This window comes from Hylobates moloch, unplaced genomic scaffold (genome assembly GCF_009828535.3).
Source record: "Hylobates moloch isolate HMO894 unplaced genomic scaffold, HMol_V3 SCAFFOLD_12, whole genome shotgun sequence".
NCBI lineage: Eukaryota > Metazoa > Chordata > Mammalia > Primates > Hylobatidae > Hylobates > Hylobates moloch.
The window spans coordinates 25,239,765-25,311,853 of NW_026652287.1; the positions used below are offsets into that span (position 1 = coordinate 25,239,765).

A 72,089-nucleotide genomic window follows, 5' to 3' on the forward strand; every position below is an offset into this window, starting at 1 on the left:
CCTATCCGCCTTAGTATTAAACTCATAAAAACCTAGAAATAAATCCAGCAACTAGCAAAGTCTATATGAAAAGAGAATAAACTTCATTTGAAAGATAGAATGGGTGCTGTGGTTCATACCTGTAATTCCAACACTTTGGGAAACTGAGGCAGGAGAATTGCTTGAGGAATTCAAGACCAGTCTGGTTAACATAGTAAGACCTTGTCTCAACAAAAACTTTTAACATTAGCTGGGTGTGGTGGTGTGCACCTGTAGTCCTAGCTACTCCAGAGGCTGAGGTGAAGGATTGCATGAGCCAGGAATTTAAGGCTGCAGTGAGCTATGATTGCACCACTGTACTTCAGCCTGGGCTCCAGAGTTGAGCTCCTGTCTCTTTGGGAGGCCAAGGCTGGCAGATTGCCTGAGGTCAGGAGTTTGAGACCACTCTGGCCAACATGGTGAAACCCTGTCTCTACTAAAAATACAAAAAAAATTAGCTGTGCGTGGTGGCATGCGCCTGTAATCCTAGCTACTCGGGAGGCTCAGGCAGGGGAATTGCTTGAACCAAGGAGGTGGAGGTTGCCATGAGCCAAGATCACCCCACTGCACTCCATCCTGGGTGACAGAGCGAGACTCCATCTCAAAAAAAAAAAAAACAAAAGATGTAAAAGAACAATAAGCGGAAAGGTGACCCATGAACCTAAATGGAAAGATTCCATAGTATACAATTATTAAATTATTCTTTTATTACTGTAAATTCAATAACATGCCATTCAATATCTTAAAGGGATTTTTATGGAGCTTGACAAGTTCAAGTTCATTTGAAAAAGAAAGCATAAGAGAATAGCCGGGAATTTTTTGGGGAATGATGAACTATGAGGGGAACTTGTCCTATTGGGAACCAAAATACTAAGGCTATAGTAATTAAAATAATTGTTAGAAATACCGAATGCATGTGGGGCTTAAAACCTAGATGACGGGTTGATAGGTGCAGCAAACCACCATGGCACATGTTTACCTATGTAACAAACCTGTACATTCAGCATATGTATCCCAGAACTTAAAATAAAAAATAATAATTGTTATTGGCATAGGAAATAACGCACTAGTACAGAATGGAAAGTCCAGAATAAGGTATATAGATGTAAATATATTGTATATAATATAAAGTTGGCATTTCAACCAGTAGAGAAAGAATGGACTATTCAATTAACAGTATTGGAACAATTTGCTGTCCGTTAGGTAAAACGTTTTATTTTTACCTCAGACTACACACAAGTAAATTCCAGATGAATTTAAAGAGATAAATGCAAAAAATTCACCAAGTATTTTTTAAATGCTGGGGTGGGGAAGGCTTTCCTAAAGACCTAAATTTATGACCAAAATTAAGACCCCAGTGATATACTGGAGAAAAACATGACTAACAAGCAGAATAGAAAAAAACACCTACAGATTAAGTTTTAAAAGCACAAAACAGCAAAAGATATAAACAGGCAAGCCATCAAAGAAAAAAGAAATACAATAGACAATAGAACATGAAAACATACTCCACCTCATGAGTAATAAGAAAGTGCAATTGTATTGTTTTTGGCCAAAGCCGCAAAGATTTAGAAGTCTTAACCTGGGTTTAAGGGAAAGGAAACGCTTTAAAAAAAAAACAAACTTTTAATTACTTTTCTTTTTCACTAAATTTATTCCTATGCCATAAGTTTTTGTTTCTTCACTTTTTTCTGGGATATCTTTTGCTTCTGGGAAGCTTCCTTTTCTGGTTTCGGATTTGTTCCTTTTCAGTGAGAATCATCTCGAAGAGCTCATGTGTGGGTTAATCTGACCGTGAGCTCTAGTTAAGTCTGGTGGTGCATCTTAGGTGCTTTGTTCACTTGGATATACTCAGTGACCAGAGAATCTACATCTAAGCCGTTAAGCTCAGCATTCCTCTCTGTGTTTTTAAGCATGTGCAGCAAAAGTTCAGCACTGTTTTTGGGGCCACCAACCCTATGTCCAGCGCCACTACTTGGCAGGGGCACACCTACCAAGTCCACCACTGTAACCTCTGAATGATACACACTGCTTCTGAAAGGGACATCTTTCAGATACTTGGTGGCTTTTCATATATGCATGTACCCTTGATGGCCTGGGCAGTTTCACGAGTGTTCTTAGTGAACATGAAGATTTGAACCTCTTGATTTGCATGATTTTGTGGGGTTTCCTGGGTCAAGTGACTAGAGAACCATTTTCACAGATCACCCCAGGTCGCTTAGGGGAAAGAGAGGAAATTTTTTAGTTGGAAGTATTAATTTGCAAAAACTCTTTTCAAAGGTCATTTGGCAATGTCCAAACAAATTTAGGAATTATATACCCTTTGATTCGGTAATTTCACTTTCAGAAATCTTATGGAAATGCTCATACATATGAAAAAAAATTATGTACAGGATCCTAGTCCTTTCTTATGGATGTGTGGTGAGGATAGAAAAATACACCAGTATTTTTAAGTGAAGATGGAAAAAATCTAAGTGTTCTCCAGAAAGGAAATGTTGGAGAAATTATGGCACACCCATACTGAGCAATACAATGCTGTCATTAAAAAGGATGAGGTAAAACCATATGTACTAACACAGGAGTATCTCCAAGACATATTGTTAAAAAGCCTGTTGCCTGATCATTTATTATCTATCCCTAGCTATATATTAACATGAATTATACAAGGGGCATGCTGTAGATGTCAATCCCCTTTATCATGCTTTCCTTACTGTAGAGTCTGGAAAGCCAATAACTGTTTTCCAGATCCCTTCAGAGCTGAGATTCCAAGCAAAGCTAAAATTCCTCTAATTAGATGCACTCATGTGAGACAAGATTCAGAACAATTACACAGGGAGAGAAGCAGGGCCTGAGGTATCTACTGTGCAGGCTTGGATATTACCAGTGAGGTATGGTTTTAGAGCTGGTGGTGATGGTGGATGGAGGCTTTCTGATGTGGTAGGTGGCTTCTTGACCATTGAAGCAGCAGATGCACCTTGTGAGTTAATGTCTGTGGTATGGGATTAGGAGTCATTCCTAGAACTCAGCTTAGACTCCATTTTGTCAGCCTTTTCAGTGAGTGATTCCATGAGTGATCTATATTGCTCAATAAATGCTTTTTGCTTAAACTAGCTAGAGGAGTTGTCTGAAAATAGTGCAGACAACAGATCCTTAAAGAAATGACATCTTGAACTACTTATCTGACCTGGCTGGTTTCAAGGCAGTGAGGATCCAGTTACTGTTAGAGGAGGGGAGACAGAATTGTACCTGGCAAGCATGGCTGGGACATAGGTTAGATTATCACCCATGATCACCTGCAATTAAATGTATCCATATCAATAAACAGTTTAAACTGTGTTTCTCCTTCCCTGGTCTAGAATCCTCAGAATCTTGCTGACACATATTCCTTAAGATTTTGCCAATACATTAAGAAATTCTTGCAATTCTGTTAATATGTAAACTTCCTTTTCCAAGGTTTGACTTTGGAATTATAGAGAATTTGAGTGTTTCACCTTGTCATAGGTCAGAAGCAATAAGAGGTGGTAGGAGTGGTAAATGAAGAGAATGGGGACTGTTTTAGAAGATAACTACCTGAGGTGTGGTCATTACAAGATATTCAAGAAAATCAGAACCATTCTCATTAGATAGGGGAGGAGCTACTTCTGTTGGCAGATCTTTGGGTTTTGGGTACTTGGTCATTGTAATGTTCTCAGATATCACCATTCTACTTTTTGGGTTTGCATGCTTTCTTCCAAAATAATCTAATTGTTATTTAAGAAACCTGCTGAAGCAGTGAATTCAACTTATCTTTTGTATATCAGTAACCTGCAGGATCAGACTCTTTTCTGGTTTTTCACTGTATAACTCTATGGCTACAGAGAGAAGAAATTATTTCAGGGCAGTCATGGAGCCAAACTCCCTGCTTCTTTGACCTAGCTAAACATGTCTGTTGTATATGAATAAGAAGTATGTTTCAATATTCAAATTTTCTATTTCTTCTAGTATCGGTTTTCCTAAGTTATATTTTTCTAGGAATTTGTCTATTTAATATACATTTTTAAATTTAATCACAAAAAATTGTTCATATCTTCTTACCGTTTAGTATCTATAGGGTTTGTAGTGATGTCCTCCTTTTCAAGTCTGATGTTAATAATTTGTGTTATGTTCACTATTGCTATAGGTTTATCAACTTTCTTAGTATTGTAAATAATCTATTTTTTCTTTGATGATTTTCTATATTGTATTTGTTGTCTATGACATTAATTTCTACTCTGTTATTTCCTTCTGTCCACATTTTTGGGTTTAAATTGCTGGTCTAACTTTTCTTTTCGGGGGGGTGGGGACAGGGTCTCACTTTTGTCACCCAGGCTGGAGTGCATGGCATGATCTTGGCTCACTGCAACCTCTGCCTCCTGGGTTAGAGCAATTCTCCTGCCTCAGTCTCCCGAGTAGCTGGGATTACAGGCACATGCTACCACACCCAGCTCATTTTTGTATTTTTGGTAGAGATGGGGTTTCACTATGTTGGCCAGGCTGGTCTCGAACTCCTGACTTCAGGTGATTGACTCCCCTCGGCCTCCCAAAGTGCTGGGATGACAAGCATGAGCCATTGTGCCCGGCCTCCTTGCTTCTTTTGAATTAATCAAGTATTATTCCCTTTCTCCCCTTTTGGCTTTTTTCAGTACTCTTTTAGTAGTTCACCTAGAGATTACAACATGCATCCTTGATTTATTAGAGTGTAATAGTGATAGTTTTATCCCTTCCAAAACAATGCTGAGATCTTAGAATACCTTAACTCTATTTGTCTCCTTCTAGCCTTTTGTCAGGCATTTTAATCTTCCAGACATTTTAAGCCCTATACAACATTATTATTACTGTTTTCTGTGGTAATATTCACTTAAATTTACCCATGTTGATCATTATTCCTTCCTTCATTTCTGTATTCCCATCTGGGATCGTTTTCATTCTGTGTAAGTTTAGCCTAACTTTATTATTATTATTATTGTTGTTTGAGACAGGGTCTTACTCTGTTGCCCAGGCTGGAGTGCAATGGTGTGATCTTGGCTCACTGCAACCTCCACTTCCCATGCTCAAGCAGTCCTCCCACCTCAGCTTCTGAAGTAGCTGGGACTACAGGTGAGCGCCACCACAACCAGGTAATTTTTGTATTTTTTATAGAGATTTTTTATAGAAATGAGGTTTTGCCCAGGCTGGTCTTGAACTCCCAGGCTCAAACAATCTGCTTACTTTGGCCTCCCAAAATTCTGGAATTAAAGGTGTGAGCCATCATGCTCAGCCAGTGTCTTCATCTTTTTAAAGAAAGTATTTTACTTACCATAAAATTCACCCATTTTAAGTGTACAATCCATTGGTTTTTAGGATATTCAAAATAGTGCAACCATCACCACAATCCTATTTTAAATCACTTCCACCACCCAAAAAGATCCTTTTTGCTCATTTGCAGTCACACCCTATTCTCACTCCCAATCCCAGGAAATGATTAAGGTACTGTATGTATGGATTTGCCTTTTCCTCTGAAAACCTCATATAAATGGAATTATATAATATATGGCCTCATGTCCAACTTCTCTCATTTAGCATGTCTTAAAGGTTCATCTATGTTGCAGTATGTGTTAGTTCATTCCCTTTTATCACAGAACAGAAATCCATTTTATGGCTATCCTACATTTTGTTTATTCATTCACCCACTGATGAACATTTGGATTGTTTCCACTTTGGGGCTGTTAAGAATGACACTGCTGCTGAACATCTGCATATGTCTCTGTAAGGACATGTTTTGTTTCTCTTGGATATATACCAAGGAGTAGTTTCAGGTTCATAAACTTGTGTTTAACTTTTGCCATAATCTTTTCGGATATTACTTTCCCTCATCCTAGTCTGATTCCAGTTACACGTATGTTAGACTTTTGTACCACGCCTGATGCATCTTATACCTTTTTATATATACTTTTTACTCGTTGTATTTTAGTGTGGATATTTCCCATTGACCTACCCTCACATTCACTGATCCTTCTTCAACTCTAATGTTGCTAGTCTCATATATAAAATTCTCTTAAGTTCTAGAGTTCTCATTTAATTCTTTATAGATTCCAATTCCTTGATGATATATTCAATCTTATTTTTTCTTACACTTACCAATCCTGCCTATTTCAAAGTTCATGTCCAACATAAGTCCAATGTGTGAATTTATTACAGGTCTATTTTTCTCATGGTGCTATTTCTTAGTATGCTTAGAAATGTTTGCTGGAATGCAAGAGATTGTGTATGAAAAACTAGAAGCTGTGGATGAAATTATCCTCTTCCAGGGAGGATTCACCCTGTCCTCTGTCAAATTAGAGCAGGGACACCTCAAACCCGTCAAAAACTGAGCTTACTCAAGGCTGGGCTTCAGATTCCTAAAGTTAGCTCTACTGGTTTATCTCAACTTTTGGGGTATAGCCTTTGAGGGGTCACAATGAGAGAGCTTGGAGTGTTTTTAGAGACCTTCCTTTTTGAAATCAAGTTCAATTTTTGTTTTTGCTCTGCTGCTTTTCTCAGTTTTCTCACCTTGTACAACAAAAAATTGGTAAATGCCTAAGAAAATCAGCATAGTCACATGGGGTTAATTCTCTGCACATCCCTTCTCCCAGGATCTTTGCCCTCAAGTCCTGGCTGCCTTAGAAGCACTTCAGTGCCTTCAAATAGATGTTGCATGCCTCCTGTTCAGCTTTTGTTTAAGCTATACTGTCACATCTAGAAATGGAAGTATGAAACAAATTGTTTCTGAAACAAAATCTGGCTATTTGTTCTGACAGGATGTTTTAAAAGTACTTTGAAAAGACCTCCCTTGGCCGGGCACGGTGGCTCACGCCTGTAATCCCAGCACTCTGGGAGGTGATGCAGGCAATCACCTGAGGTCAGGAGTTTGAGAACGGCCTGGCCAACATGGTGAAGCCCCATCTCCACTAAAAATACAAAAATTAGCTGGGCATGGTGGCACATGCCTGTAATCCCAGCTACTCAGGAGGCTGAGGCAGGAGAGTCGTTCGAACCTGGGAGGCGGAGGTTGCAGTAAGCCGAGACCATGCCATTGCACTCCAGCCTGGGCAACTCAACACGCAGTCTAAAAACACACACAAAAAACAAACAAAAACCTCCTCCACCTAAAAGAATATGTAAGAGTATAGCATACATTTCACATACCACCTTTACTGGAAAGAGCTTCATAAGATGTAGTTTGGGTTGTCCTGAAAAATTGAGGCCTTTAAGTTCTACCTGTATAATGCTCATAGAATATAGTATCATAGAAGTTGATATTTCTAAACAATTGGTTTTGCAGAATCTGAATTCCCAGATATAATTAGCTGGCACCTGCCTACATCTGGGCAATTATTTTTTGAGACGGAGTTTCGCTTCTGTTGACCAGGCTGGAGTGCAATGGCGTGGTCTTGGCCCACTGCAATCTCCACCTCCCAGGTTCAACTGATCCTCCTGCCTCAGTCTCCCAAGTAGCTGGGATTGATTAACAGGCACCCACCACCACGCCCAGCTAATTTTTGTATTTATAGTAGAGACGGGGTTTTACCATGTTGGCCAGGCTGGTCTTGGACTCCTGACCCCGGATGACCCGCCCACCTTGGCCTCCCAAAGTGCTGGGATTACAGGCGTGAGTCAACACGCCCAGCCATCTGGGTAAAATTGTTTAAAAGTTAGTATCGGGTTTTCACTTTGACAAATATGTTTGGCTCCATGGCATTTCCATGTGCTATGTAATGAAAACACCAGTCACCAACAAACTACCAGTGGTGAAAATGTTACATGTCGTTCCCCCACTTTCTATGCTAGACAGGCATTCTAAGCCACACATCTTTGGGCTCAGATCTACCCACACTTAGGTGCAAAATGTACCCACAGTGGGAAGTGATATGGAACCCTTTCCTCAGTCAGTATGACACAGTCAAGCCTCCTTTTACATTTATAATCTGGGCTTAGATTTTAATCCCCATGTTACCCAGTTCCCACAGCTTGACTACCCCTATTGCCTGTCTACTCAGATGTCTTACCCACTGCCTGCACTGGCTTTTTAGCAGTAACTGCAGGTCCCGGCCAGCACTCTTCTGGTCCCAGGTGCTCAGATCTGCTCTAACCAACTACTTCAGAGGCACATTCTTTTGGCTCAGAAAACACCCCATGCTTAGCATTCATTGCACTAGCACTTTCAGGTTGGAAACTGAGGTGTCAACCTCATTTACCATTTGAAAATTTTGGTATTTATTAAATACAAATTCTTATTTTAGGCAGACCTATATGACTACATAAAGCAGTGGAAGTTATTTTGTATACATAACTGGGTCTTTTCCTGAGAACGGAAAGTCCTGGGAAGATGCCTATTTTAGAGTTATTCTTTGTAGAAGAAAACATCAAATTTGAGAGAGAATTAACCGAGTTTAAATCTATTAGAGGTCTCCCTCTGTTACTAATTTTTAGTGATCTGGGCCTTATTTTAATACCTAAAAGCCAAATCAAAACAAAGAAACAGAATACTCTATCCTTTAATCTCTTTAATTCACACATCTGTCCTCTGCATAAAAAGGTGTTTTGGTGAACCCACGTTGCTACACCAATGACATTCCACAGTATTAACACTAGAATGATTGAAGTCACATTCATGAAATATACAGGAAATATCAATGGTTCATGAACTGATTATTCTTCTGGCAAGTTAGGGTTGGGTCTTATACTATCAAACTAATTTTTAATGCCTACTAAAACTCATACTTAATAGGAAGACAATCTATAATTAAAACTGTCCCTTGTTAGGTGGAGAGCAAAGACTTATTGACACAAGTCCCATGCCTTGTATAGCACTAGGCACAGAATGGCATTCAGTGTTTTGAGAATGAATGAATGGTCTGCCTCTTGTCTTTGATAACAGTGAATATCCTGCTAGGAAAACAGGGGCATGTAACTTTTACTTATCAAACTCTACGAGTTGCATTGAGAATACTCAATCATGAGCAGTAATTTGAGAACAGTTAGGAACGAAAGTGGAGTCTCTGGGGCACTTGCCTCTGTTCGTGGCCTCCCGTGCAATGTTAGCCAAATAACAACCTTTCCGGGCCTAGGTTTACCCATCTTTTAATATTACAGGATTTTTTGCTTTAAAAATTCTATAAATTACTACCTATTTACAAACCTAGATTAACTGTGACAGATGGTATGTTTAAGGAATTACTTTTTAAAAATCCTTTTTATTACTCTTTTTTAAGAAATGCAACAAGAGTCTTACAAACCATCCATCTGAAGAGCAAGCACAAAGACTGGCTGTTTGTGGTGCCACCGCAGTTGCAGAAAGGAATGTCAGGCAGTCAGAAATGAATTGTGTTTCAGTCACTCTGCATGGTTGCTGCCACACATGGAACATTTTTAGACCAACTTTTTAAAATTCCCAGTTAAGGTAAGCAGGAAATTAGATGATCTTCATTAAGACTCCATGGGTGTATCTGAGCTCCTGCTGCCAAAAGGGCCACTAATAGATGAATTTCTTGCACTCCCGAGAACAAGCCTCTCTCGTCTTCCAAATGCTTCATTTACTAAAATACAAATTAACAGGTAAGAAACAAACAGATCAGGAGATTAAGTCAGAATATAAAAAGACACTAAAATGCAGAATTGAGCAATGAGATTCTCTATTCTGGGGCAGAAATTTTATGAAAATATACTTAGTACTTTATAAATGGTAAAGTGAGTAACCAACTCAGAAGTCTAAGTTAAGGTTCTGAATGAAGTGAATTATTTTTTTAAACGGTCCAATTTATTTTTGTATATTTACTTTTTGTATATTTACTTTCTTTGCCATGTCTTGGATTTATCTGATCCGCCTTGGTAACAGATGTCCCATTCCTTATAAGTGACTCTCTCCTGGCCTTATTCTACTTCTGATTGCTTCCTATTTTTTCTTTCACTTTTCTCTGATCATAACCAGCACAGAACTTTTCGGACTTAGGACTCACACACATCAGAATAGCCCGGAGAAAAATCTCAGGATCCTTGTTTTGCATGGGAGGGAGGATGCAGGAATCATATAGTGGGGATATATATATATTATCTCTGTGTTCATAGAATGCACCAGACTACCTCAAAGTAATAAATAAGCAGCCAGGATCCCCTGAAGGGAGAGGAGTGGCCCCTTCCAGAAAGTTGGATTTTGTAGAATTTTATAGTTGCGCAAAGGGTGGATTTATTCACGCTGGTGACTGTGGGGGAGAGGGCTATTTGTTGAGACCATGCTGTATTTCTTTCCAGCTTTCCCCAAAGATCTTTCAATTTTAAGATATGTATTTGTTAAATTGTTGGGAGCAAGCCCCCCAAAATCTGGCCATAAACAAAATCTCTTCAGCACTGTAACATGTTCATAATGGCCCTAATGCCCAAGCTGGAAGGTTGTGGGTTTACGGCAATGAGGGCAAGGAACACCTGGCCCGCCCAAGGTGGAAAACCGCTTAAAGGCATTCTTAAGCCACAAACAATAGCATGAGCAATCTGTGTCTTAATTAAGCCACAAACAATAGCATGAGCAATCTGTGTCTTAAGGGCATGTTCCTGCTGCAGTTAACTAGCCCAACCCATTCCTTTAATTCGGCCTATCCCTCGTTTCCCATAAGGGATACTTTTCGTTAATTTAATACCTATAGAAACAATGCTAATGGCTAGTTTGGTGTTAATAAATATGTAGGTAAATCTCTGTTCAGGGCTGTCTGCTCTTAAGGCTGTGAGACCCCTGATTTCCCACTTCACATCTCTGTATTTCTGTGTGTGTGTCTTTAATTCCTCTAGCACCGCTGGGTTAGGGTCTCCCCAACTGAGCTGGTGTTGGCATTAAATGATCTACACTTAATAAGTGTGAAGACAAACTTATTTGTGAACATGAACAAACATTACCAATTACATCTGATCTTGTCTCTTTCCTAAAAAAAAGACTACACTACTTTTGCTATCTTCCTGATGTAGTCAGGTCACACATTCTGCACTTGATCTTAGCCAAAATGCTGAGAAACAATTCAGGTCACACATTCTGTGTCAGTCCTTACAGAACTCATTCAGAAAGAGGAGAGGCCAGCATGATGGCTCACACCTGTAATCCCAGCTATACAGAAGGCTGAGGACCAAGGATTGCTTGAGGCCAGGAGTTTGAGACCAGCCTGGGCAACATAGTGAGACCCTGTCTTTTTTTTTTTTCTTTTAAAGGGGCAGGGGGAGGTGTGCAGAAAACTAAAAATCCTTACCTGAAGAGACTGTGCTTATATCCCAGACCCGAAGCCCTTCTTTTTGACCTCCAAAGGCATAAATAAATGGCAAATCAGGGCAACATGAAGAACAGAAGAGAACTCCCTAGAGAGAGAACAGGAAGATGGTGATTTCAATCTCTTCAGAGAGCCCTAATATCTAGATCCTCACTCTTGTCTCTGAGAACCTATGATTTAAATGGTTATTCAAAACCAATTTAGGATTATCACTTTCAAGCCTACTGCAAAGGTAGCTCAGAGTCAAGTCAGAAGGGCTATTACTACAATATGAAGCCAGACAAGTGCAGCATGCTGGTTATTCCACAATGATATCTGCATCTTCTGACCACTCAGGCCGCTCATCTTCGTCATCACTCTGTCTCTTAGGGATTTCCTAATAAACCTAACATGCCATGTATTTCCAGAAACTTTAGCTGTCCTTTTAAACAATAACAATGATGCCAGTTTAAATCATTTTTAAACTTTTCTTTTTTACATTTTTATTAATAGGTAATATATATTTGTTACAGAAAATATGAACAAGAAAAATATATGAAAATCTCTCCGGGAGGTAACCACGGTTTATGTTCTGGGATATAATCTACTAGAGTTAAATGTAAGCATTTAGGCAATTATGCATTTAAAAATAAGCATGAGATGGTACTACAAAAATTGCTTCTGTAACCTGTTTTTCCATTATATTTACATATATTTATTTATTCATACACAATTTTGAACAGCTGTGCAGTGTTATTATGTCTGCAGTCTAACATATAACTCAGTGGTTGGCATACAGTAGGTGCTCAGTAAATATTTCTTGAGTGAATCTGGTTATTTCTAAATTTTTCCTACTATATAGTAATTCATTTCAGTGTAGTCAGAACTAGTTATACAAAGAGATAAAGATACATAAACTGACCCTAATAGCTACGGTGTCCTGAGGTTCAAGATTTCTTGGGATGGTCTTGATTTCAGGGTTAAAAAAAAAAAAAAAAAAAGCAGCCATTTCACTTGTGTCCTAGAAAACCCTCTCTCCAGCCTTACCAAACAACTGTTAATCATGTGAGTTGGAAAAGAACCAGTCACTGAATTCCCCACAAAGTGTTCTAAGTCATAAAATCCCACCAAATTTGACTAAACTCAAAATTCACTTCCCCAATACATCCGTATTCGTTAATGCAATAGTTCCAACAGAAAAACACGCAACACAAGTTCCAGAAAAAGACAAGGTCAGAAACAGAATAAATAAAAAACAGATACCCAGGGAGATTCTTACCATTTTCATGTCCCTAGAATGAACTAGACTTGGCCTATCTCCTAAGATGTCCCAGATCTTCACGTATTTGTCAGCTGAAGCAGTCACGAGACAGCCCTTGATTTGACTGCTAAGATCAAGACCTAAAGGAAGATTAGACACTTTCACTTTGAAATACAGATTTACTTCATCATAAGTTAATAAAAATGAAAGAAGCATTACTCTTGCTCACCAGAGATTTCATCATTGTGTGCATTAAGTGTAAAAATTGGCTTATCTGAGCGTGCATCCAAATTATATACAAAGCCGTCATCTGTACTGGCCTAGAAAGAGTAAAAGATGGGCAAGGTAATGCTACGTCACAAAATCTAACAATGGGTAAAAAGTCTAAGTCATAGTGAAAATCAGCTATATGACTTACTGGGGGAACTTACAAAAAATTAACATGGACAGAAATCATTTACTTTTGGACGACCTGAGTTTGCACTCACATGGGCTAATTCAGTTCACATGTCTACTGGATATGAGTATGAAGCTGTGGTGAGTGGTCTGGAATGGGGCTAGAGAGGCAGAAGAGGACATAGTTACATCCACGTGAACAGAGGCCTGGTGAGCATGGCTAATCAAGTTGCAGGCTGAGGAAGCATCCACAGAAGTGGGTCAGAGAGGGATGAAGGGATAGGGAAGAGTGTCAAGGAACCCAGGCATGACCAACAGTCAAATCGACCAGTGTGGCAGAGAAATTCAGATAAGAAACTTAGGACTGAAAGGCAGATTAGAGGGGGTTGTTACACTGTCAAGAAAGGAAGAAGAAATGAAGGAATTAAGAGTCAGATACAGAGCCAAAAACGGGAGACAGAAACCTGAGCCTGTATACAGGCCAAGGGCAACAGCCAGTACAAGAAAAAGGAATAAAGAAAGGATGGCTGAGGCAGTCTGAAGGCTAGGCCGGGGAAGAGAAGGCTTGGCTCTTCTTTTGAGGTGAGAGGGAAGCAGGTGAACCATTTCATCTACTTTAACCTCCCACTTCCCTAAATATTTGGGATTTTAATATCTATGACCATTTGTTAGCAAATAATCTCTGAAAGTTTGCGTGCCTGAAGAGTGAGAGCCGAAGTACAATACAACATTCAAGTACAACTGGAACTTCATTCCTGATCATTGTAAAATGAGTCTGGCTTCAGGCTGCCTGGCTAGAACAGCATGCACCTCTACTAATAGTGCAGAATTGAGATTAAGTATCTCAGAATCATTACTTCAGGAACCTTATTAAAACTGTCCACATCTTTTGAGAAAGCTGTTTTTAAAAAACTCTTTCCCCCCTAACTCATTTTATGAGGCCTGCATCATCCCGATACCAAAGCCTGGCAGAGACACAACAAAAAAAGAGAATTTTAGACCAATATTCCTGATAAACATCGACGCAAAAATCCTCAATAAAATACTGGCAAACCGAATCCAGCAACACAACAAAAAGCTTATCCACCATGGTAAGTGGGCTTCATCCCTGGGATGCAAGGCTGGCTCAACATACACAAATCAATAAACATAATCCAGCATACAAACAGAACCAAAGACAAAAACCACATGATTATCTCAATAGATGCAGAAAAGGCCTTTGACAAAATTCAACAGCCTTCATGCTAAAAACTCTCAATAAATTCGGTATTGATGGGACATATCTCAAAATCATAAGAGCTATTTATGACAAACTCACAGCCAATATCATACTGAATGGACAAAAACTGGAAGCATTCCCTGTGAAAACTGGCACAAGACAGGGATGCCCTCTCTCACCACTCCTATTCAGCATAGTGTTGGAAGTTCTGGCCAGGGCAATCAGGCAGGAGAAAGAAACAAAGGGTATTCAATTAGGAAAAAAGGAAGTCAAATTGTCCCTGTTTGCAGATGACATAATTGTATATCTAGAAAACCCCACTGTCCCAGCCCAAAATCTCCTTAAGCTGATTAGCAACTTCAGCAAAGTCTCAGGATACAAAGTCAATGTGCAAAAATCACAAGCATTCTTATACACCAATAACAGACAAACAGCCAAATCATGAGTGAACTCCCATTCACAATTGCTTCAAAGAGAATAAAATACCTAGGAATCCAACTTACAAGGAATGTGAAGGACCTCTTCAAGGAGAACTACAAACCACTGCTCAACGAAATAAAAGAGGACACAAACAAATGGAAGAACATTCCATGCTCATGGATTGGAAGAATCAGTATCGTGAAAATAGCCATATTGCCCAAGGTGATTTATAGATTCAATGCCATCCCCATCAAGCTACCAATGACTTTCTTCACAGAATTAGAAAAAAGTACTTTAAAGTTCATATGGAACCAAAAAAGAGCCCACATTGCCAAGACAATCCTAAGCCAAAAGAACAAAGCTGGAGGCATCATGCTACTTGACTTCAAACTATACTACAAGGCTACAGTAACCAAAACAGCATGGTACTGGTATCAAAACAGAGATATAGACCAATGGAACAGAACAGAGCTCTCAGAAATAATACCACACATCTACAACCATCTGATCTTTGATAAACCTGACAAAAACAAGAAATGGGGAAAGGATTCCTTATTTAATAAATGGTGCTGGGAAAACTGGCTAGCCATATGTAGAAAGCTGAAACTGGATCCCTTCCTTACACCTTATACAAAAATTAATTCAAGATGGATTAAAGACTTATATGTTAGACCTAAAACCATAAAAACCCCAGAAGAAAACCTAGGCAATACCATTCAGGACATAGGCATGGGCAAGGACTTCATGTCTAAAACACAAAAAGCAATGGCAACAAAAGCCAAAATTGACAAATGGGATCTAATTAAACTAAAGAGCTTCTGCACAGCAAAAGAAACTACCATCAGAGTGAACAGGCAACCTACAGAATGGGAGAAAATTTTTGCAATCTACTCATCTGACAAAGGGCCAATATCCAGAATCTACAAAGAACTCAAGTTTACAAGAAAAAAACAACCCCACCAAAAAATGGGCAAAGGATATGAACAGACACTTCTCAAAAGAAGACATTTATGCAGCCAACAGACACATGAAAAAATGCTCATCATCACTGGCCATCAGAGAAATGCAAATCAAAACCACAATGAGATACCATCTCACACCAGTGAGAATGGTGATCATTAAAAAGTCAGGAAACAACAGGTGCTTGAGAGATGTGGAGAAATAGGAACACTTTTACACTGTTGGTGGGAGTGTAAACTAGTTCAACCACTGTGGAAGACAGTGTGGCGATTCCTCAAGGATCTAGAACTAGAAATCCCATTTGACCCAGCCATCCCATTACTGGGTATATACCCAAAGGATTATAAATCATGCTGCTATAAAGACACATGCACAGGTATGTTTATTGTGGCACTATTCACAATAGCAAAGACTTGGAACCAACCCAAATGTCCATCAATGATAGACTGCATTAAGAAAACGTGGCACATATACACCACGGAATACTATGCAGCCATAAAAAAGAATGAGTTCATGTCCTTTGTAGGGACATGGATGAAGCTGGAAACCATCATTCTCAGCAAACTATCGCAAGGACAGAAAACCAAACATTACATGTTCTCACTCATAGGTGGGAATTGAACAATGACAACATTTGGACACAGGAAGGGGAATATCACACACTGGGGCCTGTCGTGGGCTGGGGGGAGGAGGGAGGGATAGCATTAGGAGATATACCTAATGTAAATGACGAGTTAATGGGTGCAGCACAGCAACATGGCACATGTATACATATGTAACAAACCTGCACGTTGTACATATGTACCCTAGAACTTAAAGTTCAATTAAAAGAAAACAACTCTTTCCCACCTTTGCAAAGCACTACATATTTACTTCAGGAAAACTGGGCAACAGATTTAACTAATCTTCCCTCTGGATGAAAGCTGGGCTCTTCTTTTTACATGTACTGAAATGTCAGTGGAATCTTTGGATGCTATGTGGAAAATCATTGTCCTCCTTAGATAATAAAGGTATTTAGAGAGAGGTCTTATACTCTTTTTCCTATTTGGGAGATAGATAGTGATATAAATTAAACAGGTTAGCATTCTCATCACTAGAGATCCACTTAAGCATGAGGATTTAAATAAGAGAGTATCTTCTTGGACTGATTTAGCCATTAAAAACAAAAAATACTAACTATGCTTAGTATTTCAAACACCACTACAATAAAATGATCAAAATCATTAAATAAAACGTGGCACACTTTGGAATGGCCAGCAACCAGCAAAATCATTTACACGTTCACTGCTTTTTAAATAAGAGCCGTTCTCTTATTAAAAAAAAACAAAACAAAAACCTTATGCTTTCAACCCTAAACCCAAATACCTCATACCGTTAAAAGAGAAAAAGCTTTTCAGATAATTCTACTATGGAATTTAAAAAGCCATTAGTAACCTAGAAAAGCAAAACAACATGCGTACTCTTACCAAAAAATGACAAGGTGAAAAGTGATTCCAAGTCACTCTCTCTATCTGCCCACTGAATCGCCACATTCGATGGCTTTCATCTGGACTTCGGCAGTCATACAAAGCCACTGACCTAGACACATTCAGGCAAAGTTAGGGTTTTAAGAGTTCAATTCTCCTATATGTTTTATTTATAATGAAATAGTAATAAAATAGCACTGTGAAATCAAGATTCATTTAAAGCCTGTTTTAAGGTTCTAAATAAAGTAGAAAAAAAATGAGCTGAGTTTCAGTAATTGGTGGATTCTGATCTTAACACTTGAAGGCACTGGTGCCTCTAATGTTACAGTGGTTTTGACCTTCTCCAGGTCAAATCTTCCACTCGCAAGAAGAATCCTCTCTATGTCCAAAAGCCCAGGACGATTTCTAATTTCCCCTTCTCTGGTCGAGCTCAGAGCCAGGTTACTCATATCTTAGGCATACTTACTCTCCATAAGCAGGTTAGTGTGTTGGGGGAAGCAAGGGATGCACTTTTGTAATTCTGCGTGAATCACAAGAAATGTAAACATATCACGCTTCAAGAGGATAAGAAATGAAAATAAAGACTGCAAAGTTGGTTTTGGCTTCTACTATCTGTTTCTCCCACCTGTAGACCCAATCTGTAAAAAAGAGCACTGATAGGAGGTAGAAACCCCGTGGTTGACCACAGTGGCCCCAATTCTTCATGTCTCCCTATATCCATGCCCTCTGTCATGTGACATGGAAATTCTTCCCATAAAGGCAAAGTACAGCCTCTAAAAGCCAAAGAAGTTGCTAGTTCCTACAGTTATATTATTATGACAGAACCATGTTCCCTTGTAGACTGAAAAGATCAGAGTTAAAAGGAAAAATAAGTAGTGCAAATAATTTAAACATAAAGGTGGCCTCAAGGATACATGCTGCCTGGGTATCAAGTGATACTTTTAAAATGACTTCTAGAGGATAAAAACAGAGCAGCAATCATTCTTGCTGTGCTTTCTTACTTATCATACGAGCCAGAAATCAGAGTCTGTGCTTCAAACGGATGAAACTGCAGCGTTTGGACCTAAAGGGAGGAAACATAAATGCAGAGATCTGTTTGTTTGCTTTTCATAAAATTACCTAACATGTGGTAAGAATCTATTTGATAGTATTTCTATAAATGCTTCCCTCTGAAATACAGTAAACAAAAGAAACATAAATGTACTGCATAATCAAAGGGCAAACCATGCTCCCAAATAAAGGCTGGCACTTAAAGAAAATGTAGTTTCCCCAAACTGTTTGGCAGAATACTTAGTCCCTCAAATGTTAGAAGATACTCAGAAGAAAAAGGGAAGTAGTCAAACCCATCTGGTGAATTCCCCATGCTCCAGAAGTCCCAAAATAATGTGCATTAGATCCCTGGGGAATAACGCAGTAATGGGTGTTATCATTGTGACTGACAGACCTCATCCTTTTTTAGGAGCCTCTATAAATACATTACAGAGCACTAATGTTCTGAGTAACCGTACCTTTCTATACCCATTTTTTCATCTCTAAGATGGGCATTATACCTACCACACAGGGCTTTGTGAAAATCCTAAGAGATAACATGTGAAAGCACGCTGCAAGCCAGATAAAATTATTTTCAAAGCCATATATAAACGTTTGGGATTATTTTTAGCCAATACTTGTGTCCAATTTTTAAGAACCGCTGTGATCAACTAAATCACCATACCTTGTCTGTGTGTACAGCGAGGCTAGCTGCTGGTTTCCCCAAGGACATATCCCACAGAATTACAGTGTTGTCAGCTGATGCACTTGCTAAAACATTTCTGAGAAAGGGAAGAATCCAATCAGGTAATCTTTTAAAAGTCAAGAGCATTAAATATGAGAAAAGGATTGCATTTACAATAGCACCAGAAAGAATAAAATACTTAGGAATAAATTTAACAAAAGAAATGTAAGACTTACATAATGAAAACTACTGAAGATTATGAAAGGAAACGAGTAAATAAGTGGAAAGACACCCCATGTTCATGTATTAGAAGACTTAATAGTGTCAATATGGAAATATTACATCTACAGATGGAGCTATAAACTGATCTACAGATTCAACCAATCTCTTTCAAAATCTCTGATGACTTTTTTCTTTCTTTTCGCAGAAAGTGACAAGCTGATTCACAGCCAGGCACAGTGGCTCACGCCTGTAATCCCAGCACTTTGGGAGGCTGAGGCACGTGGATCACTTGAGGTCAGGAGTTCAAGACCAGCCTGGCCAACATGGTGAAACCCCTTCTCTATAAATACAAAAAATTAGCTGGGCATGGTGGCACACGCCAGTAATCCCAGTTACTCAGGAGGCTGAGGCAGGAGAATAGCTTGAACCCAAAAAGCGGAGGTTGCAGTGAACCGAGATCACGTCACTGGACTCCAGCCTGAGCAACAGAGTGAGACTCCATCTCAAAACAAAACAAAACAAAACAGGATGTACTATTATTAGTATTAGACTTAAAAAAAAAAGTGACAAGCTGATTCTAAAAATGCAAGGAACCTAGAATAGCCAAAATAGTACTGAAAAAAAAGAACAAAGTTGGCAAGCTCATACTTCCTGGCATCAAAACTTACTGAAAATCTACAGCAATCACAACAATGTGCTACTGGCATAAGGACATACAGATTAATGGACTAAAACTAACAGTCCAGAAATAAACATTTATAGTCACTGGTTTTTGACAAGGGTACTAGGGTAATTAAATGTTCAATGGGGAAAAAAGTCTTAACAAATGGGGCTGGGCACGGCGGCTCATGCCTATAATCCCAGCACTTTGCAAGGCAGAGGCAGGCAGATCACTTGAGGTCCAGAGTTTGAGACAAGCCTGGCCTACATGGTGAAACCCTGTCTCTATTAAAAATACAAAAATTAACCAGGCATGGTGGCATGCACCAGTAATCCCAGCTACTCAGGAGGCTGAGGTAGGAGAATCACTTGAACCCTGGAGGTGGGGGGTGCAGTGAGCTGAGATCACACCACTCACTCCAGCCTGGGTGACAGAGTAAGACCCTGTCTCAAACAAAACAAAACAAAAATGGTTCAGGGACAAATGAATCATCCTCATGAAAAAGAAAGAAGTTGGACCCCTACCTCACACCATACACACAAAAAAAACTCAAAATGGATCATGGATTTCAATGTAAGAGCTAATACTATAAAACTTTCAGAAGAAAACATACATGTAAACCTTCATGACCCTGACTTAAGCGATGGTTTCTTAGATACAACATCAAAAGCATGAACAACAAAAGAAATAAAGTAGACACCATCACATGAAAAACCCGTGCTGCAAATGGTAGCACCAAGAAAGTGAAAAAATAACCCACAGAACAGAAGAAAATATTTGCAAATCATGTATTTTGTAGGAGTTAGTATTCAGAATATATGAGAACTCCAAAAATTCAACATCAAACACAAAAAACAGGCAAAGGGAGGCCAGGCTTGGTGGCTCATGCCTGTTATCCCAGCACTTTGGCAGGCTGAGGTAGGAGGATCACCTGAGCCCCAGGAGGTCAAGATTACAGTGAGCACTGACTGTGCCACTGCACTCCAGCCTGGGTGACAGAGTGAGACCCTGTCTCAAAAAAAAGTAAGCAAAGGACTTGAAAAACGTTTCTCCCAAAGAAGATACACAAATGGCCAATAAGCACAAAACAAAGATGCTCAACATCACTAATCATTAAGAAATGCAGATTAAGCCAGATGTGGTGGCAGGCCCCAGTACTCCAAGTGACTTGGGAAGCTGAGGCAGGGGGATTGCTTGAGCCCAAGAGTTTGAGACCAGCCTTAGCAACATAGTTAGACCCCCATCTTACTTAAAAATGGGGGGGGGGGGTAATGTAAATTAAAACCGCAATGAGATACCACTTCATACCCATTAGGATGGCTATTATGAAAAACAGAAAATAACAAATGTTGGAGACACTAGAGCCCTTGTGTGCATTGTTGGTGAAAATGTAAAATGGTGCAGCCATTATGGAAAATCGTATGGTGGCTCCTCAAAAAATTAAAAACAGAATTACCATAAGATCCAGTAATAACACTTCTGGGTACATACCCAAAACAATTGAAAGCAGGGACTTGAATATTTGTACACCCACATTCATAGCAGCATTATTCACAGTATCCAAAAGGCAGAAGCAATCCGGGTGACCACACGTAAATGAACGGATAACATACATTACATACAATGGAATGTTATTTAGCCTTAAAAAGGAGAGAAACTCTGACACTTATTAGAACATGACTGAACCTGAAGACATTAATAAGCCAGTCGCAAAGAAGTAAGTCTGTATGATTCCATTCATATGAGATGCTTAGTCAAATTCACGGAGACAGAAAGTGGAGTGGTGGTTGCCAGGGCTGGGGGTGGGGGAAATGGGAAGTCAGTGTTTAAAGGGCAGAGCTGCAGTGTGGAAAGATGAAAATGTTCTGGAGATGCATTGTGGTGATGGTTGCACAACTCTGTGAATGTACTGAAAGCCACTGAACTGCAAACTTAAAAATGGTAAAAGTGGTGATAGGATTTGGCTATGTCCCCACCCAAATCTCATCTTGAATTGTAGCTCCCATAATTCCCATGTGTTGTGGGAGGGACCAGGTGGAAGGTAATTGAATCATGGGGACAGGTATTTCCTGTGCTGTTCTCGTGGATAGTGAATGAGTCTCATGAGATCTGACGGTTTTATAAAGGAGAGTTCCTCTGCACATGCCCTTTCTCCTGCCTGCCACTACGTAAGACATGACTTTGCTCCTCATTTGCTTTCCACCATGACTGTGAGGCCTCCCCAGCCATATGGAACTGTGAATCAATTAAACCTCTTTCCTTTACAAATTACCCAGCCTTGAGTATGTCTATATTAGCAGCATGAAAACAGACTAATACAAGTGTTAACTTTTATGTTATATGTATTTTGCCATAATTTAAAGAAAAAATAAAAGAGTATGTGGTGAGATATGAAAACTAAACAGAGAAAAATGTCTTCTGGGAAGAAACACAATCCTACTGCACCATGGGCACTGCCAAACACCCTGTTTTTTTCCAGTGGTGGTGGAGAGAGGGCACTTGGTCACCGAACATGTAATGAGCACCCACAGTGATGAGCTGGCAGGTGACCTGGAGGATGCAAAGAAACAGATGGCAGAGCTCCTGCCTGCAAGCAGGGCATCCTACAAGAAAGGAAGATAGACAGACACAAAGGTCCACAGCACAAATAAAGAGATGAGTGTAGGCATGAGGTAAGATCACAATGGCTACAGTCTTGTACAGTCATTCAAATGTTATTTGTTTTTACCTGATTAGCTTATTCCATGAAAGGTCAAGGACAGCATCAGTATGCCCTTCTGCTGAGGAACTCTGTAATAATTGTTTTAATTATTTTCTGTATTCAAGTCCCCCCATAATAAAACTGAATATATTAATCTGCAAGATTCTTTAAACCTTAAGATTATTTTGTTTTGTTTTGTTTTGAGATACAGTCTTGGTCTGTTGCCCTGGCTAGAGTGCAGTGGCACGATCTCAGCTCACTGCAACCTCCACCTCCTGGGTTCAAGCGATTCTCCTGCCTCAGCTTCTCAAGTAGCTGGGATTACAGGTGCATGCCACCATACCCAGCTAATTTTTATATTTTTTGTGGAGATGGGGTTTTGCCACGTTGGCCAGAGTGGTCTGGAACTCCTCACCTCGTGATCCACTCTCGGCCTCCCAAAGTGTTGGGATTACAGGTATGAGCTACTGCACCCGACCTATTGTTTTGATATTATATAAACTTTTAAAGAATAAAATAAATAAAACTTTGTCTCCCTGTTAGAGACTCATGATAAATTTCATTACAGGGGCTGGGCGCAGTGGCCCACACTGTAATCCCAGGACTTTGGGAAGTTAATGTGGGAACATCGCTTGAGGCCAGGAGTTCGAGACCAGCCCAGGCAACATAGTGAAACTCTGTCTTTACAAAAAAGTCAAAACTTAGCCAGGCATGGTGGCATAAGCCTATAGTCCCAGCTACTCAGGAAGCTGAGGCAGGAGAATCCCAGGATCTCTTGAGCCTAGGCGTTTCAGACTGCAGTGAACTATAATCATGCCACTGCACTCCAGTCTTGGGAGACAGAGCAAGACTTTACCTCTTTAAAAAAAAAAAAAAAAAAGAAAGAAAAAAATTTCATTACAGGGAACAGGGAAGAAACTATAGTGGTTTTTTTTTTTTTAGAGACAAAATCTCGCTCTGTCACCCAGGTTGGAGTGCAGTGGCACACAATCATGGCTCACTGCAGCCTCAACCTCCTGGGCTCAAGCACTCCTCCCACCATGGCCTCCCAAAGTGCTAGGACTATAGGCGTGAGCTACTATGACTGGCCTAGCAGTTCTTTTTTTTTCCTTGAGACAGAGTCTCGCTCTGTCACGCAGGCTGGAGTGCAGTGGTGCGATCTCAGCTCACTGCAACCTCTGCCTCCCAGGTTCAAGTGATTCTCCTGCCTCAGCCTCCCAAGTAGCTGGGATTACAGGCACACACCACCAAGCCTGGCTAATTTTTGTATTTTTAGTAGAGACAGGGTTTCATCATGTTGGCCAGGCTGGTCTCGAACTCCTGACCTCAGGTGATCCACCCACCTCAGCCTCCTAAAGTGCTGGATTACAGGCGTGAGCCATGTGCGTGGCCTGGCCTAGCAGTTCTTAATCTAGGTACTGTAATTATACAAGTATCAATATAGGTCCCAACCCTCATAAAACAACGATTTTAAAAGCTGCAGGAGTTAATACATGGATAATTAGAATTCAACACGGTAATAGAAATTTTTTTAAAGTTCAAGGTTGGTATATCTGTATAAATAGCTACTGTATTTGGAGGAGGCTCATAATCCGAAAGTCCTTCATCTGTGGTAGCTATTCATATTAATATACTAGCTTTGAACTAGTTTTGTGTAAGAAAGAACAACATGATAATGGAGGTTTTATGCAATCAGAAATAAGTTTTCTTTGGATGGGCTTTTCAAAACTAAAAATTGCAATAATTTCATAACTACCTATCCCATCTCACCAAGAATACCTGATTGAAAAAGTGTACGTTCTTACCCTTCACCCCTACTCCCGAGTAAACTTACCTCTGTCATTAGAGTTTAAATATTTATTAACTTCTTTACCTTCTTTCCTTTCTTTTTCTTCTTTTTTGAAAGTTTACTTCCGAGTGTGAAGACTGGCTCTAAAGAGTCCACTATATCAAGGTCCCACACTTCAATAACAGGGGTCATGTTTCCTACAGCAATGTAATTTCCTATGGGAGGAAACAATGCATGTATGATTACACAAAAAAAGACATACAGAACTTCTAATCAAATACATTACACTGTAGATTCACTGAAAAATGCTTTAGAGCAGTGCTTCTCAAACTTATATGCATATACGGCATCTGAATGTTACAAATGCAAATTGTATTTCAGGTGGTTCTGGGTGGGCATTTCTAACTAGGTCACAGGTGATAACCATGCTGTGCTGCTGCTGGTCTTTGGGCCACAATTTGAGTAAGAAAGGCTCAATCTCTTGGCCCCAGTGTTTTCATTTATATAATGAGAATAACCTTCCTCCCTTCCTCCTTCATGGGGTGCTGTGGGGATGAAGATCAGATCAGATCATGAATGTGAACAAGGTGTGCAAACAAGATGTAAGACAGTATAATCAGTGTTTACCCTTATTAAAAAGTACGGACAGGGGCAACTAATAGTGTGCAGATGTGGTTACAAAGACTAACATGAGAACCTAATTACTTGTGACAAGCCTCTTCATTTCGGTTTTACCTTATGTTTTCTAAAACAGGTTATGCCACTGAACTCTAGCTGGTAACATCTCACACATCAGGCCATTTATACTGAGTCTTTATGGGACCTTTACAGTTCTACAGTCCAAAAGGCTTCAGGCCCTGTCCTTCAGCCTGTAGTAGGGCAGCTACCTCCTTAGCCTATCTAAAGTCTGGGGATTTATGGACCCCAAACAATAAAATGATGGTGTGTTAAGAACTCTATAACTTCATAAAATAACAGTAACTTCAGAAAATATCAGCAACAATTCTGAAAACATTCAAGAGAATACATAATTTATGGAGCTAGGAGAAAATACATAAGACTGGAAATCATTGAACAACCTTAAGTTTTCTAATTACCAGTAGAATCATCTGGGCTAGGATCAAAATTCAGCCATTCCACACTCAGAGGATATGCAGACAAGAGTATATCATGGTGTACATAAAAAGAGTCTTCTTCTTGATTATAAACTGAAAAGATTGGGAAAAGAGACTTTAATGCATCAGAATAAGTCATCAAAAATCACATCCCACTCAAAAAAAACAAATTCTATTAAATGTACGTGAGCCATGTGCTTTAAAGTGAGACATCTGATATTATAAAGAGATTCCAGGCTGGGTGCGGTGGCTCATGCCTGTAATCCCAATACTTTGGGAGGCCAAGGTGGGCGGATCACTTGAGGTCAGGAGTTCGAGACCAGCCTGGCCAACACGATTAAACCCCGTCTCTACTCAAAATACAAAAATTAGCTGGGTGTGGTGGTACGTGCCTGCAGTCCCAGCTACTAGGAGGCTGAGGCAGGAGAATAGCTTGAACCTGGGAGGTGGAGGTTGCAGTGAGCTGAGATCGCACCACTGCACTCCGCCTGGGCGACATAGTGAGACTCTATCTCAAAAAAAAAAAAAAAAAAAAAAAGATTCCAATATCATGACTAGGCAAAAATTCTGCATGTCTCATATAGTCCCATCGTGTGGCATACCCCACAGGAGAAAATGAACACTGACATCTGATACTCCACCTGCATCCTTGTCAGATAAATGGTCCTGTCTTCTAGGTCATTCACAGACAACAAATGTTCATAAGCTCTCCACAAGAAGTAGTTACTATTTTATCTTTTAATGGTCTAGCTGATTATAAGTCAAAAAGAACAAACCAAAAATAGCACGGGAGAGAAATAATTCATATTTGGAAATCTAAATGCTTATCAAAAATTACTCTTAATATTTTTAAAAAAGGTTTATGAAGATGAACAATGTAAACAAAGCTCCCGAGGACATCCTTTTGGAATATGGCAACTAACAGCTCCTTAACATTCACAGCTGTAATGTTAAGCAGCAAAAACACTGTAAAATCAATGAGTAAGAAGTCTTTTAAAAATTACACAGTGAAACAGTGATAAAACAGAACCCACTAATCAGAACCCCTCCCCATATGCTTTGTATTAAGAAAGAGGTAAATATATAATAAGTTAAGGATTTTGTTTTTAATTCCTCAGATTGCTGCTTCTGGAATAGATCCTGGGATTAGCAGATTTGTGTAATGCTCTATCACATCCCTATGAAGAGAATTCACGTTCAAAATCATTAGACTGTGGTGCTACAAAAACCTCAACCATGTTCGATATACTCAGCTTACATTTTACATAAAATTGGTAATAATTTTTTTTTTTTTTTTTTTTTGAGACAGAGTCTCGCTCTGTCACCCAGGCTGGAGTGCAGTGCCATGATCTCGGCTCACTGCAAGCTCCACCTCCCAGGTTCACACCATTCTCCTGCCTCAGCCTCCCAAGTAGCTGAGACTACAGGCGCCCGCCACCATGCCTGGCTGATTTTTTTGTTGTTGTTGTATTTTTAGTAGAGACAGGTTTTACCGTGTTAGCCAGGATGGTCTTATCTCCTGACCTCATGATCCGCCCGCCTTGACCTCCCAAAGTGCTGGGATTACAGGCGTGAGCCACTGCACCCGGCAATTGGTAATAATACTTTAAAACATACTCTTAACCACGTGAGATCAATATTCAGATCAGTTTTAGAATATAAATTTGAAGTTATTCTTGCACAGACATACTGGGCAATTTGGAGATTCCTTCCAAACCCAAATAATAAAGTATATCTATAATAACCTAACTGAGAAGGAAATGGAAATACAACAGCTTTAACTTCTTTCTCAGCTCCTCTTTGATCCTGAGTTCAAAGGAATGACTCTAAGTTCTCAAGTAAGAAATGCATAAAAAAATCAATGATGACAAAAAAAACTGTAACAGGGTCTCAATTTTTTGAAATTAGAATTAGTCTTAAAAGCAAAGTAAACAAATGGTTTTCATTTGAAATATGTAAAAGGTCAAAGATATCAAGAGTTAGAAAGAATAATTTCACATTAAAGTGCCTGCTATGCATAAACAGATCACAATGAGCCATGGGATAAAATGGGTCTAATCTATAGGCTTCCCACAGACAGCCTTAAAGATTCTGAAGAGTTACAGAAATCCAAGCTAATCAATGGAAGCCATGATGAAGCAACCTAGAAGATGCCGATAAACATTAAACCTAAGGGTTTTATTTTTTCAAGCTGTGCAACTGTGTTTCCTATAACAAAAGGACTTATCAGCCTAATAATCTCTTTGAATCTTCAAAGTTTCAAGACGATCTGAAGACTGCTGGGGGAGGAGAGTATCGGGCAAAGATGGACTTGTCTGAGGATGAGCACAGTGGAAGGGACAAGAAAAACAAAAGAGAGAATCTATAGGCAGAGTGCTCCAGACATTGTGGAAGTCTACTTTTAGCATATAAAAAACAGATTTTACATTAAAAATACCAAAGTGAGGCAAGCCATTCAATTAATATTAAATCAAAAACATTTTAAAATATGATTTAAAAATTCCTATTTTCATGCCTACTTCTGATTACTGCAAAGCATTCGCTTCTGGCTTTGATACAAATATTCCTTAAGTGGGAAAGGTGATCAAGATGTTTTGGTTCCAAAAAAGAAACGTGGCCCTTTGTGTTGAATTATTATGAAGAAAACAAAATGTTTTGCAAAGGGGAAATATCTGAAATAACTCTATTTAAAAAACATGAGAAAAACCTGTCTATCCAGTATAATCCACATAAAGAAAAAGTAGCCAGAAAAAAAAAAATTAGGAGTAAAAAACCAAGGTGGCAAGTTATTAACTCAGGGAAATGGGATTATACATTTTTTTCTCCCCAAGAGATGGGGTCTTTGTCACCCAGGCTGGAGTACAGTGGAGCAAACATAGAATCACAGCTCACTGTAGCCCAGAACTCATGGACTCAAGCAAACCTCCCACCTCGGCCTCCCAAAGTGCTGGGATTACAGGTGTGCGACACCGCACCCAGCCTTGTATTTTTATATATAGTTTTACTTCCAGGTTTTTTATAGTGGGAGTAGGAGAGGAGTGAAAAACAGGCAATCACATTTAAATAAAAGATTAAAAACCTCTGTGAGGCCAGGTGTGGTGGCTCACACCTGTAATCCAGCACCCAGCACTTTGGGAGGTGAAAGCAGGATTGCTTTAGCCCAGGAGTTTGAGACAGCCTGGGCGAGACAGCCTGGGCAACACAGTGAGACCCTGTTTATATATAAAAACAAAAAAAAAAACCCTATGAAAAATTTCCAGAGGACTTATTTCCATAGAAAATTCAGATACCAAAGTGATGTACTGGACTACACATACCCAGAACAATAACCAAGAAATTGGCCACCTGTGTAAAAGTTAACTATGTAACCAACTTAAATGAGATACAATAGGATCTGGCACCTAAAAATGAAATGGTAACTATTTCACTTATTATTTTACCATCACTTAGAAAATCTTTTAGTAAGGGATTTATCACTTACCATGCACCTCTAAATTGCACTGGTCCTGTTCAGCTCGGCCACAAACTATGAGATTATCACTGGGCTTAATCAAGAAATCTTCACGTTCATATTGTTCCTAAGTGAGAGGAAAAAAACGTCATTGACTAGAAGCAGAGAGCCAGTAAGGTTTTTTGAACACTTAAGAGCATAATTAGAAAAACAATGTAAATACTTACTGTATCTTTCAGAGTGACGTAAGGATCTTGATCATTACTCCCATAGACCGTAAGACCCAAGAGAGATTCACCAAGAGTCTCGGCATCTGTAAGAAAAATTGACAAACTACAATAATAAAATAGTCATCTTGACAAAAACATATTTTCTATGACATCCATTCTTGGACTTAGATGCAACCATCTATTTTATAACTAACTCTGGATCATCTAGAGTTGGGAAAGGAAACTATGTAAGCAGCAGCAGGAATTTAAAAGCCATTTTTGTATTTGACCTTTGGAATGGATTTCAGACAGTCTTGGAATTCACAATCTTCCAATGAAAGAATTGTATCAGGGAATTAGACCCTTTTAGAAAATATGAGAACTCTCTTGAGATTCTCTAGCTAGCTCCGTGCATTCATGATTGAAGGTGCTACGGAGAGGCAGCCTTGAGGACCTGGAAATAAAATGACCCTGAAACACTGAAATCAACACAATAAATAAGGGTTGCCTGATCAAATAAAATTGAGAAATGACAGGTTTCAAAAAATTAACCAGGTTGCTCTACTGTACGTGTTCTGATATGCTAATATGCCTTATTAACATATAAAAAAGAAACGCAGTATGCTTTTTCCACTAAACTTACTCTTTTATGGCACATTTACAATGGTAACAAAGGATAACTCAGGAAAAGGAAGATACACTGAATTGTTAGAGGAAACCACTTTAAGGAGGCAGGACTGATAGGTCTTAAACATCTGATATGCAACAGAGAAAGCAATTTCTGCTACACGAGAAAGAGCTGATTCTGAATGCCCTCTCTCCAGGCTGTTATTTGTTTCTCTGTATTTCTACGGCACTCTGTCCCTAACAAGGTTGGAGCCCATAACCCAGAGTCCAATAGAAAAAACTATCCTCTGCTGGACTGTATCTATAGAAAAGATGCAGTGAAAAGAATGAAGGCTTTAGAGCCAGAGAGTGGTCGAAACTCAGCACCGTCTTTCACCAGCTGTGTGCCGCTGGTAAATGGAGGTAATGATTCCTTTTTAAGTACTATGGATAATGAAAAATGAAGTTAATAGTAATCCATAGAACAGATGGCCAAGGGAATGAGCAAAAAGGAGGAATGAACATCTAGATGGATAAATGACAATAAAATTCAATTCAGATGGAGTGAGGAAATCACGGTTACTTCTTGTCTGAAAGAAAAGAGGTACACCAGCGATAATAAGATGGAAACCAGAGGTACCAATTCTGGAAGAAAGTTCATCCACCAGGATGATGCAAAACTCCCAGCTACCTCTGCAATCCCTTTCTTCCATGTCCTCCTCCTCATTCCTAGTGCCCCAAGCCAGGCCCTCATTGCTTCTGGCCTAATTTATCTTAAGTTTCTGCTCCTCTAAGAGATTCACCCTATCTGTCAACCTGTTCTCCACTGCTGCCAGAGTTAACTTCCTAAAGTGCATGTTCAATTATCATGTGTTCCATGCTCAAAAACCTTTAATGATTTCCTCTCGCACAGAGGACACACAGATTGCTAAGCCTGGTATTCTAAGTTTACTGGGACCCAATAAGTCTTTCTTCCAGACTTCTCAGCAACTCCCCATCCACCTTCTCTGTGCTTCACTCATGCAGATCAACTTGCCGAGCATTTCCCCTCCTTTGGGTCTTTTTCCAGGCTGTATCATCACATACATCAGGTCAAGCTCAACATTGCTCTGGCACTAAAGGCTTCCTATAATTTGTCACATTCCACTGAATCTTCCTCTTACTTGGCTCAGTTCTGCCTCCGCAATGTTATCTACAGTGCTCAAACATGCCCTGCCTGAGGCATCCAGGACAAGACAGCTAATTGACTTTGGTCAGTCCCGTCTCCACCCAGAACCTACTTACTCATTTCTCATTGCCTGTCTGTTGTTTACCAATCTTCCTGTGCCCAACACAGATCATGTCTCATGTCCTATTCTTTACACACTCCAACTACACTGCTCTTCCAGATACCCCACGGTGCTCACCATCAACCCGTACCTGTCTGATTTTTTTTTAAATGTTGTATTATAGAAATTTTGAAAAATGAACACAAGTAGAGAGGGCATCACGAACCTTGAATTACCTTGCTTTAACAGTTAACACTATTTCCTCAATGTCATTTTCGACTCTCCCTCTCCCCATTGCTGGAGTTTTTCAGGCCGAGGCGGGCGGATCATGAGGTCAGGAGATCGAGACCATCCTGGCCAACATGGTGAAACCCCGTCTCTACTAAAAACACAAACATTAGCTGGGCGTGGTGGCGTGTGCCTATAATCCCAGCACTCGGGGGGCTGCGGCAGGAGAATTGCTTGAATTAGGGAGTTGGAGGCTGCAGTGAGCCAAGATCGCACCACAGCACTCCAGCCTGGGCAACAGAGCAAGACTCCATCTCACACACACACACAAAAGTATATTATTTTACTCAGCATTTCAATGATATTCTAACAGATACTGATATTTTTAAGTGTCTGATTATAACTTTTTTAAACTTTTATTATTTAGACATGATGTCTCACTGTCATCCAGGATGGAATGCAGTGTGATCATAGTTCACTGCAGCCTTGAACTCCTGGGCTTGAGCGATCCTGCTGCCTCAGCCTCCCAAGTAGCTGGGATTACAGACATGAGCCACCACGCTCAGCTCTGCTATGACTTTCTTATGTAATATTTTAACCATCAATTTAACAGGTAGTTGTGATTTTACTTTGTCGCAGATAACATTTGTATTAAGAGTTAATTTTTGCCTCCGATCGTCTACATTTTGATTTTATAACTTGGGAGTAGCTGATTCTAGCTGTCAGGAGTCCCTTCAGCTCCCAAATATGCAGACTAACTGGGATTTACAAGTTAAATAAATAACTTACTTAACCTGCTCAGTGTGCCAAATGCCTATTTCTCAAACCCCAAGATTAGGGGTTAGTGCCACCTAGGGTAGCACATTCCAAAAGAAACAAAGCGAGCTTTGTCAGCTTTTGTCAGCTCCTTTTCCATTTATCTTTATACCTACTTTCCCCAGAAGAGCAATATAGGTAGTTGTCATCTCGGCTCACTTTATTCCCCATGAGGCTTTCTATGCAAACTTCTACTTCTGAACTGTCTTCTGCTCTATTTCCTTTTTCTCTTCCCACCCATGATTTTTTCTTTTTGAGATGGAGTCCCACTGTGTCACCCAGGCTGGAGTGCAGTGGCACGATCTTGGCTCACTGCAACCTCTGCCTCCCAGGTTCAAGTGATTCTCCTGCCTCAGCCTCCTGAGTAGCTGGGATTACAGATGTGCGCCACCACGACTGGCTAATTTTTGTATTTTTAGTAGAGACGGGGTTTCACCATGTTGGCCAGGCTGGTCTCGAACTCCTGACCTCAAGTGATCCACCTGCCTCAGCCTCCCAAAGTGCTGGGATTACAGGCATGAGTCACCGCACCTGGCCTCTTTTTCTAATTATCTCCAACAACAGCATCTCAAAATGTATGCAGTAGTCCCCCTTATCCACGGGGGACACATTCCAAGACCCTCAGTGGTGGTCTAAAACCACAGATAGTACCAAACCTTATATACATTATGTTTTTCCTATATGTACCTAGGAATCAAATAATTATACTGTAATAAAAGTTATGTGAAAGTCATCTCTCCCAAAATACTGTACTTTACTCACCTATTTTCAGACTGCAGTTGACTGTGGCTAACTGAAACCGAAGAAAGCAAAACCGTGGATAAGGGGGGACTACTGTATTCTGAGAAGACTGACTGCAGTTGAGGAAAAGTTATATGGATTTAAGTTCAAGCACACCATAGCATTATAACTGCATACAAAAACTCACAAGTAGGTTACAGATTATTAAACCGGACATATGCAATAAAATACACAGTACTTTTTTTTTTAGATCCTAGATTTGTATCTTAGTTAGTGGGTTAGAGTTTATCTTCTAAACTAGTTTAGGAATCATGCTGTCTACACAAGTCTTCGACCAGATTATCTTACTGATGTCAAGAACAATAAAATCTAAGAGTAAAGCTTTGGAACACCACAAACATGATCCAATATATTGAGCTTGTAATTACAAACCATCAGAAGTGGATAAACTAACCTGGGTCACCTTCCTCATCATATTTATCTAAGTCGTACTCAGCCAGCTCATCATCATCAAGCGTCCTGTCATCCTCTGGGTCACCATCCTCCAGGGGCTCTCTTGGGCGTGCCTGGGTGCGTGCACTCTGCATGCCATCTTCTGAAGGACTGCCTGTCTCCTCTTCATCACTGCCACCACCTTCTTCTCTATGAGCACAGAAAGAAAAAGAGAATCACCCAAATGGCACCTTCTAATAACAAGACCACGTGGTCATCATCATTTAAGATATAGATTTCATCTGGTCCTAAACTTACTGCAATTTCTCCTTTGCCTCAGCAATGAGGCGTTTTACTTCTTCTTTACTCAGCTCTACCTGTAAGAGAGCAAAGATTTCATTACAATATGTGTAAGGAAATCATCAAATTATTTGAATGAAAAAGTAGTTTGCAAACAAATGTAAAATGTAACACCAAGCAGTGTCATCAAGATAAGAATCAAACATCAATCCAGACTCTATATTAAAAAATATAGATTTTATAGATTCTTACAATTAAGATCCCTCACCACCTGAAACTTCAAAAATCATGCTCATTCTACTCCACCTCTCAGTCTTAAAACCCCAAAGACTGGTTTTGGTAAAGTGGCTCTGTGGTACTCGTCTGGTTTTCTTCCAACTATCTCTGACTCTGTCTAGGGCACCTCTCCCTCTCTTCCCTGTGGGCATTCCTTAACAAATCACCCTTACATGAGTCCTCTGTTCTTTGTTTTTTTTTTTTTTTTTGAGACGGAGTCTCACTGTGTTGCCCAGGCTGGAGTGCAATGGCGCCATCTCGGCTCACTGCAACGTCCACCTCCCGGGTTCAAGCGATTCTCCTGCCTTAGCCTCCTGAGCAGCTGGGATTACAGGCACGCACCACCATGCCTGGCTAATTTTTGTATTTTGGTAGAGACCGGGTTTCACCATGTTGGCCAGGCTGGTCTGAAACTCCTGACATCAAATGATCCACCTGCCTCGGCCTCCCAAAGTGCTGGGATTACAGGCATGAGCCACCGCGCCCAGCCTTAATTTTTAAGAGATGTGGCATGGTCACAGCTCCCTGCAGCTGTGAACTCCTGGGCTCATGCGATCCTCCTACCTCAGCTTCCTGAATGACTGGGATTACAGGCACGAGCCACCGCAACTGGCTTGTCCAATTTCTCTTATTTGGTCCAAGTTTTCCTTTCTGGGATTTCATAAAATAAATTCAATCTCTTTTTCCTATAAACTCTTCGAATAGTGGTTCTCAGACTTGTCTGTACATTAGAATCACCTAGGGAATCTTAAATAATTTAGGCTACACTCCAGGCTAATTACAACACAATACTTGGGAGTGGGACATAAACATCAGTATTTTTTGAACCTCTCCAAGTGTGAGATTTTCAATGTGTAGATTCATTTGGAAATCACTGTCTTCAAGTATTTGAAAGGCTATATGTCTCTTTTTAATAACTGTTTCCTCCAACAATTTTTATATGAAATAATTTTGTCCCTATTCTATAACACCGAGTGCCTACCATCAGCCAAACCCTGGAGAAACAGTAAATAAAACAGTCTGTGCCCAGGTGGAATTTACAACTACTGGGACTACTCCAATCCGTCATTCCTGTTAACTCCATGTCCAAGCCAATCACATTCCTATCACCATCATCATTATCTGGGTCAATTACATTCAAATCAATCCCTTTTACTGTTTGGTAGCACTTAACTCCCCCTGACATACTATATGTGCACATGTCGACTCTATAAAGGCAGGGACTTTTTCTATTATTATTATTTTTTTGAGACGGAGTCTCACTCTGTTGCCCAGGCTGGAGTGCAGTGGCGCGATCTCGGCTCACTGCAAGCTCCGCCTCCCGGGTTCACGCCATTCTCCTGCCTCAGCCTCCTGAGTAGCTGGGACTACAGGCGCCCGCCACCACACCCGGCTAATTTTTTGTATTTTTAGTAGAGACGGGGTTTCACCGTGTTAGCCAGGATGGTCTCGATCTCCTGACCTCGTGATCCACCCGCCTTGGCCTCCCAAAGTGCTGGGATTACAGGCGTGAGCCACCGCGTCCGGCGGGACTTTTTCTATTTTGTTCATGCCTATCCCAGGACTCTGAACAATGCCTGGCCTACAGAAAGCACTTAGTATCCAATGAGGAAATTACTTAAGTAATCGTCACCTCTGCTACAGTCTTAAGACGTCTCCAACTCCTGTAGGTTTTTCATGTGTTACATTTACCTCTCATCCTTACTGCTACCATCAACATCTCACTTGGATTACTGAAGAAATTCCCTATTCATCTCCCAGCCTCACGACATCTTAGCCTCCACACCAGTTTTTCTACACCACATTCATCCTCACTCCTTCAGACACGGAACACAAGAGTGGAAAGTGGAGTTTTCATGCTCTCTTCCCAGTTATGCTTGAAAATGCACTTGGGTGCTAGTAAAGCTGTGGTGTTGTCAAAAAGCCTTTTGGGGTATTACCCACCAAAAGCAGCAGCCCAACCCTTTCCGGCCCGCTAAGTCCATGTGCGTGCGAATTTGGGAGTGGGGCTGGGCTTGAGGGTGGGAACAGTGAGGAGGCGCGGCCTTGGCTATCCAGGCTCAGGCGAACCGGACCTTCTGAACCGTCGCTTTAGTCGCGACAATCCGGGCAGAGCCGCCCTCACCCTAGCCAGTCGCACCAGCCAACGCCCCGAGTTCCGGGTCCACGTTCCCCCAGCTGGGCGGACCCGCCGTGCCGTAAAGACGCTGCTCCCCTTGTCTCCCAGTGACCAGGCCTCACCTTGTCTGGTGTCTCTTTGGCCACGCCGCAGCGGACCCAGGCCACGCACGTCACCTGCCGGCTGCGGTTCATGGTCCTCAAGTCAAGGGCGTGTCACGCTAGAAACCCGGCCGTAGCGGGAGGAACCACGGCCGCACTGCTGGCACACGCTCCGGGCTCTGCACGGGGCCGCTGCCAGAGCAGAGCGCATGCGCGGGCTTCTGCTTGGGCAGCGTCGGCGCTCTTTTCAGACGTCATTCTGAGGCGCCGAATAGGAAATGGGAGGAGACAGAATGGAAACGGAAGCAGCCAAGCGAGGAATCCACGTGGGCTGGTCTGGGCTGCGTGGAGTATAGAGAAAAAGCTTTTCAGGACTGCATGTGAGGATGCCTGCGGGCTTTGTATAGGCCAAGAAAATATTTGGGACTGTAGGGGTCAGTCAGAAGCAAAGTTCCACCAATCTTTATTTTGCTTGCAGTTCCGTAGACTTCAAGCTGACAAATGGCAGAGATTTGTGGTTTGCGTTTTTATAAAGCTTTCTCCAAAATGAATTTGTCGTTTCACGGAGATCCCACCATTACATTTCATCACATCGCTAAGTGTTACTTTCTCACCTTAAAACATTTAGCACCAAAAAAAAAAAAGAAGTGAGAAAAAAATCATTTAGCACCAATTATATACTAAGTATGCGGTAGTGATTTTAGTCTTGGCAAACACAAAGGGCTTACTTATGTTGAAGGCGCTGTTTTGAGTGCCGTATCACGTGATTACTTACCCCTTTGTGGGAGGTCTTATTTCTGTTTTACACCTGGGAAAACAGCGATCCTTTCCAAGGTCACACTGCTAGTAAGTGGTGCAGCTGGGATATGAACCCAGGCAGTGTGACTCCCTTGTATCTATGTCATGCTTCTCAGCTAAGATCAGTCATCTGTTAGAACTTGTGAGTGGCTGGATGTCTGTAGAATGGAAAATCTCAAACTAGCATCCCAGAAAAATCTGGGTTTTGATCCCTTTCTTGGCTATGCGGCCCTGTCCTGGTCATTTACCCTCAATGCATCTACCTCTGAGAGAGGCAAGCAAAAGAAACGGGAAGGTGGCTGCTATGGGGAAACAGTGGCAAGGATAAACTGGCAGTACACGTGGTCTTCCCCAGTCGCATTGTCAAACGGGGGATGTCCACCTGTGGGCTCTATTCGGGGACCTTTTTGCAACACATTTATCTTTCTATACAATATTTTACTTGGTTCTCACAACACTTTGTTTTAAAGATGAAGTTAGAGTCCGCAGTAGTCAAATACTTTCCTACTCAGATCACACACAGAGGAGCTGATACAACTATGAGTTCTGTCACCAACTCTACTCAGCCTAATGCCCTTGGCAATCTCCCAGCCTGAGGAGAGATCCTCCCAGGAGGAAATTGCTCATTGTTTGTGTAGGCAGATTATTTGTTAATTAAGGCTTCTCCCCCTGCTCTGTTTCTGTAAGATGATTCTTCTGTGGTTTCTTTGCTTTTAACCCATTTTAGAAAGACCATATGGCAGATAATATTTTTCAAGGATGGCTGCGACAATATAGTCCTTCACACATGTTTGTCTGCAACGTGATCTTGATATTCCTCCATCAGAGCACCCCCCCCCGCCCCCACCAACTTGAATCTGGGTAGTAGTAGGTCTGCTTTGGCCAATAAAGTATGACAGAAATGACACTTCCAAGGTTAAGTCATAAATGGGATGCAGGTTTTGCTTCCCCACCTCCACACCACTTCTCCGCCTCTACACCCCCACCTGCCCCACCACTGCCCACCAGTAGAACACTAATGTTTGGAGCCCTGAGCCACCATATAACGTTTGGCTACTGTATTAATCTGTTCTCACACTGCTAATAAAGACATACCCAAGACATGGTAATTTATAAAGAAAAAGGCTTAATGGACTCACAGTTTCCGTTGGCTGGGGAAGCCTCACAATCATTGCAGAAGGCAAAAGAGAAGAAAGGCGTGTCTTACATGGCAGCAGGCAAGAAGAGAGCACGTGCAGGGGAACTCCCCTTTATAAAACTAGCAGATCTCAGCTGGGTGCAGTGGCTCACACCTGTAATCCCAGCACTTTGGGAGGCCGAGGCAGGTGGATCACAAGGTCGGGAGATCGAGATGAACCTGGCCAACATAGTGAAACCCTGTCTGTACTAAAAATACAAAAGTTAGCCAGACATGGTGGCACACGCCTATAGTCCCAGCTACTTGGGAGGCTAAGGTAGGAGAATCGCTTGAACCCAGGAGGCGGAGGTTGCGGTGAGCCGAAATCGCGCTGCTGCATTCTAGCCCGGGCAACAGAGCAAGACTCTGTCTCAAAAAAAAATAATAAAAATTAATTAATTAATTAATAAAACCATCAGATCTCATGAGACTTATTATCATGAGAAAAGCACAGGAAAACGCCGCCCCCATGATTCAATTACCTCCCACTGGGTCCCTCCTGCAACGTGGGGATTATTACAATTCAAGGGTAAGGACATAGATCCCAAACCATATCAGCTACCCTGAGCCTACTATGCTGTGAGGAAACCAAACCACATGGAGAGACCACATGTGGTACTCCAGTAGACAGTTCTAGTTTTTGAGTTAACCCAGACCTGTGAATGAAAGTGCCTTTAGGTGAATCCAGCTCCCAGACCTTGATTCACTCCCAGCCTTTGAGCTTGCTCAGCTGAGACCCAGCCATCATGGAACAGAGACAAGACATCCCCACTGTGCCCTGCCCAAAGTTCTGACCCCCAGAATTTGTGAGCTTAGTAAAAGATTGTTTCTAACCACTAACTTAAAAAAAAAAATCCTTCTACAATTTTTATTTATAGTAAAATATACATAACACAAAATTTGCCATTTTTAAAAAGAGACAGATTTAGGGTAGGCTCAGTGGCTCGGCCTAAATCCACTTGGCCCTCCTTTTAGAGGCCAGCACTTTGGGAGGCCAAGGCAGGAGGATCACTTGAGCCCAGGAGTTTGAGACCGGCGTGGGAAACATAGCAAAATCTTGTCTCTACAAATAAAAAAAATTAGCTGGGCATGGTGATATGCACCTGTGGTCCCAGTGATGGCAACAGCTGCTGCCATCATGCCAGCTACAGCAAGGAGGCACAGCTGGGGCTGCATGCTCCATGGAGCCGGTGGGAGCCCTGCCCCTTCTGAGTTGGGGCGGGAGCTCCCCGGGTACTGCTGCAGTCACCCAAACTGCAGCTGCAGACCCAGGCCTCCTGCTTTACAGAGCAGGCAGCAGGCACCCAAACTGCAGCTGTGGATCTGAGGCTCCCTGTGCTCTTGGTGGGGGTGGCGGGAGCAGGCAGGATCTGCCCTCCCAGGTGCAGCTGCAGCCACCCGACCAGTGGCTGCAGACCTGGGCCTCCTGCTCCACAAAGCAGGCAGGAGCTGGGGACAAGTGGGATCCCTGCCCCTCCCGAGTTGGCGGGGTGGGAACTCCCAGGGTGCAGCTGTGGCTGCCCTCCCAGGTGCAGGACTGGGCCATCTATATAGCCTGTGCCCTCAGGGGCCCGGGAAGGGCCCCCCCAACTCCGTCACTCAGGGCTGTCTGCTTCTGCTGCCTGACTTCCCTCCTCTCTTGGAACCTGCTCAGATCTTGGAGCGGGCTTGGGGATGAGCCCCAGGGCCATGAATGGCATCACGAGGCAGACAGATTCCTGGGCTGGGGTTCCCCAGTAAGGCCTGACCTTCAGGCCAGGGAGGGCCTGAAAGCTGGGGGCCAGCTCCCAGTTCCGAGGCTGGGAGTGGGGACTCATGGTACCTCTTCTGGGCCACCAATGGCCACCCATGGACCAATCGGCATGTACTTCCTCCCCTCTGAGGTCCGTAAAAGCCCGGTCTCAACCAGAGCACGAGAGAGGATGGCCAGAGCAGAGCAGAGGACGCAGAGGACGTTGAGACTATGGGAGGACCAGCTGCAGAGAGCAGCTCTCCTCTCTGCTGTTAGCTGGAGATGATACTACAACTTGCCGGCAGAGAGGAGCCACCCTCTCTAGGGCCTCCTGTCTGCTGACAGCTGAACATTCGACTGGCCGACCTGCCTACAGAGAGGAGCTACCCACTGTGGGTCTTCTCTGAGCTGTTCTAACACTTAATAAAGTTCATCTGCAGCTTGTTCACCCTTCACTTGTCTGTGTTCCCCATTCGTCCCAGACTCAGGACAAGAACTCGGGCAAAGGTGCCACCTGCCACAGAGGTTTCTGGCCAGAAAATCGACACCTCGAAGATCCCATAACACCAGCTACTCAGGAAGCTGAGGTGGGAGGACTGCTTGAGACCAGGAGGTTTAGGCTGCAGTAAGCCATGATTGCATTACTGCACTCCAGCCTGGGTGACAGAGTGAGGTCCTATCTCAAAAAATAAAAAGTAAAAAAAAAAAAAAACCCTGAGTTGCAGGTTTGGTGCTCCCTTCTTGCAGAGTCCAATAACAAGAATGAGGTCTGGTATAAAAAAAGTAACCTTTAGCCAGTCGTGGTGGCTCACGCCTGTAATCCCAGCACTTTGGGAGGCCAAGGCCGGTGGATCACCTGAAGTCAGGAGTTTGAGAGCAGCCTGGTCAACATAGTAGAAGCCCTGTCTCTACTAAATACACAGAAATTAGCCAGGTGTGCTGGCACATGCCTGTAATCCCAGCTACTTGGGAGGCTGAGGCAGGAGAATTGCTTGAACCTGGGAGACAGAGGTTGCAGTGAGCCAAGATCGCACCATTGCACTCCAGCCTGGGTGAAGAAGCAAGACTCTGTCTCAAAAAAAAAAAAGTGACTTTTTATTCCAAAGCTAGCTTAAGGGAAGAAGTATAGGCTTCCTGCCTTAAGGTACCACTTCACTTCTGGGGCAGAAAGCTGGGGCTTTTAAAGGGGGATGTGGCATGAATGGCATGCATGGGAGGGGGCAGGCAAGTAGGGGCCTATGTGACTTGCTTCAGTGCCTTATCTACCAGATGGTTGAGCTGGTGCTCATGGGCAGGATTAAGTTGTAAAAATGGCGCTTGTCTCCGGATACTCTCCAGGTGAGAGAGTGTTTTGTAGGAGACACCCCATGGTTGTAAATGGACTGTTGTCTCTTGAGGCAGTCTCCTGGTGGGAGAAATTTCCACTCTGGAGCTTTTAAGCACGTGGTTAGATAAGCTTGCCCTGTAGAGAGTGTCTGGTGAAGGGAAGGTAAGAGGTTATAATCGCATTTCTAAAGAGCTAAGTAGGAAGTGGGGAACAGGCAAAAAGGAGAAAAGAGAAAAGAACAATGAAATTTAAAAAATAACTCATTCTCTTAAAAAATGGGGGTGCCTGGTTACAGTTCTGTCATCCAAGCTGGAGTGCAGTGGCATGACCATAACTCATTGCGGCCTCGAACTTAACCATTTTTAAGAGTATAGTTTAGTGGTAGTAAGTACTAAATCGCTGAGTTTTGAGGTCATCTTTTAATGCAGCAATAACAAAGCAGGTGAGAACTGTGCTGTATTTAGAATAGAGCGCATGAACTGATTTCTTAGCAGAGGCTGATGTATTAACCCCCGGCTAGGCTCACGTGGGCTCACCTGGTATACGGGAATGGGCTTAGGTTTGAGTATTTGACTCTAGGTCTTTTGCCCCCATGGGTTGCCCTCTCATGAGCCAGCTTCTGCTCCACGATGGCCCAGTCCCTGTCGGGTTTGCTGTCACGCCCAGCACGGTGCCTGGTGCAGGGTGGGCTCTTGATAAATAATAGTTGTTAAATGAGTGAATGAGTTAAATAACAGAAGGTAAGCTAGGACTCCAGTTATTTTGGGCCTGCTAAACTCAGCCTCTTTTACAGGACTTCTTTCTGACATTCTGCCACTTCAGCCCAAGCTGTGAATTCCCTTTAAAAATGAAAATCCCATGGCAGCAGGTATGATTAGTTCCTTATAATGAGAATTGAAAGAGATTGAGCTTAAGTAGCTCTGTTTCTAAGCCTGATTCTTGGGAACTGATGAACATATTTAAGTCAGAAAAGTCTCTTTGCCAGAGGCCAGAATAAATGTCGTTGGTGGCACATTGGCTATTCTTAGTTAAGGGTCCCAGAGGATCGAACCCTGGGCCGTGCCAGGCTCTTGTTACACCCTCTAGCTCAGTATTTGTACTTAGGCTCATAAACATTTTTTCTAAATGGCCTTGAGTTCTGGGAAGAAAATGAAGCCTATGGTACCCTCCTCCCCCATTGCACGAGGCTCTGTTTCTTGCTCCTCCTCTAGCTGACCCTACAATATTACTGATAAGGAGTGGAAGGAATGATAGCTACCAGTTACCAAGTGCTAGAGACTTATACCATGAATAGATTTGACAGTGACAAAATCAGGTGTACAGAAATGAAACTTGATTTTTCTAGAACTGAATCGGCATTTTCACAAGGACAAGAGCCATGAGGGTCTTATTACCATAGTGTTGCCAACACCTGGCAGAGTGCCTGGCACAGGAAATGTCAGTAAATATTCGTTGAATAAATGAATAACATTAGAGTTCTAAACTGAAGTTCAAATACATTAGGAAGGCTAGGCATAGTGGCTCAAGCCTGTAATCCTGGCACTTTGGGAGGCTGAGGTGGGTAGATCACTTGAGGTCAGGAGTTTAAGACCAGCCTGGCCAGTGAAACCCCGTCTCTACTAAAAATACAAAAATTAGCCGGGTGCGGTGGCTCACGCTTGTAATCCCAGCACTTTGGGAGGCCGAGGCGGGCGGATCACAAGGTCAGGAGATCGAGACCACGATGAAACCCCGTCTCTACTAAAAATACAAAAAATTAGCCGGGCGTAGTGGCGGGCGCCTGTAGTCCCAGCCACTCTGAGAGGCTGAGGCAGGAGAATGGCGTGAACCCGGGAGGCGGAGCTTGCAGTGAGCCGAGATTGCGCCACTGCACTCCAGCCTGGGCGACAGAGCGAGACTCCGTCTCAAAAAAAAAAAAAAAAAAAAATTAGCTGGGCATAGTGGTGCGCACTTGTAGTCCCAGCTACTTGGGAAGCTGAGGCGGGAGAATCTCTTGAAGGCAGAGGTTGCAGTGAGCAGAGATAGATTGTGCCACTGCACTCCAGCCTGGGTGACAGAGCAAGACTCTCTCTCACAAAAAAAAAAAAAAAAAAAATCAGGAAACTTGCCCAGTGTCAGAGAGTTAGTAATGGCAATATACTACCCCGACTCCTGAGATAGGATCCTTTCCATCACGTGACACAAGTTTTCTGGTAGAGTTGCTCATCAATTCATTCATTCATTCCTTGGTCTGTCAGGACTCCAATTGCCTTGGGCAAGAAAGAGAATTTATATGCTTAGTAGCTCAAGAACCTATTGACATAAACAGCTGCAGACATAGCTGGATCTAGGGGCTGAAGCCACTGTCATCAGGATTGGACCTCTCTCCTATATTTAGTCTCTGTCTTACAATCTGTTCACTTAACTTTAAGCCGTCAGGAGCTTCAGGCTTGCTGCATCTTTACTACTTGCAACCTCGGCAGAAAAAGCACTTGCATTTCTCTACTTCTCTCTCACTTGCCTCTTCGGTTCTGGAATGATCACCAGTCACTGTGGTCAGGAGAAGGTGATGTTCTGCTCAGCAAAGGCTGAGCCTTGTGCCCAGCCCTGGAGCCAGAGAGAGAATTAGCTGTACAGGGAACACAGAGTTGGCAGCAAGAATTCTCTAGAGGAAACTTGGGGTGCTGCCGTGAGGAGGCAAGAAGAACTGTCACCCATGACATGCAACAATTGTTTTTTTGCCATCTTTATGCAGGACAGTTTGGGAGACAGGGAGCTACAAAAATGAACATGACACGGCCCTTCCCTCCGAGGACTTTGTACTCTAATGTAGGATCAGAGGTTTATGGTCAAGGGAAAATTAAATAAGACGTGCAAGCAAATGTGGTTGTGACAGCCTGATTGGTGACTGCTTCATCCTGTTCACTGTCCAGTTGCTGGGTGACAGCTGAGGATTCTATCTACCCTTTACCAGAAACTGCATTCCCTCAGTCCCCTCCTCCTTGATGCCACCACCATCACCACCTGTCAGAAAAACTCCTTTCCACAGACTTGAGTAGTTTTCTGCCCTCTCTAGCTTCTGTGTAACACCTCAGCGTTAAAGTGAAACTTCAACCCTATAAGCTTTCCAACTCAAGTTCTATCTTGGTTTCCTGCTCCAGTCTGTCTCCAGATGACCAGCTGTGTGGTACTAGGGTCACATTCCCAGAGGTGAGGCTGTGGCAGTGTGAACGAGGAGACAGGGAAGAGGGGTGACAGGGAGCCAGATGATGCAGTCTTGCTGTGGGTGGTTAGGGAGGCACAGGGCTGTGGGTAGGGGCATAGGATGATGAATGACATCATCCGACTTAGATTTCAGGTCATTCCAGCTCCCGTGTGTGGAATGCGGGGGTGGGGGTGGTGGGGTGGGCAGAGTGAATGTGGGGAGAACTATGAGGAGGTCATTGCAGTAATCAAGGGGCAGATGCCGGTGACTTGGACAAGAGTGTTGCCTGGCTGCGGGATCGAGGGAAGTGGAGAAAGGTGCCATCTCCTGATGGGAAGATCTGTCAAGAATCTGTGGCCACATTTAATCTACCACAGCTGGGAAGACTAACGAGAAGAAGGAGGTGACTGATCTAAGACCACACATCATCTAAGTGTTAGGATGGGGGACCGAGCCTGGGTTTTCCGTCTTCAGTCCTGTGTGGTTCCTTCCACACCCTCTTTTGGAAGGAAAGACAGAAATGTGTGCCCAGGGAAAAGTGAAAACCTCCACCAAAGCCCTGGATATAATGAAATCAATCACATCCTTGCCATCAGAAACCCCACCTGATACGGTGTGGCTGTGTCCCCACCCAAATCTCACCTTGAATTATAGCTCCCATGATTCCCATGTGCTGTGGTAGGAACCCGGTGGGAGATAATTGAATCATGGGGATGGTTTCCCCCATACTGTTGTCATCATAGTGAATAAGTCTCATGAGATCTGATGATTTTATAAGGGGAAACCCCTTTCTCTTCATTCTCATTTTTGCCCTTGCCTGCTGCCCTGTTAGACGTGCCTTTCACCTTCCGCCATGATTGTGAGGCCTCCCCAGCCACGTGGAACTGTGAGTCCATTAAACCTATTTTTCTTTATAAATTACCCAGTCTCGGGTATGTCTTTATCAGCAGCATGATACCCCACCTATGTGGCACTCACAGAGATTTCTGAGAGGACAGGGAAATGGACCAGACTGTTCATGAGAAACAGAGGAAGGATGGGCTGGGCAAAGGTTTTGATCTCTCCATTTGTGATGCCAGAGGAGAAAGGAGGATCTCAGCATGGTTACTGGGCCCCTCCAGCCAGGCTTTGGCAGGCATCAGTCACCATGTAGGTCAGGCTGAGTGGACACCGGTCATAAGTTTGTCTTCTCCACTAGATGGTCTTATCCATCTTAGCATGCCCAGGGCCTGGGAGAGAGTACACGCCAAATAAATACTCGAGGAATAAATGGAAGATGACTTCTCAGACCTTGTTAAGGATGGGATGGTGTACTTGTTGCATGGCTGTGAGATTCATCATAGAAGCCAAGAATTTGTTGCCGGATGATAATTACAGCTCCTAAGTACCGCGTTTAGTGTTGGATTCCCATGTCTGGCACAGAGTGGGTGCTGAGTAAATATTGAATGAATGAATGGATGAGTGAAACTTCTCAATCCCTCACGTAAGAGCCAGATTCATGCTCTTCAATAGAAAAAAAAAAATTAAATTCTTGGGAACTCAAGAATGCAGAAGTGTGGCTCCACCTAGTGGACACTCCAGGATTATGCCTGGGCTTTTTTTAAGACAGGGTCTGGCTCTGTCATCCAGGCTGGAGTGCAGTCGTGTGATCTGCGCTGACTGCAACCCTTGGCTCCTGGGCTGAAGCGCCCCTCCTACCTCAGCCTCCCAAGTAGCTGGGACTACAAGTGCACACCACCATACCCGACTAATTTTTGAATATTTTGTAGAGACGCGTTTCCAACATGTTGCCCAGGCTAATCTTGAACTCTTGAGCTCAAGAAAATCTCCTGCCTCTGCCTTCCAAAGTGCTGGGATTATAGGCATGAGCCACCACACCTAGCCTATGCCTGGACCTTGAACATTTTTTCCCCACTTGTTTTGTTCTGTGTCTTCTCCAGTTGTTCCTGCTTTACCCACTTTGCCACAGACCACCAAGTATGGCAGCGTGGCCCTGCAGGTGGGCAGAAGCCTATCTGGAGCCCTGAAATGGGCAAGAAGCTGTAGGGGGCAGAGTGGACTAGATGAGTTGGCTTAGAGCTGCCGATGCTATGCACAGGACATTGGACCATGTGTGCTGAGGACTGTCACTAGTTTGCTGTGTGGCCCTGGGCAGCCCACTTTCTGTCTCTGAGCCTCACTTTTATTATCTAGGAAGGCAGAGGCTGAGATCAGACACAGCTGTGATGACTGAGCCCTTTCCTTGTGCCCTCAGGGCTAGTTCTCAGATTCCAACATAGCCTCGCTTGACAGGTGGGGACCATTAGGCTTTAGGTTAAAGTAAGGAGCCCAAGGCTTCATAGCTAATAAGGTCAAAGCCTGGAATTGAACTTGGATCTGCTTGACTCCAATGCCTGAACCACTCTCTATAGACTTTCTGAAGCCTTTCTATGATTCTGCACATCTACTTGAGTCTGCCCCTCTCCTTATGAGAGGCTACATATGAAAATGGTTAAGGGTGGTGGCCTCTGGAGCAGAACTTTCTCAGTTTGAATCCTGATTCTACTTACATACCTACTCCTGAGGTGTGTGGCCTTGGGCAAGTCACTCAGTCCCTCTCCGTTTTGGTTTCCCCATCTGTAAAATAGGAAGATGACAACAAAATGTTGCTATAAAAGTTTACACATGGCACACACCTGTAATCCCAGCACTCTGGGAGGCCAAGGCGGGTGGATCACCTGAGGTTGGGAGTATGAGACCAGCCTGGCCAACATGGTGAAACCCCATCTCTACTAAAAATATAATAATTAGCCAGGCAGGATGGCAGGCACCTGTAATTCCAGCTACTCAGGAGGCTGAAGCAGGAGAATCGCTTGAACCCAGGAGGCTGGGGTTGCCGTGAGCTGAGATTGCACCACTGCACTCCAGACTGGGTAACAGAGTGAGACTCCATCTCAAAAAATTAAAAAATAAATAAATAAATAAATAATAAAAGTTTGTACACACACACGTCACTTAGAATGCTATCCAACATATCCAGTTTTTATGTTTTAACTATACATAGTTATACGTATATGTATATAAACACGTAAGTACTTGTATGCTTTAACTATTATTTTCTGCCTCTGAACTTTTGTTGCTTCTTATGATATAGCCTCAAAAAGCTGTAAATACTGATCTTTAATATTATTTCTAAGTAAATATATTTATAGTTACAGAGACACACTGACAGGACCAAGGAAAAGAAAGCTTCCTTCAGGTTGTACCCTACTGTAAGGCAATCCTGTCTCTAGGGCACTGTGAATTAATACATAAATTGTATAAATATTGCAATTATATTGTGAATGGTACAAGTACATTGCATTCCATTGCTGGGGGGGTAATGGGATAATTTCTTATATGCAAATATTTAGATTTCTTATGTGCAAATATTTAAAATAAATAGAAATTTTTATAATCTTATTTTGGCCTCTTTTTGTACTTTTGTATTTTTTTTTTTAGTAGATTCGGGTTTCACCATGTTGGCCAGGCCGGTCTCGAACTCCTGACCTCAAGTAATCCTCCTGCCTCGGCCTCCCAGAGTGCTGGGATTACAGGTGTGAGCCACCACACCCGACCTCTTTTTGCTCTTATAATTGGAGCCTCCAAAATGGATGTGACCTGGATTTCTCTTGACCTCCCAGAAGCCCTAATCTAGGCCAAAGTACCAGGATTGGAAGAAGCTAAAAACCCGAGAAATCCCTCTGAAGGGCCGAACCGTCAATACCTGAGCTCTGGTGTCATAAGGCGCCCCGTAATGACACAGCCGAATGGGATTGGACTTGGCTCAATCTAGCTCATCCCAGAGGCTGTTCATGTTGCTTTTCCTGTTGTTGGAGAAACCATGGAGAAAGTGCTGGCCCCTATTCTTTCAATATTACTGTGAATATTCCTGTGCTTTGCAGTGAATGGAGGCTCAACCCCATCTCCCAGGACACAGCTTCCTAACCTCAGCACTACTGACATCGGGACTGGAGAATTCTGGGTTGTAAGGGACTGTCCCGCATAGTGTAGGATGTTCAGTAGCATCCCTTGCCTCTGCCCACTAGTAGCACCCCATTGCCAGCTGTGACAACCAAACACGTCCCTAGACATTGCCAAATCTTCCCCAGTAGAGAACCACTGCCACAGAATAAACAGAAGAATTCATGAGGCAGGTGGTTTGCTAAACTTTGTCCAAGTAATGTGATTAGTCTCCCTGGTCTGATACTTCAGTGAAGGCCGTGATGGTGTTGTGTACAGTGGTAGTGGTGTTCGGGGGGAGAGGTTGGCCTTGTATTATCTGGATAATTGATCAGTCCTCCTTCATGCCATGTTGTAGACAGGACCATGGTCTCCTTTGGATGAAAAGAAACACTTTTTTGTACTACTGAAAAAGTCACGTTTCATTAATAGGATGACAGGGACATAACCTAAAGGCTGAAATCTTAGGAGTTTGGGGCATTCTGTAAAAATCGATTTCTTATTATTACTTTTATATTCTCGAGGACATTTCTAAGGAAGACATTTCGAATTGTGACTTTTGCCCCCCGGATGTACCATTCGGAAGACCCCCTTTAAACTGTCTTAATCCATTTGGGCTGCTCTCACAAAAATGCCACAGACTGGGTGGCTTAAATAACAATTTATTTGTCATGGTCCTGGAGCTGGGAAGTGCAACATCAAGGCACCAGCAGATGAAGTATCTGGTGAGTCTGCTTCCTGGTTCATAGACTGCTGTCTTCTCAGTGTCCCTACATGGCAGAAGGGTTGAGGGAGCTCTCTGGGGTCTCTTTTATAGGGGCACTAATCTCATTCATGTGGACTCCCCGCTCATGACCTACGCATCTCCCAAACACCCCATCTCCTAATACCATCACATTGATGATTATGAATTTTAGGGGGGACACAGTCACTCAGTCTATAGCACAAGCCTTACAAAAACTTCCTTCTCTTGAATCCCTTTCTCTGCTCTTTCCCCTTAGTGGCCCATCTATCCTACTTTGGGCACAAGCTGGTTTTGGCAAACCTTACACCTGTGTATGTGCTTTTAGAAAAAGCCCTTAACCTTCTGTGTCATCATTCTCCAGAATGGAATGGTTTTGTCTAATGATTGGTAAAGAAGCTATTCATAAAGTTGTCAGCAGAAACAGGTGGCTGGAAAGGATGATTGCTTGCACAGTGTTCTAAAGCTTTTTCACAGCATTCCCCTGGTGAGAGACAGCAGGGGAAAAAAACATCTAATGGGTAAGGTAATTTAACAGACATTCATAGCGGGCTTGAAAAACATCTCACACCTCTAGTCAGAGGAGAAATCATTGGCAATAGACGGGTGCACAAATGACTTTCAGAAAATGCCTCAGAGAACATGGAGTTCTTAAAATGACTTATTACAGATGAATACAAAAACATCTTAAGGATCTTACCTGAGTCCTGACCATATATATAGATGATCTTTTTTTTTTTTTTTTTTTTTTTTTTTGAGAGTCTCGCTGTGTCATCCAGGCTGGAGTGCAGTGGTACGATCATGGCTCACTGCAGCCTCGACCTCTCAGGCTCAAGCAATCCCCCCACTTCTCCCACTTCAGCTTCCCAAGTAGCTGGAACTACAGGTGTGCACCACCACACCCAGCTAATTTTTCATTCTTTTGTAGAGATGGGGTCTTACTATGTTATCCAGGCTCGTCCCAAACTCCTGGGTTCAAGCGATCCTCCTGCCTTGGCCTCCCAAAGGGCTACGATTACAAGCATGAGGCACAATGCCTGGCCTAGATTGTCTTTTTTTTTTTTTCTGGTGTTGTTTCAAGTATCCTCTGAGAGAGAGGAACAGAAGAACCTGATACCGTCGCAGTGACCTGGGAGAACAGAGCAGTCCTTCTCAGACCTCAGTGTGCTCAGCACTGGGCCTCTGGTTAAAAATGCAGATTCCATGGTAGTAGGTCTGGAATCGAGGCTGAGATTCTGCATTCCCAACAAACTCCCAATGATGCAGAAGCAACTGTCCGGCTCCACTTTGGAAAGCCAGGAAGTAGAGTACTTCTCTGGGAAAAGCTACAAATGCTCACACGGTTGGAGAAGCAGTGATCCAGCAGAGAAGTTACTTGACTTGCCCAAAGTTGCAAACAACAGTGAGAGTGAGTGAGATCTGCAGTTGGTGCTCCTGGTTCCTGAGCCCGTGTTCAAGTCTAGATTACGCTGTTTCCCTCATTCCAAGTACAATGAGTAGCTGATGCACTGTAACCTCCCCATTGGACAATGAAAGGATTTTATGCCCCACTTCAGGCTGCATCCTACGCAAATCTACCTAATGAGCCATTACCCTTCTTTAAAGCAACTGTGTGACCACTTAGGAGTGGGGAGCGTGACCACTTAGGACTCCACACAATGAGCCAGAACCGTCCAACTCATGGCTGGCGTTCCTGAAGGCTTGCACCGGGAGAAGCCCCCGCTGCCGCTCAGCCTTGAGTCCACAACCCCACCTGCGCGTTGCTCAATGTCCTGGCCTCCTGCTGCCTCGACATCAGAGCTATTTACCAATTTCCTCTCTTTGCTAAAACAACAACCACCACAACAACAAACTTCTCATGAACTGGGGTTTCTCAATCTGCCCTCGTGCTTTTGCTCCCCAAGAATCCAGTGCTGTATGTACAGTGGGAAATGGAAACAATGGAACCATGTTTCAGCTGAAACTGGCACAGTTAAGAAAAAACACCAACCACGAAAAAACTAGCATGCCTACTAAGCTTGGGGAGTTTTTGGTGCTTTATTCTTAAGACGCTTTTGAAAGGTTGCAGCTAAAATAAAATTTGTTTTGATAGCATTCTCAGCAACAGAAAGCAAATGAATCTCTTGTCCTCCCCATGGAAGTAAAAAGAAGGAGCCCAGTTGCTGCTCTGCAGAAAGTGGACACGGAATTTGCCTTCTCTGTCCTTAGAATGAAAGGCGTCAAGGCAGGCTTCATTTGCAGGCTTTGCAGGACTTTGCCGATGTAAAAAGCCTTAGAAGCCGTTGAGTCTTTGAAGTCTTTCTTGGCTCTAACAGGAGGCTAAAAGCCAAGTCTCTCATATTCAGATTGTTCCCTGGGCCTGGAAAGAGACTGAAATCCGTCTTGGTGGTCACCCAACCACACCTGCTCCACCACACCCTGCGGTAACAGAGTGAGACCCAGAGGCCAGGAGACGCCTTTTAGGGGTGTGTCCTTGGTAAGTGAGGCGCATCACTGAGTGACTATCTGGGGTGAAATCAGCCTTTAGGGAACATTTTTCAGATACTTTTCTTGCTTTACCAAACGAGGCTGAGCATCCAGGTTGGTGGGACGTTGTCCCAATAAAAGCCAAAAATCTGAGTTAGTGTATTAGTACAGAGAAAAACAAAGTATAAAGAAAAAAGTACTTAAAAAATCTGAGTTAGGAAAGGTGGAGGCTCAGATAAAAGACGCAAAATGGGCCAGTCACATCTCCTGTTGGACCCAGTGCCCAGCTAAGTTTGACCATGACAATCAGTAACCGTGGACCCGCCTGCCAGAGGTGCCCAGCCATCCTGGGGTGGTGGGTCCTCAGTGGCCGTCCGTCCCCACTCCTGCCACCTCACTTCACACCAAGAGTTGACTTGGCAGCAACTAAGTCCCCCAGGCTGTGTCTGTGTGTCAAGGAGCACCTTGAGGGAGCCTGTCTTCCACACCTCTGTGTCCCCTCTGTGTCCTCTCTGTGTCCTCAGTCCCATTAAACATTGGTCCATCTACATTGAATCCTCACGCCACCCAATACCTCTTTCTCCCCCAAACAATACTCACCAAAAAAAAGACATCCAGAACAAGTAGACCTGTCATCACAGCTCATCACAGATACATATGATTAACATTTGTCTTAGGCCAGAAAGCTCTTTCTTCCTCCTTCTCCTTTTTTTTTTTTTTCCTTAGGGACAGGGTCTCACTATGTTGCCCAGGCTGGCCTCGAACTCCTGGGCTGAAGTGAATCTCTTGCTTCAGCCTCCCAGTATCTCGGACTACAGACACATGCCCCCACACCCAGCTGATCATATTTTTTATTATTATTATTTTTTGAGACAGGGTCTTATTCTGTCACTCACCCTGGCATGATCTTGGCTCACCGCAACCTCTACCTCCTGGGCTCAAGCCTCCTGAGTAGCTGGGTCTATAGGCACCCATGACCATGCCCGGCCAATTTTTTTTTTTTTTGGTAGAGACGGGGTGTCACTTTGTTGCCCAGGTTGGTCTCAAACTCCTGGGCTCAAGCAATCCACCTGCCTCGGCTTCCCAAAGTGTTGGGATTACAGATGTGAGCACTGTGCCTGGCTTGATCATATTTTTCAAAGCAGTGGAGAGGAGAAAACCATCTTATTCTCTCCCCTCTCTCTTTAGAGGAGGCATTGTAACTGAAGAGGCACTGCAAAGAGTTGGGCTTAGAGGTCAGGTCAGCCTAGGTCCACATTCCCTCTCTGCCACGTTTTAGCCTTGTTGCCTGCACCTCAGTTTCCCTATCTGTAAAAATAGGAATCAAAATTCTCACCATGTAGGATTTATTACGAGAAGGAAGATAAAGGCATATAAAGACGAGCACAAAATACAAAGGAATGGAAAAGAGCAGCCTCCCGTGTACTGAAAATTGTCCACGATGTTTCAGTCACATAGAGGCGTCTCCGACGCAGCACACAGAGGCACGGCGTTCAGGCATCGTTTCCATTGCCTCTGGGATGAAATGTGACAACTGGCTGACAGTCACATAGTCACATTCCCTCCCGAAGAGCTCAGAGCAGGAGATGAACAAAATGCTGGGGTCCTCAGGGACTCTGGGGAATGAGGCTGTCAAGGGAGTGCCGTGAATCAAGCTGGAGCCTGGTGGATGAATCCTCATACTCCACAGTGGAGTAAGAGTGCAGCCAGTAGGCTGCCTCAGGCTGATGGCTTACAGAGCCACTACTGTCCTTTGGGGACCTGAGGCTGCTGGGGAGGTGGAATTAACCAACCCATGATAAAATCGGAGGTGGCCATGTCCAGGGCACAGAAAATCCCTCTCTTCCCTCTTGCTTCTCCCTGCATTTTGACAGAGCTGTCCCTTCCACCATTGCTGCAAGAGTGCCTCTCAGTCACCTGTCATGTTAATGCAGTGACATTCCCATTCTGCAGGAGGGAATACTGAGGCGGACAGGAGACCTCACTCACCAGCCACTTATGCCAAACCAATGCATGATTCATGGTTTTTTCTTTGTTGAATCCAGTTTAAAAAAATGCATATGAGACGTGGCAGACGTGTGCAAATTCACATACCTGGATTTCATCCTACTCTCAAAAATGGCCTTTCCCTAACTTGATCGTTTTACTGAAATGCATTTTTTTCTTTATAAAAAGAAGTTCTATTTTTCAGTGACCGAATTGCTTCTAGCTACTTTTTCTCTTCCCAGCTGGTAAGATTTTGTGGACAATTTTTCTTCCTTCTGTATTAGATAAGTAAGAATAATGAATTGATCTGCTGCCTCACAACCTGATGAAGATAAATAGGGTGGCGTGCTGTAATAAAATGCAGCAGTGGCCAAAAAAATGAAGGCTGGGAGGTCATTACAAATTCTACATAAGCTATACCAAGATTGATATCCATTTTCTGAGGCCAAATAGATGATGTGTATCAGAAGGAGAGAACTAATAACGACAACACCCCTGAGTTGTAAGGAAGCTTTAAATTCTACCCTCCCTTTATTACTTGAATCTCTATTGAGGGGTTGGCTAGCATTTTCTGGAATGGCTCCTGTCATGGAGAACTCACTACTACCTCTTCATTCCATCTTTGGAAAGCTTTGCTCTGACTGTTAAGAGTTCTTATTTATACTTAGGTGAAATCTAAATCCTTGAAGGGTCTGTCACTGGGACAGCTCTTATCCTTGTTATCATACTGAACAAGCTAGTTCCTTTCTTTTCTTTTCTTTCTTTTCGATAGGGGTCTTGCTCTATTGCCCAGGCTGGGGTGCAGTGGCATGATTGCTGCTGACTGCAGCCTCTACCTCCCGGGCTCAAGTGATCCTCCCACCTCAGCCTCCAGAGTAGCTGGGACTACAGGCATGAACCGCTGCACCTGGCTAATGTTTTTAAAATTTTTTGTAGAGATGGGGTCATACTATGTTGTCCAGGCCCATCTTGAACTCCTAGAAACAAGCAAACTTCCTGCCTCAGCCTCCCAAAGTGTTGGTATTACAGGCAGGAGCCACCACACTCAGCCCGATTCCTCTTATCTATGAAGCCTCTTCTGCTATTTGAAGACAACTAAAATTAAGATGGTCACCCAGGTCTTCTCTCCTACAGGCCAAATGTCCGAGTTCCTTTGGCTGTTTTTTTTTTTTTTTTTTTTTCTTTTTGAGTCTCGCTCTGTCACTCAGGCTGGAGTGCAGTGGCATGATCTCGGCTCACTGCAACCTCCGCCTCCTGGGTTCAAATGATTCTCATGCCTCAGCCACCTGAGTAGCTGGGATTCCAGGTGCCCGCCACCACACCTGACTAGTTTTTGTATTAGTTTTTTTTTTTTTTTTTTTGTATTAGTAGAGATGGGGTTTCATCATGTTAGCTAAGCTGGTCTTGAACTCCTGGCCTCAAGTGATCCACCCACCTCGGCCTCCCAAAGTGCTGGGATTACAGGCATGAGCCACCACGTCCGGCCCCTTTGGCTGTTCTTTCACCTTTGGTTACTCCCTTCTGATAAGGCTGCAGTTTCTCTGTGACTTTCATCAAGCACAGGGGACATTTGTCATGTTCATGGCTACCCATCATCTTTCTATATTTGTAGAAATCACACAGTACATTTCCTATCTCCCTAACATAGCGGTGAGAACTGAAACTGCCAGCCTCCCCTGCAGCTAAGGTGCAGGCATGGGACCTAGGTTCTGCCTGTCAGATGTGGATGTACCCAGTGAAATTTTGATACTAAAGGGCCAACATGAGGAGATGGGAGCTTCCATTATGTAGTGCAAGTAGAGGCAGAAGCATTGAGCTTTTTCGGGTCGGCTGAGTTCCTGATGTAGGAATGACATTGGTGCTTGTGGAAAGAGCAGTCACTGAAGCCAAGTTTCTGGGAACTACAGAAATGCCATTAGTGACTTCTGCCTCCATATCATTTGGTGGAAGCAGTGGCAGCAATGAAGACAACTAAAATTAAGATGGTCACCCAAGTCTTCGCTCCTACAGGCCAAACTTCCCAGTTCCTTTGGCTGTTCTTTTTTTTTTTTTCTTTTTGAGTGTCACTCTGTCACTCTGTCATGGTTTGTAAGTTATTCCAAAAGGCTCTGCCTTTAATAGTTTCTCCAGCCTTCCCAACAACTGTGTAAATCCTCTAATAGTTTTGAATAAACCCCCTTTCTTCTGAAATGAACCAGAGTTGCTTGCTGCTAGAAACCTTGACTCATACAGGACATGACCTGAGTGCATAATTCCAGCAGACAGCCCTCCAGTGCACAGAGGAGCACCATCACCTCCATCATTCTAGCAATCATGCTTCTATTAATGTAGCCCATAGCTAAATGAACTCTTCTAAGCAGCCACATTATGCAGCTGACTTACATTAAACTCACTGGTCACCTGAAATCCTCACATTTTAGGGGCAAGGAATCATTCCTTGGCTCAAGGAATTTCTAGAAAAAAACAGACTTCATTTACTTTCTCATTACTTATTCAACAGAAAACACTATCTGAGCTTTTCCCTTCCTCAAACAAAATATTTAATGTATGAAAGCGAGTCCTTTGAAGTGCCAAAAATGCAGTCGTTCCCTTCACAAGTAAAGAAAATAATGAGTAATTATGGATAAAATCCTACCACTTTTTCTTCTTCCCCACCCACTCATTCCCCATAGCATACAACTGAGAAGTATCAGGGTCACCCAGCAGCCATTTTGAACCAGATACTACAGCGTCCCTCTCCATTATCAAAGTGTTGTGAAGTGAACAGGGAAGGGGCAGCATCTTTGATTCTTTCCTTGTTGATTCTCCTGGGTGTCCCTGCCACCCCAGGGGGCTCTGTGAGTGCAGAGAGAAGCCTCAAAGCATAGTCTGAAAATAAACAAGAATCTTTTCGTTTCCTTCTGCCGCCAACCCTGAAGGAAACAGGACAAAGAAAAGGGGTGGGGTCACCTTTGGTTACCTTTGGTTAATGGCATTGCACAGGAGTGGGTCTCTTATTTATATTAGGGCATCAGTAAATACCCGTGAAATAAATAAACTTGATTTAGATCAACAACAGACCAGGGAAAAGTAAGGTAGAATGAGGTTATGTGTGAGTAATTCCTTAGCTTAATTCAGACTGTTAGAGCCCTCCACCTAGGAAGACAGAATTACATTTATTTATTTTTAAAATTATACTTTAAGTTCTAGGCTACATGTGCAGAACGTGCAGGTTTGTTAGATAGGTATGCATGTGCCATGGTGATTTGCTGCACCCATCAACCCGTCATCTAGGTTTTAAGCCCCAAATGCCTTAGGTATTTGTCCTAATGCTCTCCCTCTCCTTGCTCCCACTCCCCGACAGGCCCCGGTGTGTGATGTTCCCTTCGCTGTGTCCATGTGTTCTTATTGTTCAACTCTCACTTATGAGTGAGAACATGCAGTGTTTGGTTCTGGAAGATAGAATTTCAAATGATTTTTTTTCAGATGCATTGTGAAAATGTCTCCCCTGGGTGAGAAAGAAAGGCTCGTAATAACCCTCAAGGTTGAGACTCCAGAAAGGCCAGGTGACAGAACAGGTGTCACAGGTTGGCCTGGCAGCAGAATGGGTTTGAGATGAATCTCTGACTTCCAGACTCCACACCTTTGCTACTCAAAGTGAGGTCCCTGGACCAGCAGCAGCAGCAGCAGCAGCAGCAGCAGCAGCAGCGCTCGGACGCTTGTTAGAAACAATGAATTTCAAGTCCCACCCCAGCCCCATGGAGTCATTTTAACAAATTTGAGAAGCACTGCCCTACGCCATCAGTGAGATATCTAGAAGTCATCAATTACAGAAAGACCTAGTTTGGGAGCAGCCTGGACAACATAGTATGACCTAATCTCTACAAAAAATAAAAAAATTAGCCAGGCGTGGAGGCTTCCACCTGTGGCTACTCCGGAGGCTGAGGTTGGAGAATCACTTGAGCCTGGGGAGGTTGAGGCTGCAGTGAGCTGTGACCACGCCACTGTACTCCAGCCTGGGTGACAGAGAAAGCCCCTGCCTCTCTCTGGTTAAAAGGTGACAGGATACGGGGGAATGCTACTCATCAATGAAAAGGAACAAACATTCCATATGTGCAGGCTCCTTGGATGGGTCTCTGAGGCATTCTGCTGAGTGCAAAAAGCCAGTCTCGCTGTTTGAGGTGCTAACACCTGTAATCCCAGCATTTTGGGAGGCTGAGGCAGACAGATTGCTTGAGCTCAGGAGTTTGACACCAGTCCTGGCAACATGGCAAGACAGTCTCTACAGAAAATTTTTTAAAAAAGTGATCTGGTAGTGGTGGTGCATGCCTGTGGTCCCGCTACTCAGGATACTGAGGTGGGAGGATTGCTTGAGCCCAGGAGTTCGACACCAGCCTGGGCAACATGGTAAAATCCCCATCTCTACCAGAATAAATAAATAAATAAATAAATAAATAAATAAATAAATAAATAAAAATTAGCTGGGCATGGTGGCTCATGTCTGTGGTTCCAGCTACTTGGGAGACTGAGTCAGGAGGATTCTTGAGCCTGGGGGACGGAGGTTGCAGTGAGTTGAAATCGCACCACTGCACTCCAGCCTTCGCGACAGAACGAGACCCTGTGTCAATAATAATAATAACACTAATCTTCAAAGGCTGCTTACTATATGGTCTCATTTACATAACATTCTTGAAATAACAAAACTATAGAGATGGAAAACAGATTAGTGGTTGCCAGGGGTTTGGGATAAAGTTGGTGGAGGAAGGGCCAGAGTGATTCCAACGGGGTAGCATGCGGGAGATCTTTGCGGTGAGGGAAAAGTGACCGTGGTGGTGGTTACACGAATCCACACGTGACAAGATGTCACAGAACCATACACACACATTGTAGCAATGTCAACTTCCTGGTTTGGATATTGTACTAGATTTATCTAAGATGTCACCATTGGGTTACTCTGTACTATCTTTGCAACTTCCTGCGAATCTGTAATTGTTTCAAAATAAAAAGTGAAAAAAAAAACCCAAAACCAAAAAGGAGATGGTGGTCATGTAGCAATGATCTAGAGAGATGCCATCTTCATGGTGAGATAGCTGAAGCCTCATTCTAACGCTTTTATCTGGTTTCCTGCTGGGAGCCTGTTTTGCTGAAGGCATCATTGTGAAATGATGAAAAAGGTCACTTTTGCTAAATCCTCCTGGATGCAATCTGGAATGTTCTATTACACAAAATGATGTTCTCACAAGGTTCTAATATAGGAGTGTGGTAAGGAGAGTGTGACAGGTTCCAGTCTAAGCCCACACGACATCAAGTCAGAAGGAGTTGAGGAAACAGGTCCGGATGGAGAAGAGGCCTGGCCAAGGTCACCCAGGTAGCAGATGACAGATTCAGGGTCAGGGGTGAGATGTGGTGCCCAGCACAGAGCCCCTCCGTTGTACCAATCAGCCTCTTCCCTTTGTAGCTCTTCATCCCAGAGGTTTTCCATAGCATTAAAATTCAGAACTCATCTGAAGGTTAACTCTGAAAAGCAACATCCAAAGAACGCATCAATGACATCAGGGCATCTCTTCTAATTGCCTATTCACGCAGACAGCTTGTCTTTTCAGATTCAGGGCTAAACTTGGAGATGTGTCCTTTCACAGGGCACTTGTTATCTCCCTGCCTCATCAGTGGTGGGAACTAAAGCGCAATGTGATTGCTGAGTATGAGTTCTATTTTTTTCTGCCAAGCAGGAAGTTCAAAATCTGTTGAGTTATTTTTAAAGAGGGTGGAAAAAATAGGCATCACAGCAGCTTCTGCAATGGCCCCGGCCAAAGGCACGTGCTGCTTTATTCAAGGCATTGGCTAGGCTGGGAGGAACAGAGGTGACGTGAAGTTCCACCAGGGAGGTTTCTTGGTGGAGTGGTGGGGGATGAATGTCCACACACTCAAGTGGCAGCACAGGGCATATGGGTTTGCCTGCTAACTTGATGAGGACAGCAGTCCCAGATTTTTCTGGAGGGATATCTAGCAGTTTGTTTCATTTGGGGGTTTGTGGCTATCCTCTCCCTCTCCACAGAGCCGTGGTCCTCAAGCCCTGGACTGAGAGTTGGCTCTGGCGGGCGTGGGCCCTGCTCAGCCATTTGTGGGGTCTTGGACCTTAGACACACACCATAGGAATCTTGTGTCATCCAAGTCACACATGTGAATCTCACATTCCTGTGTAGACAAGGAATTTGGAAGAGCGAATCCCTGCAACTCTAATCTTTTGAAAATATGATGTTTATATGAAAGGAAATCCAGGTGTACTTGGCTTCCATTTGCAAACATTTCTTGATTACTTTGTGTGAAGCACTGTGCTAGGAACTAGAATCACAAAAGAGCTCAGTTTGGGGGGAATTTCCCTATACTCCTCGGAATAAGTAGCAAAACCCTAGAGAATCACAAATCACCATGGGAACCGCTGCTGTAGAAAGTTCTAGAAATGAAGGCAAAGTCATTAGCCTTCCTTTCCTTGTATGAATCATCAATTTCCCCTTCCTTCTGCTCAGTCTTAGAAGTTCAGAAAAGCCTTTTGCCTGCTACTAACAGTGTGGGACTCATACAAAATATCTCCTTTAATCCTCCCAACAACACTATTCACTAGTTATAGGTTTTTTTTTTCTTTTTTTTTTTTTTTTCCTTTTTGAGACGGAGTCTCACTCTGTTGCCCAGGCTGGAGTGCAGTGGCACAATCTTGGTTCACTGCAATCTCTGCCTCCCAGGTTCAACTGATTCTCCTGCCTCAGCCTCCCTGAGTAGCTGGGATTGCAGGTGCCCACCACCACACCCCGTTAATTTTTGTATTTTTTAGTAGAGATGGTGTTTTGCCATGTTGGCCAGGCTGGTCTTGAACTGCTGATCTCAAGTGATCTGCTCACCTTGGCCTCCCAAAGTGTTGAGATTACATTATAACTAGTGGCCGGCGTGAGCCACAGCAGCCGGCCACTAGTTATAGTTAAACCCATTTTTTTTTTTTTTTTTTTTTTCGAAAGAGGAAGGTGAATACTAGATAGTGTAAGTAACTTGTCCAAAGTCTCAAAGCTAGTCAGGGGTTGGATCCAGTTGGAACAGGGTTTTCAGGTCTGTGCTGGAGTCCAGGGCTCAGCAATCAGTGCTGCCAACAGAAGGTGCTCAACAGATGTCTCCCTGAGTGGAGAAACCCAGGAAACTGCTGGCCTTGGAGGCTGTGTAGGGGCCAGGCAGAAAGAACTAGAAGTGGGAGGATGTGAGCACTTCTGCAACTATTCATTCATCTGTGACTCAAGGTGGGGGTGGAGGGAGGTGGGTGCTGAATTCTGAAGGCAGAGGACCCAAGACTGGTGAAATAGATTTTCTCAAAGAACCCTTTATCCACACAGCCTGATGCTGGCAAAACACTGTGTGATGAAAGTCTTGGTATGACAACATACAGTCGGATAGCACTTTTTGCCCTGGGCTTTACAGGAAGAAACAATGTGAGATCCAAAAGCAGAATCGCAGAACGGGGAACACAGAACAAAAGCAGAATCACAGAATCTCAGTGTGGAGGGGGTCCCAGAGCTCCTCCTCCAACCCCGCCCCCATGCCTGACTGCATCGTCTTCCGGTTTCTGCCTGGGCATCTCCGTGATGGGAGCTCACATCCTGATCTTCATTTTGAGTGGATTCTCCTTCTTTTGAGGAGAATGAATGATATCCAGGTCTGGTATATGTAAGACCAATGGCCATGGGGGTGGGCACAGAAGCTAAGTCGGGTCCTTGTGTTTCTTGGGGGCGGCTGCACGTACACACTCCTTCCAGTGTCCCATTGCAAATAGAAGGGGTGGAGGGAACTTGTGGCAGGCAGGCCCCCACCGCACCCCGCGCTTTCCTCCACACCCTAAGATGCTAATGGGCCCTGTACGGACTTTGCTGAGGCCTGAATGTCAAAGCCACCTGTCAGACAAGTAAAAGGCAAATGGGGTAGCATGCACTTTATCATTATCATTCTAAAAGCAATAAATCAAAAAGGCCTACTCACCGTGAGGCTACACCGAGGGTGACACACAGTCAAAAATAAAACGCCCTTCTGCTTTCCTGGCCTGACTCACAGTTCTGGCCCCTGGCACTTGGTTGCTTCCTAAAGAAGGAACAGACCTGGATTGCTAAGCGGACTTGAGCAGTCACTTCCGGGAGGTGGGGCGATGTGAGCTCTCTACCGGGTCTCACTGGCCCAGGTCTCCCAGGGCTGGCTGGGCCTCTCCCCCGACCTGCCTGTAGGTTTTTGTGGATTGGCCAGGGGGATTTATCGGCACACATGCCTGGGTTGGGCCCAGGCTGGGTCAGGAGCCACAGCAGAGCCGCTGGGGACTTGGTTTGACCTCAGCAATGATGACACCCAAGAAGAGAGCTGCCTGTCCCTCCATGACCCCCACCCCCATCCCATAATGCTGCCACTACCCCCTAGCATCAGCTCATGCTGGCCATTGGTGGGGACACACCATGTGGAGATAACTTGTCCTTCTCATCCCCCCATCCTCAAAAAGTGTCATCAAGGCACATGAGTGACAGCCAGAACTCCACCCACCCTCTGCAGGTGAGTTCTCTGCCTTAGGCAGTGCTACGGCGGTGGCCCAAATGGCAGCACCTGTAGCTTCTCTGCCTGATGGGAAAAAGATCCAAGGGCATCACTCAGAAGTGTATGCAGCTTGGGGACTAGGGCTTGGCTGCCACACCACCAGCAACAGGAACATTTGTCTTTTATCTAGCGTCTTCGTTTCCCTTGACTTTTTCTGCGGGGCCACATTGTCCAATCTCTTCACTGAGTGAAGTTCTGAGGCTTGAACTGTTGAGATAAAGAGCCCACTCAAACCACACACATGATGCACGGCCTGGGAAAATCATTTCTTTTAATGACAGAGAAAGCACACCAAACGATAACAGAAGCCCCAGTGGGAGTTGCCACTGTACAAATCAATGCCTGGAGGCCCTGAACTAGCATTAGACATTCACAGGGAAGTCAGCTGAGGTTAAGGAAACATCCACACAGCATCTCTGAGGATACAGAAGAGGGAGGAGGAAGGTGACAGCCGCAATGCACACGCTGTGTATCTGTAGCTTGGACTCTTCTTCAGGCAGTTCTTGTTTTCCTTCCACATTGGATGGTAGGGGCTGGGGGAGGTTTGCAAATGACCATGTGGAAGAGAGGCCTTGTGTATCAGCCTCACAGAAGAGCCAATACTGTAGACAGATGTCACCCAGATGCTCCACGGGCCACGCCCATGAAGCGATGTGACATTGGTCCTCTGAACAATGGTTCAGAGAGCTAGTACAACAGAAGAAAAGTGGCTCCTTCACAATCTAGGGTCTGGCACAACTTCCTGAAGGCATGCTAGGAAATAGGTTTATCAACAAAACTTGGCCGTCCCCAAGGGTAAAAGTCATTCTCCTAGTTTTTACTGCATGTATCTAGGTTTCAAATTAAAGAACAAGAAGAAAGGCCGCAACTGAAAAGTTATCTGGAATATTGTGGCACTTTACCCATCTCTTTTGCTTATAATATATGGCAGAGCCAACGAAACCCTGTTGATATAAACTTTCATTATAATAATCCTGTACTGTACACTCTCAGAATACAGAAAGAATCCATCCTATCATACATGTTTCAGCTTTAAAAATAATCTAACATAGTCATACTCTCTGGCCAGTAACAAATTATTAACATCTTCCGAGAATACAGAGAAAACTCTGGGATTAATAGTAAATTCTCTGACGTGCTGCCCCCCTCCCCCCATTCAGCATCATCTATGAACACATTTCTGCAAAAGCATCCCCAAATCATCCGTAACTAGGAAAAGAAATGGATATGTTGGTTTCACCAAATGGAATTTTAGCTAGAAATGATGGAGCATTTTTACCTTGGCAAAAATGAAGCACAAATGTAACATTTCACAGGTTCGGGCCCATGCAAATGCATGTTATGTGGGGGTGTTTTATTCTCACCCCGAAACCACGATTAGCATGCAGGTTGCTTTCAACTATTGAATTAGAGATACTTATTGGCAGTGCACCTCTTTTGTGTAATCATGATCACTAAGGCAAGATTATTTCAACTTGTTTAGAATATCAGCAGTATCTTATCAGATGCATGTTTACACAGTGTGGACCTGTGACTTACTATTTAAAAAAAAAAAGGAAAAATCTCAAACACAGATCCCTAAACACAATTTAGTTGAAAACGAACTGTTAAGCTTTTAGAAATATATTTTAAACTACAAGACTGCCCTGTTTTGGTTTTTTTTTTTAAATGAACATTTTAAAAAGTTCCCACCCCTAAAAATTTGCCAAATTATTTCCTCATTATGGGTCACAGCCTCACCAATTTGCTACCATGGTTGACGTTTGCTGAAGCACAGCTACCAAGGTCCTTAATGTGTAATACAATCTCTTCATGGTTGGTACATTCAAGTTCTCCAACTGTCAACCTGGAACCTGAGTGACCTTTAAAAGGCCTCAATCCATTCACTGGACAGTGGTCCCCGGCAGTGGGTGTTCAATGGTGCTAGGGGTGCTTTCAATTGGGGTTAACTTCGTTGTCCAATTGCCCATTAAGCTCTGGACCCAGCTGATCTGATCTGCAGACCAGTGGAAAGTCCTTTGTTTTTCAACAGGAACACGTGGGAGCAGTAGAGGCAGCTCCTTGGCCCAGCCAAAAACAGGTGCCAGGTGGAATTTGTCTGTGTTTGTGTAAAGCCAATGCGGCAGGAGAACTGGAAAGTTCCTGGGAAGCATTCCCTGCACTGGGCGTTTCATACCACAGAACCTTTGGAAGACGACAAGTGGATGGACTGAATTCTGATGGCCAACGTCCTCTGTAAGTCCTGGAGCACATCCTGGCCGGTCCCTTCACCATTTTTGTCATACAGGAGCTGCTTGAATGCTTCGTTTTCAATGAGGACCATCATGTTTTTGAGAAAGTAGCCTTCACAATATGCTGAGAGCTCTGTGACTCCAAGAAACTGTGGAGAGTGGAGAGGAAATGGGAGATGGTTACGCTTACGAAAAGCACCTTTCAGATTATGCCTTCAGAGCTAATGATGGCACGCACCTGCTAAGGAAGACTGGCTGCAGAATGTCTCTGATTCCCCAGCACACACCCATGGGGTGTGACTTTGCAGCTCATCCTATCAAAGGGCTGGAGTCCATGCCTCCACTCCTTGGCCTTGTGCCAACCAAATCACTTCTCTGGGCCTCAGTTTTCCAAGTTACAAAAGCAAGGGGGTGGACTACAGGGGTATCGTGCTCTGCTGTGCCATTTAGGACAGGGATACATGTGGTACATGTACATGTGGTAATTCTGTGGTCTCCAAGAGGCTTATAAAGCTTGATGAAGTTTATCAGTGAGTGGGCTAGTTATCCCACAAATGTCCATATAGATGCACAAATCCTGGAGCTGGGAGAAATCTTAGCAATCCTTTCATTCTTTTTTTTTTTTTTTTTTTTTTTTTTTTGACAGGGTTTCGCGCTGTTGCCCAGGCTGGAGCACAGTGGCATGATCTCGGCTCACTGCAACCTTCACCTCCCGGGTTCAAGTGATTCTTCTGCCTCAGCCTCCAAGGCGGGCATCCCAAAGTTCTGGGATTACAGGCGTGAGCCACTGCACCTGGCTTAGAAATCTTTTCACTCTTTCAACATGAATCCTGCTCTTAGAATCACAGAGTACAAGGCTTCCTGGTACCCGTGGGGAAGCTGAGGCTCAGAGTTGCCTATCTGATTCTGAGGACACAGTGAGCTCCCCCCACCAGCATACCTGGCACTTGCTTTGTATATTAGTGTCATTCAGCACAAGTTAGTGGAAAATAAAAGCATAATATATACCTACATTGATAATATTTGATAGTATTTATTGAATGGTGACTGTATATCAGCCTCTGGCCTATCTCCACACAACTAGTTACTAACAGAACTGGGATTGGAGCTCGCATTCCCTAGACCAGTGGTTGGCAAACTATAGGCCTGAAGGCCAAATATGGCCCACCACCTGTTTTTATAAATAAAGTTTTATTGGAACACAGCCATACCATTCATTTACATATTCTCTGGCTCCTTTTGCAAAATTGAGTAGGTACAAAGCCAACTGTGTGGTCTGGAAAGTTGAAAATATTTATCTGGCCCTTTACAGAACATGTCTGCTGACCCTTGACCCTGTCCTAGATGGTAATTTTTTCAAGGGCAGAGACCATGTCGTACTAATTTTTTTTTTTTTTGACAGAGCCTCACTCTGTGGCTCAGGCTGGAGTACAGTGGCGTGATCTCTGCTTACTGCAGCCTTGACCTCCCAGGCTCAGGTGATCCTCCTGCCTCAGCCTTTTGAGTAGCTGGGACTAGAGGTGCGTGCCACCATGCCCGGCTATTTTTTTTTTTTTTTTGTATTTTTTTTTATAGACATGGGGTTTCACTATGTTGCTCAGGCTGGTCTCAAACCCCTGGCCTCAAGTGATTCTCCCACCTCAGCCTCCCAAAGTGCTGGGATTACAGGCATGAGCCACTGTGCCCAGCTTCTCTAATTTCTTATTATATTCTGATGAATACAGCTCCTAGGAAATACTGGCTACTCAATAAACACTAGCGAATAAATCCTTTGGTTTCCAAACCTGTGTTCTTTCCATCATGATGCACTGTTGAACTTAACCACAACAGCTGAGATTCAATCTGATGAACCAGCTTGTTCTTTTTCTCAAGAGACACACTGAAAGGGCCACAAGAAGCTCCAGGGCCTCTTTTCATGACTGTATAGTTTGGGACAGGTTTACTAGGAAAAAAGAGCTGGCTAAGCCATGCATTTGTGGAATGGGTTTCTCCTCTGTATAAAATTCCACAGCTGTCTCAAACTGTTAGATGTAATACAGAGGTAACGTTGCGGAGGTCCTCGTTGACATTTGGAACGTGGCTCTTAGCATCTAAACGCCTGTATTTCCTGGAGTTACAAATTCAAGTGTTGGTTTCTTTCTTTACCACTCTTTTTACTAAACTATCCTCTATTTGCAGCACAATCTGCCAGGAATTGAATCCACATGGTGTGTGACCATTAGCGGGCTGCAGCATCCACAGCACAGGGGAAGCAGTGCACAGAAAGGACAGGGTGCAGCTGGCATTGCCCTGCCCTCCACATGACTATCATAAAGGGCAGATATTTCTCTTGGAAACACGCCAGGTAGTGGCCTGGAAGGCGGAGGCAGAGCTGTTGTCTGTAAAAGCCAAAGCCCTGTCTGCAAAGGGGTGTTTGTAGGTGTATATATATGTTTGAAAGAGGCAGTTTCTCTGCCATAGGCGTTCTAAGCCTGTATTCCCAGCCGGGGTTCACATTGCATCAGGTGACATTATTAAATCACGAGATATGCTACAGAAGCTGCCTGACAATGAACTTGAGAAGATTAAAATGGGATTGTGAAACACAGGCCTCGCTGCCACGGTGGTAGGCTACAGAAAAGCCACTGGGGATGTCAAGTTCATGGGGCAATTTGAGTGACCATGCTCAAGGAGGAGGGCAGAGGAGCACAAGGCTAATCAGGCTCTCTGCCTTGGAACAGAGAGAGCCCTCTCTTCTGCAACGTAATCAGTTTAAGATTGAAAAAAAAATGCTTGTGTCCTGAGAAACCAGATTTTGGTATAAACCTCATTTAACTAGAACACCAAGTGTGTGTGTGTGTGTGTGTGTGTGTGTGTGTGTGTGTGTACAATGACTGTACTTTTTGATTTACTGATAGCCAATCAGAAAATCTTGAGTATCAAGGATTATTGGAAATATTTCCAACATTTATTAAGCCAGACAGTAAACACAGGGTTAAGAACCTGTGCTTTGGAGTGAGACAAATCTGAGTTCAAAAATCTCAGTACTACACTTCTGGGAATATACCCCAAATAACTGAAAGCAGGAATTCGAGGCCAGGCGTGGTGGCTCACATCTGTAATCCCAGCACTTTGGGAGGCTGAGGCTGGTGGATCACCTGAGGTCGGGAGTTCAAGACCAGCCTGGCCAACATGGCAAGCATCTGTCTCTACTAAAAATATAAAAATTAGCCAGGCATAGTGGCGCATGCCTGTGGTCCCAGCTACTTGGGAGGCTGAGGCAGGAGAATCACTTGAACCCGGGAGGCAAAGGTTACAGTGAGCCGAGATCATGTCACTGCACTCCAGCCTGGGTAACAGAGCAAGACTCTGTGTCAAACAAAACAAAACAAAACAAAAAAACAGGGATTTGAACAGATATTTGTATACCCATGTTCATAGCAACACAATATTATTCACAATAACCAAAAAGTGGAAGCAACCAAAGTGTCTATTGATAGATGAATGAATAAACAAAATATGGCATGTACATACAATGAAATATTATTCAGCTTTAAAGAAGAAATTCTGACACGTGCTACAATACGCATGAAACTTGAGAACATTATGCTAAGTGAAATAAATCAGTCACAAAAAGACAAATACTGTATGATTCCACTTGTGTGACATCCCTTGAGTAGTCAAATTCATAGAGACAGGAAGTAGAATGGTAAATACCCGGGCCTAGGGGAGGGGAGGAATGAGGATTTGGTGTTTAAAGGGTACAGTTTCAGTTTGGAAAGATGAAAAAATTCTATAGATGAATGGTAGTGATGGTTGCAGAACAATCAAATGTACTTAATGCCACTGAACTGTATACTTAAAAATGGTTAAAGTGGCAAATTCTATGTTATGTACATTTTACCATAAAACAAAAATTTCATTACTAGCTGTGTGGCCTTAAGCAAATTACTTCACCTCTCTGTGCTTCAGTCTCCTTATGACATGGGACTAGTGTAGCATTTACCTAAAAGGGTTGTAGTGAAGATTAAAAAACAAGATGCAACAAGTCTCTAAGCACAGGTGCCTGCACATTAAAAGGGCTCACTGAATGATGTCTTAAGCAAGTAGCATCTCACATGCAATCTGATTTTTCTTTTCTTTTTTTTTTTTTTCCGAGACAAAGTCTCGCTCTGTCGCCCAGGCTGGAGTGCAGTGGCGCGATCTCCACTCACTGCAAGCTCTGCCCCCCAGGTTCATGCCATTGTCCTGCCTCAGCCTCCCGAGTAGCTGGGACTACAGGCGCCCGCCACCACGCCCGGCTAATTTTTTTGTATTTTTAGTAGAGACAGGGTTTCACCGTGTTAGCCAGGATGGTCTCGATCTCCTGACCTCATGATCCACCCACCTCGGCCTCTTCATCTTGGCCGGGTGCGATGGCTCATGCCTGTAATCCCAACTACTTGGGAGGCTGAGGCAGGAGAATTGCTTGAACCAAGGAGAAGGTTGCAGTGAGCCTAGATTGCACCATTGCACTTCAGCCTGGACAACAAGAGTGAAACTCCATCTCAAAAATCAATCAATCAATAAATAAAACAACCTAACTCCTCATCTTAACTGGTTTTATTGTTTCTTGCTGGAACTCTTAGTCCCCCCGTGCTCAGCACGTGGAACAAAATACAGTGGTACATGGACAAAGTATTTTACTTCTCTTGGGCCCAGTCTCCCCACTGATGCAGTGAATTGGATGAAATCAGTGGTTCCTGAAACCTGGAGTGAAGACTGGTTTGAGGGCTGATGTCACTCTAGCAGCTTGTTAAAAATATAGATTTCTGGGCTCCCTGAGGGGATACTGCTGAGGTCATCGGGGGTGGGGACTACACTGGCATTCCGAAAGCTCCCCCAGGTGATTCTAATTAGTAGCCAGGTGTTGGGTCCGCCTGATTAAGCAGACTCCAAAGACTTCAGCAGTGCTTACAGCCTGTTCTCAATCTTGGCCACATCTGAGAATCACCTGGGAAGCTTTGAAAGCTACCTTTGTCCAGGTTCCACTCCCAGAGGCTAATTTGATGAGTCTGTGATGGGTCCCAGGCATAGGAAGTTTAAGTGAGTCCCCAGGTGATTCTAACGTGCAGCTGGCATTGAGAACAATTCTAGAAGGGTGGTTCTCACCCCTGAGCATGCACCAGAAGCAGCTGGAGGGCATGCAAAGCCACAGGTGGCTGGGTCCCCCCTGAAGTTTCTGGTTCAGTAGGTCTGGGGTACGGCCTGAAAATGCATCTTTCCGACAAGTTCCCTGATGCTGCTGGATTGGACGGCCACTGTTCTAGAACCTTAGAAGGTGTCCCTTAGACCAGCAGCAGAGACATCACCTGGGAGCTTGTTAGAAAAGCCGAACAGGGCCCATCCCAGCCTGTGGAATCGGAGTCTGTGACGTGAGTCATGTGCACATGAGAGTCCGAGAAGCACTGTTTGAGAACTCTGCGTTTGAAACTTCTGGGCTCCTACTTTCCTTGTTCTGGAGGGGAGGTGGAAGGCATCTTTTCTAGGGCAGGAAGCAGACCTTGGCAGAGGCCAGCGGCTTAGCCCTGAGAGAACTGGCCCAGCACCTGCTCTCTGCCCTGCCTCTGTGTTTGCCAAGGAAAAGCCTCCCCGGCTTCAGCGCTCCTGTGTGCGCACTGCGCGAGAATGAGATTGATTACCTTGGCATGGTTGTAAATATCCACACAGTTGTCGGTATTGATGCTTTTCGCACAGATAATCTCACAGTGTCGCTGCAAAGCCTCCAGCTGGAAAAACTTAGCAGCAGACAGAAGCTAAAAATCACAAAAAGAGTCTGTTAGAGGCTGGGAGGTGGATGGAAAGGAGGTAACAGTAAGGAACTATAGTGGTGAGACAGTCCTCATCCTCATCTTCCACAGCAGTGTCACGGGTAGGGGACGGGAAATGATGCACAAAGGTAACACTAGAGGAAGAGGACAAAGATAGGATTCCATCGTTGGGGAAGACGGGGGAGGGGGAGGGGAGGACCAAGCAAACTCAATTCATACCCATCACAGCAGGTCAACCCAAAATGCCCAAAATTGTTATGTCCAGAAATAAGGGTGAAAATCAGGGTATTATCAGCAAGATGGATATCCAGGTGGCTCACTCCCTCTGTTGTCCAGGTCTCCACTCAGATGTCACCTCCTCAGAGGAGCCTCCCTCCATCCCATCTGTTCTCCCTTCCTCCTTGCCCTGTCTCACTCCTCAGAGTCACAGCACACCAGATGTGACGTCGTGTCTGCCTCCCTCACTAGAGTCCAGGAGGGCAGGGATCTGTGTCAGTTTTCATCACTGCTGTAACCTGGCCCTGAGCACGGTGCCAGCCTGGGAGATGCTCGACAGATGTATGTTGAGAGAATGACAGGCTTTGGGGAGGGGAGGGAAGAGCTAAGAGCAAGAGTTCAAAGGACCTGTTTTGGGAATGGGGACTGGAGGGAGGGCAGGGTGGGCCCGGGCAGCTGCTTTGTATTCAAAACTCTTCTGTATGATTGAAATGATTTAAATGTACATTCCTTATTTTTAGTTAAAATTATTTTTATTTATTTTTATTTTTGTTAAGGCTAGACAAATGAAGCAGTGGGAGTGGAGAAGGAACACAGAAATTCACAACTGGTTGTGATCAGTTAGTTGTAAACAGCCGGGTGCAGTGGCTTATGCCTGTAATCCCAACATTTTGGGAGGCTGAGGTCAGGAGTTCGAGACCATCTGGCCAACATGGTGAAACCCCGTCTCTACTAAAAATACAAAAAATTAGCTGGGCATGGTGGCAGGTGCCTGTAATCCTAGCTACTCGGGAGGCTGAGGCAGGAGAATGGCGTGAACCCAGGAGGCAGAGGTTGCAGTGAGCCGAAATTGCACCACTGCACTCCAGCCTGGGGGCAGAGTGAGACTCTGTTTCACACACACAAAAAATTAGTTGTAAACACCACCGCACTTTTGTTTACAAATGAGCCCACATCCTCGAAACTAAAACCATCAGAGGAGTAGTCCAGGGAGACAAGAGAGTCACTGTGTGTCCATGTGTGTCTGCGTTTGTGTATGTTTGGGTGGGGAGAGAGTGACCACAGAAGGTTTCACAGAATAAGAAGAAAGGATAAGTGGGCCTGCAGTGAATACATCGTCCTAATGGCAATCACTGTGTGCCAGGCACTGTTCTAAGCACCTTAACACATTTTTAAGATCCTCTAAAAAACCCAATGAGGTAGATAGTTATCCCCATTTTATGGGCGAGGAAGCTGAGGATTTGAGGTTAAATAACTTGTCCACGGTCACACAGCTCAGAAGCGGTGGAGCCTGGATTTAGACTAGTCTGGCCCAGCATCCGTGTTGTAACCACTGTGTGAGGTCTGCTCTTGAACAGTTGATTGTGTCCTGACATGTCTCGTCAGCCAGGCACCTGGACGTCAGCCAGGCACCCTAGACGTCAGACAACTGACCGTGATCCTGGATCTTTTGCTGAGGATTAATTGGGGGTGATTTTTGGCTTCTGGTTCAAAGCTCCCAGTTTCAATTAGGAAAATGAACAAGATTTCCACTTTTGGCAAGGAACAGGGGAAAATCTTGGCTTTGGACAAAAGCGGGCAGAAACAAGGCTCCTGGATATGTGGGGCTAGAACCGGTCGAATTACAAGAGGTGGATGGACGGGGGCGGGGGAGAGGGAAGGGAGCAGGCGTGGGCTGCATGACTGTGGGATGCTCAGTTTGAGGAAAGCCGGGAGGAGACTGCAATCTGCCCTCAGCTTCTGCATCTTGGAAGAACGGCCAGTGTTATGATTTGAGGGATGTTTTTAGGGGATATAATTCTTTCATAAGTGACAAGGGAGAAGACGTCATCTAGGATATTTCCTGATGATATTAATGCCTCAGCTGTAGCCTCAGACTTTTCAGTCAAATTCCTTCCCTTCCCTGCCCCCTTACCACCAATGCTAGTTAAAATTGGGTTTCACTCAGTGGCTACTGAAAGCAGTCAGGCAAGCAAGTGCACTAGCACCCCAGCCTGCCAGGGAAGGTCTTTGATGAGAAGCCCTTCCTGTCTGGGAGGACTGAGGAGTCAGGAAGGAACAAAAGCCCCAAGTCTTCATCCAAATGAAAACCCAACACGGGTCCTTCCAGACACTTCC

At 43.6% G+C, this 72,089-nt stretch overlaps 2 protein-coding genes and 1 pseudogene across 4 annotated transcripts in view; all 3 read right to left on the minus strand.

The window, feature by feature from the left end:
- Nucleotides 1–1,400: 1,400 nt before the first annotated feature.
- LOC116477991 (large ribosomal subunit protein uL22-like) lies at nt 1,401–5,019 on the minus strand (annotated as a pseudogene).
- Nucleotides 5,020–9,480: 4,461 nt separating this feature from the next.
- On the minus strand, nt 9,481–35,956 carry PWP1 (PWP1 homolog, endonuclein). The gene is made up of 15 exons (XM_032168794.2): nt 35,772–35,956; nt 33,273–33,331; nt 32,977–33,164; nt 28,882–28,967; nt 28,685–28,781; nt 25,186–25,296; nt 24,173–24,303; nt 22,327–22,388; nt 18,716–18,812; nt 18,003–18,064; nt 17,002–17,113; nt 12,770–12,860; nt 12,559–12,680; nt 11,283–11,388; nt 9,481–9,590 (listed from the first exon to the last, which is right to left on the minus strand). Exons 1-15 carry the CDS (start codon nt 35,841–35,843, stop codon nt 9,481–9,483), a joined length of 1,506 nt encoding a protein of 501 aa, XP_032024685.1. The 5' UTR covers nt 35,844–35,956.
- Nucleotides 35,957–61,986: 26,030 nt separating this feature from the next.
- The window catches only part of ABTB3 (ankyrin repeat and BTB domain containing 3), a 351,655-nt gene continuing 341,552 nt past the window's right edge, over nt 61,987–72,089 (minus strand). For 2 of the 3 annotated variants that reach the window (XM_032168796.2, XM_032168795.2), the window contains 2 exons: nt 69,627–69,740; nt 61,987–64,115 (listed from right to left, as the gene is read on the minus strand). In XM_032168796.2, the coding sequence (XP_032024687.1) occupies nt 63,906–64,115; nt 69,627–69,740 (324 nt within the window). In that variant the 3' untranslated portion in view covers nt 61,987–63,905. The remainder of the gene's footprint in view (nt 64,116–69,626; nt 69,741–72,089) is intronic. The other variant, XM_032168797.1, reaches the window with a different exon arrangement.

Bases quoted from the DNA above. Each gene is read 5' to 3' on its own strand.
- PWP1 (XM_032168794.2), bottom strand. From the start codon at position 35,843: ATGAACCGCAGCCGGCAGGTGACGTGCGTGGCCTGGGTCCGCTGCGGC. The intron at 22,389-24,172 runs GTAAAGAAGTTA...CAATTATTACAG, and splicing joins AGAAAAAGAAAGGAAAGAAG to AGTTCCTCAGCAGAAGGGCA. The intron at 18,065-18,715 runs GTATGGTGATTT...TCCTCCCTTTAG, and splicing joins TCGCTGTACACACAGACAAG to GTCCAAACGCTGCAGTTTCA.